Source organism: Diadema antillarum, unplaced genomic scaffold, assembly GCF_040938485.1.
Source record: "Diadema antillarum isolate AM-2024a unplaced genomic scaffold, OU_Dant_1.0 seq00001509_RagTag, whole genome shotgun sequence".
NCBI classification, from domain to species: Eukaryota; Metazoa; Echinodermata; class Echinoidea; order Diadematoida; family Diadematidae; genus Diadema; species Diadema antillarum.
The window spans coordinates 14,607-86,695 of NW_027272243.1; the positions used below are offsets into that span (position 1 = coordinate 14,607).

Consider the following 72,089-nt stretch of genomic DNA (forward strand, 5'->3'; position numbering starts at 1 on the left):
AAATTGAAAAAATTGGACGGACGCGTACGCGCGCGCGCATATACGCACGCACAGCTCATATGCAATTGAAATTTCCAGTTTTTTCACTTTGATCGCATGTCTGAAATGTCAAGGAATATTTATACCACGTTTCAAGTCAATCCGACTCAATATGACGTCATACGGGGCCGTCAAAGTTGAAATTCCGCGCGCGCGTCAATGGCGATATACAGTGCAACTATGCCAAAAAACTGCCAATTTTAAATCCGATTTTACTCGTCAGGATGGACGGTGACCCCCCATTTTCTTTACATATATTGAAAGCTGATGAGTTGTACATGTCATTTCATGGGTAGGCAATGCTGACAAAATGATTAAAAGATATCAAATTTCTTAATAAAGTAAAAAAAGTAAATTTTCAAAATGACGTCATCAAATTACAAGTTTACTCGAGCGTATCTCACTTATCCTCTGCCAATTTTCTCCCATATTTCAGTATGTTGTAGCTTATGAAATGTTCTTTCATTAATTTAAAAACAACATTTTGATTGGATGACGTCATCGCCTCGTAAAAATGGATTGAATGTATCCTTGTAGAATTTGACCAGTTTACGTGTTATCTCTATGGGAGAGCAGTTTTTCTGGCAGTGAAAATTGACATGACTCTCTTTTTCGAGCACTAGCTCACTTTTGCTTCGGTGAATTTTTCCCAGATTTTAGTATGTTGTAGCTGAGACTTTGGGCTATCGTAAGTGTGCCCTTCATTTTTTCATACGACGTCGGCATCACGTCGAAAAACTTGGTTGAAAATGGCACGTGGCTTCGATGCAGCGTCATTTTGCTTAATACACAGGGCCTATGGAGCATGAAATAGGTCATTGCATAGCGCATCCGACTCGTAATCCTAAGGTCCCTGGTTCGAGGCTCACCCCTGCCAATATTTTTTTTTTCATTTTTTTAAACACTTTTTTTCTTCTTTTTCTTTAGTTAGTCTTAATCTCCCTTCCTAACTTTATCTTTTTCTGATTTTTTTATGCTTCTCCTTCAAATTTCTATAAAATAACATATTTTTTTCTTTATTTTTCTTTCTTTCTACTACTTTCTGTGCAATAGATGAACAACAACAATGGCTATCAATCCCATATTTTGCACATGTTTAGTTCATGTCACGTACATTATTTCATAAAATAACAACTACTTGATCAGACACCATCTTGGGTATGTAAATTAGGGTCAAAGGTCATAAATGTTTCATCCTGTATCTTGGTGAATACATGTCCTATCTTTCCCATATTTTGCACACACAAAGACCATGTAACAAGGATCATTTCACAAAATAACCACTTTTTGCTCAGACGCCATCTTGGGTGTGCAAAGTGAGGTCAAAGGTCATATGTACTTCTTTCTGTATTTTCGTTAGGACGTGTTATCTCTATGGGAGGGATTTTTTTTTAATGTGAAAATCGACATGCTTTTCTTTATCGAGCACTAGCTCTCACTTACCCTTCGGTGAATTTCTCCCAGATTTTATGTTGTACCTAAGACTTTGCATTTTGCATCTTGGTGAATACCTGTCCTATCTTTGCCATATTTTGCACACGAATATAGACGATGTCGCAAGAATCATTTCACAAAATAACCACTTTTTCCTCAGATGCCATCTTGGGAGTGTAAAGGTGGGTCAAAGGTCATATGTATTCGTTGCTGTATCTTCGTTATTCAGTGCATACAGAATTGGTACCAAAGATGGCAGATATGACTCCCTTTTCTAAATGAGAATCCAAACCTCACACGGCCAATGTCTCTAAACACAGATGAAACTTGTATTGTCATGCCTATTACGATCAGGACTCGAATCATTGATTAAAAAAAAAATCGGATCACCTTAATTTGTCAGTGATGACAAATTACAATCTCTAGTTAGGTGATCCGAGTATCCTCTCGGATCACCTTCTGTATCTGTACGGATTCTTTGTTCTTCTTCTTCTTCTTCTTCTTCTTCTTTCTTTATTTCTGGACAAAAGTTGTGTATCTACGTACTCAAAAAGTACTCAGAGTATCAACTTCAAACTCATACCATATATGTATCATGTCCCAAAGACGACAAATCTAATGTATCATTGTGATTGGTCGATCGTGACGTCACTATGACGTCATTATATGAAAACACATTCTCACTCCTATCTCATTAATGGAATGGAATTTTTCAATGAAATTTACGTCACATATAGTTCAAGTCAAGCGCATTCTACTCATATAATCAAAATTCATATTTTCTCTTAAAACGTGCGCGTACGCGCGCGTTGAAATATTTGTATGCTCAAATCGAGCTCAAATTTTTTTTGCACACGTTTCAGACCATTTGGAGCATTTTTTTGTAAAATTGAAAAAATTGGACGGACGCGTACGCGCGCGCGCATATACGCACGTACAGCTCATATGCAATAGAAATTTCCACTTTTTTTACACAGATCGGATGCCTGAAATGTCAAGGAATATTTCTACCAAGTTTCAAGTCAATCCCACTCAAAATGACGTCATACGGGTCCGTCAAAGTTGAAATTCCGCGCGCGCGTCAATGGCGATATACAGTGCAACAATGCCAAAAAACTGCCAATTTTAAATCCGATTTTACTCGTCAGGATGGACGGTGACCCCCCATTTTCTTTACATATTCTGAAAGCTGATGAGTTGTACATGTCATTTCATGGGTTGACAATGCTGGAAAAATGATTAAAATATATCAAATTTCTTAATAAAGTTAAAAAAGTAAATTTTCAAAATGACGTCATCAAATTTCAAGTTCATTCAAGCATATCTCACTTATTCTTTAGTTGATTTTCGTCCAAATTTCAATATGTTGTAGCTTATTAAATGGTCTTTCAGATATATAATAACAACAATTTGATTGGATGACGGCATCACCTCGTAAAAAGGGATTTAAAGTAACATTGTTAAATTTGACCAGTTTACGTGTTATCTCTATGGGAGTGCAGTTTTTCTGGAAATGAAAACTGACATGACTATCTTTATCGAGCACTAGCTCACTTATGCTTCGGTGAATTTCTCCCATATTTTAGTATGTTGTAGCTGAGACTTTGGGCTATCGTAAGTGTGCCCTTCGTTTTTTCATACGGAGTCGGCATCATGCCCAAAAACTTGGTTGAAATTAAAGCTTATCTTCCATGTATTTTCATATTCCTTTCTTTCTGCAACTTTCTTTGCAATAACTCAAGAAAAACAAGCTCTATCAGCCCAATATTTTGCACATGTTTAGTTTATGTCACGTACATTATTTCATAAAATAACAACTACTTGATCGGGCACCTTCTTGGGTATGTAAATTAGGGTCAAAGGTCAAAAATGTTTCATCCTGTATCTTGGTGAATACATGTCTTATCTTTCCCATATTTTGCATACGTAAAGACCATGTTACAAGACTCATTTCACAAAATAACCACTTTTTGCTCAGACGCCATCTTGTCTGTGCAAAGTAGGGTCAAAGGTCATATGTACTTCTTTCTTTGTCTTCATTATGACGTGTTATCTCTATGGGAGGGAATTTTTCTAGATGTGAAAATTGACATGATTGTCTTTATCGACGACTAGCTCAATTACCCTTCGGTGAATTTCTTCCAGATTTTAGTATGTTGTAGCCAATGTAATACTCTTTAAGTTTTGTGAATCAAAGTTTTAATCGGATGATGTCTTCACCACGTGAAAATGGATATAATGTAACCTTGTCAAATTTAACCAGTTTACGTGTTATCTCTATGGGAGGGAATTTTTCTGGAAATGAAAATTGACATGACGGTCTTTATCGAGCACTACCTCACTTACTCTTCTGTAAATTTCTCCCAGATTTTAATATGTTGTGGGTGAGACTTTGGGCTATCATCAGTGATTCTCCATTTTTTCATACGATGCCGAGATCACGTCAAAAAACTTGGTTGACATCAAACTTATCTTCGATGTATTGAGATATTTCTTTCTCTCTGCAACTTTCTTTGCAATAACTCAAGAAAAACAGCCCCTATCATCCCCGTATTTGGCACATGTTTAGTTTATGTCACGTACATTATTTCATAAAATAACAACTACTTGATCAGACGCCATCTTGGGTATGTAAATTAGGGTCAAAGGTCATAAATGTTTTAACCTGTATCTTGGTGAATACATGTCCTATCTTTCCCATATTTTGCACACGCAAAGGTCATGTTACAAGAATCATTTCACAAAATAACCACTTTTTGCTCAGATGCCATCTTGGCTGTGCAAAGTTGGGTCAATGGTCAAATATACTTCATTCTGTATCTTCGTTATAGTGTATACCGAATTTGGTACCAAAGATGGCAGACCTGACTCTCTTTTCTAAATGAGATTCCAAATATCACACGTCCAATGTCTCTAAACACAGATGAAACCTATATGGTCATGCCTATTGCGATCAGGACTCGAATCATTGATTAAAAAAAATCGGATCACCTAATTTGTCAGTCTTGACAAATTCCAAGTCTAGTTAGGTGATCCGAGTATCCTTCGGATCACCTTCTGTATCTGTACGGATTCTTTCTTCTTCTTTCTTTCTTTATTTCTCCGCAAAAGTTGTGCAGAGGTTAGCTCAGAAAGTCCGCTGCCTATCAATTTCAAAATCATACCATGTATGCATCATGTCCCAAAGACGACAAATCTAATGTATCAATGTGATCAGTTGACCGTGACGTCACTATGACGTCATTATATGAAAACACATTCTCAATCATATCTCATTAATGGAATAAAAATTTTCAATGAAATTTACGTCACATATATTTGAAGTTATGCGCATTTTACTCATGTTCTCAAAATTCATATTTTCTCTTAAAACGTGCGCGTACGCGCGCGTTAAAATATTTGTATGCTCCAATCGAGCTCAAATTTTTTTTGCACACGTTTCAGACCATTTGGAGCATTTTTTGAAAAATTGAAAAAATCGGACGGACGCGTACGCGCGCGCGCATATACGCACGCACAGCTCATATGCAATTGAAATTTCCCGTTTTTTTCACTTTGATCGGATGTCTGAAATGTCAAGGAATATTTCTACCAAGTTTCAACTCAATCCAACTCAATATGACGTCATACGGGCCCGTCAAAGTTGAAATTCCGCGCGCACGTCAATGGCGATGTACAGTGCAACTATGCCAAAAAACCACCAATTTTAAATCCGATTTTACTCGTCAGGATGGACGGTGACCCCCCATTTTCTTTACATATTTTGAAAGCTGATGAGTTGTACGTGTCATTTCATAGGGTGGCAATGTTGACAAAATGATTAAAAGATATCAAATTTCTTAATAAAGTAAAAAAAGTAAATTTTCAAAATGACGTCATCAAATTTCAAGTTTATTCGAGCGTATCTCACTAGTCCTTTGTCAATTTTCACCCATATTTCAGTATGTTGTAGCTTATTTAATGTTCTTTCAAACATAAAATTACAAAATTTTGACTGGATAACGGTATCACCTCGTAAAAATGGGTTGAAAGTAATCTTGTCAAATTTGACCAGTTTACGTGTTATCTCTATGGGAGTGCAGTTTTTTTGGAAATGAAAATTGACATGACTATCTTTATCGAGCACTAGCTCACTTACCCTTCGGTAAATTTCTCCCAGATTTAAATATGTTGTAGCTGAGACTTTACGCTACCGTAAGTGTGCCCTTCGTTTTTTCATACGTTGTCGGGATCACGTCAACAATTTTGGTTGAAATTCAGGCTTATCTTCTATGTATTGAGATATTTCTTTCTTTCTGCAACTTTCTTTGCAATAACTCAAGAAAAACGGCCTCTATCACTTCCATATTTTGCACATGTTTAGTTCATGTCACGTAAATTATTTCATAAAATAACGACTACTTGATCGGACACCATTTTGGGTATGTAAATGAGGGTCAAAGGTCATAAGTGTTTCATCCTGTATCTTAGTGAATGCATGTCCTATCTTTGCCATATTTTGCACACGCAAAGACCATGTTACAAGGATCATTTCACAAAATAACTACTTTTTACTCAGATGCCATCTTGTCTGTGCAAATTTTGGTCAAAGGTCATATGTACTTCTTTTTGTGTCTTGGTTATGACGTGTTATCTCTATGGGAGGGATTTTTTTTAATGTGAAAATTGACATGGTTGTCTTTATCCAGCACTAGCTCACTTACCCTTCGGTGAATTTCTCCCAGATTTTAATATGTTGTAGCTGAGACTTTGCGTTATCGTCAAGTTGCCCTTCGTTTTTTCATACGATGTCGGAATCACGATGAAAAAACTTGGTTGAAATTAAAGCTTATCTTCTATGTATTGAGATATTTCTTTTTTCTGCAACTTTCTTTGCAATAACTCAAGAAAAACACGCCCTATCACCCCCATATTTTGCACATGTTTAGTTCATGTCACGTACATTATTTCATAAAATAACAACTACTAGATCGGACAACATCTTGGGTATGCAAATTAGGGTCAAAGGTCATTTATGTTTCATCCTGTATCTTGGTGAATACATGTCCTATCTTTCTCATATTTTGCACACGTAAAGACCATGTTACAAGGATCACTTCATAAAATAATCACTTTTTGCTCAGATGCCATCTTGTCTGTGCAAAGTGGGGTCAAAGGTCATATGTACTTGTTTCTGTATCTTCGTTATGACGTGTTATCTCTATGGGAGAGAATTTTTCTAGATGTGAAAATTGACATGATTGTCTTTATCGAACACTAGCTCACTTACCCTTCAGTGAATTTCCCCCAGATTTGAATATGTTGTAGCTGAGACTTTGGGCTATCGATAATGTTCGCTCTGTTTTTTCATACGACGTCGTCATCACGTCAAAAAACTTGGTTGAAATTAATGCTTATCTTCGATGTATTGAGATATTTCTTTCTTTCTGCAACTTTCTTTGCAATAACTCAAGAAAAACAGCCCCAGGTGTCAAAGGTCACATGTACTTCTTTGTGTGTCTTCGTTATGACGTGTTATCTCATGGGAGGGAATATTTCTAGATGTGAAAATTGACATGATTGTCTTTATCGAGCACTAGCTCACTTATGCTTCCGTGAATTTCTCCCAGATTTTAATATGTTATAGCTGAGACTTTGGGCTATCGTAATGTGCCCTTTGTTTTTTTATGCGATGTCAGGATCACGTCAAAATACTTGGTTGAAAATAAAGCTTATCTTAGACGTTTTGAGATATTTCTTTTTTTCTGCAACTTTCTTTGCAATAACTCAAGAAAAACAGCTCCTATCATCCCCATATTTTGCACATATTTAGTTCATGTCACGTACATTATTTCATAAAATAACAACTACTTGATCAGACACCATCTTGGGCATGTAAATTGGGTCAAAGGTCATCAATGTTTCATCCTGTGTCTTGGTGAATACTAGACAGAAAGATCCGTCTGTCCGGAGGACTCTTTTATGTTTTGCCATTAACGCTGTCGGAGGGGATCCGTGAAGCCAGACGCAGTCTCCGCGGAACATTCCCCGACGGACAGATACAGACCGATCTTTCGGTCAAGGTGAATACATGTCCTACCTCTTCCATATTTTGCACACGCAAAGACCATGTTACAGGGATCACTTCACAAAATAATCACTTTTTGCTTAGATGCCATCTTGTCTGTGCGAAGTGGGGTCAAAGGTCATATGTACTTCTTTGTGTATCTTCGTTGTGCCGTGTTATTTCTGTGGGAGGGAATTTTTCTAGATGTGAAAATTGACATGATTGTCTTAAATATCGAGCACTAGCTCACTTACCATTCGGAGATTTTCTCCTTGATTTTAATATGTTGTAATCGTATGTGTTCCCTTTGGTTTGTCATACGATGTCGGGATCACGTTAAAAAATTTGGCTGAAATTAAAGCTTATCTTCGATGTTTTGAGTTATTTCTTTCTTTCTGCAACTTTCTTTGCAATGACTCAAAACACCCTCATATTTTGCACATGTTTAATTCATGTCACGTACATCATTTCATAAAATAACAGCTATTTGATCGGACATCATCTTGGATATGCAAATTAGGGTCAAAGGTCATAAATGTTTCATCCTGTATCTTGGTGAATACCGGTCCTATCTTTCCCATATTTTGCACACGTATAGACGATGTCGCAAGAATCATTTCACAAAACAACCACTTTTTGCTCAGATGCCATCTAGGGAGTATGAAGGTGGGTCAAAGGTCATATGTGCTTGTTGCTGTATCTTCGTTATAGTGTATGCAGAATTTGGCACCAAAGATGACAGATATGACTCCATTTTTCTAAATGAGAATCCAAACATCACACGGCCAATGTCTCTAAACACAGATGAAGTCTGTATGGTCATGCCTATTACGATCAAGACTCGAATCACTGATTTGTATTTAAAAAAAAAAAATGTTTTAATACTGTAGAAGAATTTTGCTCCACAAGCTAAGGTTCTGGACAATTGTGATTACCAAAGCAACATCTTTTGTGACAAACACACATACACACAGACACAGACACACACACAGACACACACACACACAGACACACACGTTTGAAAAAACCCCAAAAGCAACTTGCCTTGCATATCTACGCCTCTGAATAGCTTAGGAAGAAAGTAGATTCTTATCATATTTTGATTGTTGTGATATGTTTCTTTATTGCATTCTTAAAAGATTCACCAAGGGTCAGCTACTCTGGTTACTCTCATGGTCATGGTCATGGTTAATTCCATCTGCGTACACATAGGTGAACAACAGAAATATTCATATTCCATAAATAATGTTGCTTTCGTGTTACACAGTTTCTGTTGTGTGCATATTCTTTTAACACTTGCCTGTTAAACAATGTATAGCTCATACAACTGTACTTTGCTATTGCATATACAGTGTATTCCTTTTTATCCACCCACATACCTGTAGTTAGCACAATCACCATTGTGTGCTTAATGCATGCTCTTATGAATGATATTGAACCGGCTACTCTTATCATCTGAAAATTATCTTACTATTCCTATTTGATACACCAGATATTTGTTGTCACATGAAAAAAGCATAGTTTACTTTGTAACCACACATTCAACCTCTTATGTGCATACGTGTGTAAGCTTTTTTGCTCTTACTCTTGATGAATGCATGCTCTGACTCATTAAAATGATTGTGCAATAAAGTTTTATTCGAGACCTAATTTCAGGCTTTCTAACATTTTTTTTTTGGTAAGATAATGAGAAACCTTTTATGAAATATGAAAGAACATGTAAATCCATGAAAAATTCAAGTTTCAGTCATTCCAAACCTGATTTTCTTCAATTAAACTTTGAATTCCTCTTCAAATGGTATGCTACATACTACTTCATAAGTTACTAGGTATCCTGCGAAAAGTTAAAAGCACGATCCTCATCTCCACCAATACTGTGCCATCCCTTTACACTGTCACATACAATGGTTGGGGATTAACAGCCAATGCACTTTTTGTATGTATTGCTGTATCTCTACGTCAAAGTGGCACATGTACAGGTATATTTTACTCCGCTGTTATATCACTACCTGCCTTGCATGCAATGAACAAAATGAACTAATCAAGTATTTGATCTCAAGACTTAAAATATTGGTTACAGCTCGTTATTGTGTAGGTTCGTTATTTCGAAGGCTCTTTAGTCAAAAGATTTGGTATTTCGAAGGTTCATTGTTCCGAATTTCATTTCGGATTAATGAATCTTTGGAATAACAAACCTTAGGAATAACGCCACAAATGTTCGGATAATGAACCCTTTTTCATTTTCGGATTAACGAACCTTTCGGTGCAGGAAATTTCTGTGTTTCGGATTAACGACCCTTCAGAATAGCGAACCTTGGGAATAATTTTAACAAACAAGCACCCAAAATATCAACACTAAATACATAATTTATGCACTGTGTCTGTTCTCAAATCATGAAACTAATCCAATTTTTATTGAAATAAGGCTGCAAGTACACAATTACACTGTACGGTAGCTGCAACTTTTGCATACATGTGCCGGTATTAATAATTTTACCACATTCTGAAGTGCATGTCAGCTTCAAACTGATTCATAGTTTGTGTGTTACAGTTCCGTTGACATAACACCTTCAGTCTTGCTCCAAGGGAAATATCTATCCATAATTTTCACCACTGTATGAATAAGCGTAGAACTCTGAAATCTGAACTAAACTGACACAATACAGCTGCATCAACTACAACAGAGCTTTAAATTGATTTCTGCAATTATTCTCAACTCTCATCAACTCATTCATTATTTATGGCTGCATCACAGGAAGTCTCATTTTTTCCATTTCCATGTCTACAAAACATGCAATGTTCATGCCCTAATTTCTGTGCCATGTGACTTAACTTTCTTTCATGTCAGTTGCAAACTTGGTCAATTTGCTTCAACCCAACTTTGACATTTATGTTTACATGTGCAATTTCCAGCAATTATGGGTTTATACATGAGTCTTTATACCCTGTATGTAACATGAAATTGTACTTTAAATTGCAATTGCATGGCCAAATAAATAAATGAATAAATAAATAAGTAAATGAATGAAACAAATAAATATAACAAAAATAGTAACAATAACAATAATAATACCTGTGCAATTACAGTCTAAGCACATTCACTGACAGACATTTTTAGAATGGCATGTTTTGCTCACACAACATTCCATTGTTGCATACCTCATAATTCGCATCTGTGCAATTCTACATGTAACATTTACATACCAATATCAAACAAAAGACCCTTGATTTATCACTTCCATTTGCATATTTGGGGGATTTCCTTCTGTGACATGAACTTTCAACTGACACACATCCATCATACTCATCTGTTGAGAATGAGAAGGGCATTAAGTTGTCTTGAACATTATAGATTCAGTGGCACCTTAAAGCCCTTATCATTCTCAACTGACAATATGTGGCAGATTCCTGTAAAAAAAGGCTGAAAAAAAAAAATCAGCTTTCCCAGACAACAACACTCGATGTTTTCCAATGAGGTATACAATTTTGCCCAATTAACATTAACCTCTGTTGTATCTTTCAATATAAAGTGAAAAACACAGCAAATAGTAACAAGAAAATTATGACACCCTTCCAGTTTTGCTCAGCCAAGAAGCCTCAATTTCATGATGTATCCCTATTTCCATAAAGATTGCTTCAAAACTGTAAGAATTCTCTACGCAACATTTGCAACAGACAGTCCAACTGGTCACACACTGATTTCTACTGTATAATACCCTGTTAATACACTTCATGTGATCTTCTCATTACCAAAATAACTGTACGTGAAAATACTAGCTTAAATACGGATGTAGAGCTAGGCAAATTTGACTTTGACAAAAATGGTGACCATTATGAAAATGGCTATATATCTTTATTAGCAAGTTTTTGATATTAGAGATTAAATACATTGTTGGGTGCAAATGTTTTCCTGTGGTATTTTCAGTCAAACATCAGTAATTTTACTGTGTGCATAACATCTCAGATTTGACCTGTGACAAAAATAGCTACCTTTCAAGATGCTTGCCAGCACCCTTTTTTTTTTTGTGGGTTTGAAACTCAGGCCAATTCCCCCTGCACAAAAAAAAAAAAAAAAAAAATCAAAACAAAACAAAACAAAACAAAACAAACAACAAAACACAACAACAACAACAACAACAACAAATAAGGAGCTGCACACTGCAAAGTCACATTCTGGCATTGTCAACTTTAACACTCTGCATCTATTCTTTTCTTTCAGCGACACTCCAACAAACTACAAATTGCTCCATTGAGCTGCATCTACTCCTCAATAGTATGTAAGTCTGCATAGCATAGAAGGCGCTGAATACGGTTGTGATTTGTTCATAGGTAGTCCAGGTACCCACGCAATCTTTCTGCCTTGTTACAAAAACAAGACGCTAAGCCACAGCCACTAAAAACATGAAACATTGGCATGGCAACACATCAGCCAAGTTTTGGTGATCCCATAAAGAAGCTATGAACCTGAAGTTCTTCCCAGCTCCAAAGGCAATCCACTGTTCATGGATATTCCGGTGATGGCTGCTGCTAGGACAAGCTCAAAGGGTGCAACACTTGTATGAACAGTGCATATTGGCACGTTGCTAATCTGCGAATGTACGGCATCCTATAGGTGCACAAGTATATGATGTACCAGTGTCTGCCTCCTCACACGTGCACGGTGCTATCATCTGACATGTCCGGACAATCGCAGCAAAGAATGTCACTACCTTGTGTGGTGATGAGATCTTTGTTGGTGCTAATGTCTCTTCCATTAGAGACCAAGAAGTACAGCAGAGTCGTCTGGTTTTAATTATGTTATGCAAAAAATGTTGCCATTTTAGTAACCACAGTTGATAGCTCAAATTGTCTCCTGCTCAGTTTGCTCTCATGCTGCAAGAATCTGTCTGCAACCTATCTGCTTCTTCTTCTTCTTCTTCTCGAGTCACCACACAAGTCCTGCCCAGTGCAGAGTGCAGGATCCGGCTTTGGTGTTGAAAGTCTCCAGATCATTGACAGTGCATGGCTCTGGTAGGAGGGGGCAGACCAAAAGATGTTGCATTGTCTGATCCTGCCCACAGTTGCAAGCAGTTTCTCCATCCCTATTGTAGTCCCATTTCTGCATGAGGACTTTGCATCGTCCTGTTCTTGTCCGTAGGCGATTCAGGCATGACCAGGTGGGCCATGCCTCACTTGAACCCGGAGGGAGTGATTCACTTGGTCCATAGGAGAGCTTATTCGTCACAGACTGGAGGTGGTTGGACCATAGGGTAATCCTTCGACCGTGGGCGGTGCCATCAAGGGATTCGGTTGAATGGAGAAAACTGCGTCTGGATTTGAGTCTCTTTTTAGCAAGTTCGCGATTGTAGAGTGGGTGGCGAGGGTTAACTTCTTGCTTGGTTTTCTCCATCTGTGCTGAGACCTCTCGCCTGATGTGTGGTGGGGCAATACCACACAGTTAATAAAGGTCATCTACTCTTGTTGGTCGCAGACATCCAGAGATAGCTCTGCAAACTGCATTCAGGACTGGGTTGATCCTATCTGCTGCAATGTGTGTTTAGATCTGACACAATGTGATATGAGTCAGGATATCCTCAAAACGCATCGTCAACCAAAAATCACTATGGAATAATCCCTGGAATATAACTTCTAGGGCTGCTCCATTGGACCCCCTTTGCCATAGTGTAGAGTGCTTGATTACATGTAAGGACTGGAATCTGACCGGGGTTCAGGACATCAACTACAGTCTTCATGATGTCCATTACTTGGCGCATCATGGCTTTAAAAATTGACTTGTCACAATATTGACTCAATTATTTGCCACTTTAACTAAAACATGGACAATGAAATTCCTGATTTATACACACACACACACACACACACACACACACACTCACACATACAAATAGTTCCAATCCTTAAATTGATTTGACAATGTCAAAGAATTTCAAATAAACAATGGCAATCATTATGACAATGGCAGCCTTTTTTGACACTAACCAATGCTCAGCTGAATATAAAAACAGTAGAAACTGCTGATCTGTGATTTATAATACAAAAGAGAAACATTTCTTCCCTTCAACTTTAAACCTTTATAAACAATATCAAAAAACATCAATTAACAATGGCAGCTTTCTTGAAGAAAGCAAGCAGCTACAAAAATGGCACCACTTTTGTCACAGGTCATATCTGATATGTAGGCAATAAATATCTATTAAAACATATAACTAAAACATCAATACTGCTGGAATTGATTACACTTACAATGAAACAAAATATTGAATAAGCAATGAGAGCTACTTTCAACATGGCCATCATTTTCTTTCAAGTCACATTGACAATATGTTATATGGACACTAAATTTCCTAATGCACAATTTATAACACAAAAGATTTTTCCATCATTTGATTCAATTCAAATGACAATATTCAACAATTCTAAATATGACAAAGCAACCTCTTCAAATATATTTTTCCCCAGAAAAATGCAGCATCTAGAATTACCACTGAAACATATTCTACACACAAATTCCATTCTTGTTTCATGAAAACCCTCAAATGGTTTAAAATTTTACTTTATCTGCACTTGGTGAATGTAAGGTATTATGGGTCAATTTTTGTTTTTCGCATGATGCATCAGAAATAACTGAGTGTCTTGCAGAAATTTGTGTCATGCCATTGCAATTAATCCTCTGGAAAAATTCGAGGTAGCAACATGTAGTGCTTACTTGCTACTCCCACACAGAGAAGCAGTGTAAGTTTTGAAACTCTCTTTAAAAAACATGTTTTTGTTTTTTGTTTTGTTTTTTACTATCCAACATAAATCAAATGGACTTCTTTTTTTTAGTTTCATATCTCAGAAGTATTTAAAAGTATGAAGTGATTACACGCATTATATTTAGTAAAATGTGCTAGACTTTATGGCATAAATTTATGAAGATGGTAAAATTGAAATCATGGACTATTTGAATAGAGCCTTAAATATTGCATGGCCTATTTCATTACAAAATCAGTCACTTTGTAATGTTTCAAAATGTTGAATGAAATGAACATTTTTTAAAGAAATGGTCATTACGTTGACAAATGACTAATTTCCTAACAAAATAGGCCACACCACGCCTAGTGCTCCATACAAATTGTCCATGGTCTCAACTATGTTTTCAATTGTACCATGGACATGAATGCAGGTCTTTAGGGCAAGTTGAGCCATAGCTCAATTTGCCACATAGACCCTGTTTACGATGCGAGGCTTGGCTGCAGTTCAACGATAGCCCAGCCAACCTCCATTTCAGTGTAAACGTGCAAAAGGCCAAATGCAAGGCCAAAGTTGGCCTTGCATTTGGCCTCGCTCTGGAGGTGGCTAAGCCGCGGCTGAGCCTGGCCTTTTTCTCTGTGTAAACGCAAATGGGGCCAAATGCGCTGCCAATTTTATTCTGGTTTCCAAACCCCGTACTTGTACTATTTCACTATTCAGGATATTAACCCCCTCAACATCGAAAACTAGCATAGTTTAATGTGATCTTGTCCTGCAAAGGATCTTTCCCTTCAGAAAAGGCCTTTGCCCGAACGGTGATTTCGTTGCCATGAAATTCAGTTGGCAAAGGGTCTGAAAACCAGACAACACCGAATTGTGTTTGTTTACAAGTAGAGCGCCACTATGACAAAATATTAAAAGGTTTGAAATAAAAGCGCGGCCGAGCCCAGTAGTGTAAAGGAACAAAATTGCGGGGCTTGGCCTCGCAATTGAGGTTATGCTCAACCACGGCTTGGCCGCAGCATGGTGCAGCCCCACACTGTAAACAGGGTCATAGAGTCTTCCTCAACTAACCCCACACCTAGAGCATTACTGAAGGTTTACATATATGTGCATACACAAAATATATGCATCAATTACAGACCAAGTCTCTCATTATGGTGAGACTCATGCATTTAGGGTCTGTCTCACGATTTCACACATAGTACCCATTTTTCTCAGACATCAAGTGAAATTGCAACTTGAACCAAAAATGAGGAGTGTAGCTAAAAGGATTGAAGTGATGCTTGCAATTGAAGGTGTATTTCCCTTCATCATGCCAAATTAGCAAACAATAGTCACTTAATTATGCACCAGATCCTTTATTAACAGCTACAAATTTAAAAAAGGCTCCTTACTGTGGGAGGGGGAATACCCTTCTCGTTTGCGCGAGCGCAAAGACACTAAGTCATGAAAATCTTGTTGTTAATTTTTTTTAAACTTTGCATCTTTGCAATTATTCAAAGGATAAAACAGAAAAAAAGACCCACACTTGCTTCTCACAATCATCATCTAATATCTAAGTCATAGCTTTGATCCATAATGGAAAAATGTAAAAATACTGCACATTTGCATTTCACATACTTCTACTTTTATGGTCTACATTTTGGTTTTGCCCTTAATCAAAGACGTTTCTGTGTCAATCACGAAAACAATATGGTGGTGTAAATGATTATGCTATGGGTCATTAACACGTTACCACTTGAGTGTCTCCAGGGACGGTGGCTTAACATGCCACTATGGCTAACTTACCGTACCTTCCAATACTACACATGATCTGATTACCACCACATAAACATAAAATTAATAATTATTGAGGTATTTTATGTTACGTAAATCATTCCACAATACTTCAATTACATTTATACCCTTTGCTTTTGCATTTATCATGCATACTGTTCACTGTGCTTAGAATTATTGTAGATGGAAGAGAGTGGAAGTCCTGAGAAACTATTACGTTGCTCATCTGTTATCATCTGATATGAAGTGCTTGCATGTCAACCAAGTTTGATCCAAGATTGACAGCTGTCCACACAGTTGAAATAGATGCGATCCACACCTGGTCCAATTGACTGGTTTTGAGCCTTTAACCAGTAGAGTTCTACTCCCTGTGCTACACCAACGCTGCAAAGCAAAGCTGGTGTGTTCTCTCTGTTGGTCAAGACCCTGCTTTAAAATACATAAACAACATACTGTTACAAATGAAGTACACTGCTTATCTTTTAACATCGATAAAATGAAAGAACTGAAATATGTGTTGTTAGAATGGGAGAACATAAATATCATTATCACAAATGTTACGAAGAAAGTTACATTATGTTTTACATATTTTAGACAGATACAACCAATTTCTTGTAGTCATAACTTGCGAACACAACTGTACTGAAACATTCACAACTTCACATAACATCACATCACCTTTTATGTTAACCTTTCTTTTCATGAATACATACACCTATTTCTCTTACAGGAGTACAGCATATACATCATAGTTCTCTGGATGTATATCATGTTTAGCTACGATGTAAATTGGACAGAACAAAACTACACTTGTACAGTCACATTTATAAGAATAAGGAATATGTGAATAACATTTCATAAATGTAATATGGAATTAACAAACTGTTTCAGATCACAGACTTTAGATGATAGAACATATATTACAAACATTTCAGGGGAAAAAAAAATAATTCTGAAGAAACACCTGTGTATGCATAATTCTACAGGTTATGCTAATACAGCTTAAAAACACACCTGGAGAGATTATTGTGAGAATTTAATTTGAACACTGAGTATGATTGAGCCTGATTTTGTCAAAAAGTTGTGTGAAAAGTTAAATGCATACAAATCTGACAAAAAGTAGGGGGAAAAAAAAGCAAAAAAGAAATAAAACTCACCGGTGGAAACACTTGGGTACAAGGCTGGACATGATTGCGGCACAAGCACAGACCAGTTCATCATTCACCAGGCAAATGTAAAGACATAAAGATGTTAGCCATAAACACCTAGATGAAATACACCTAATTGATGCTTTTTTCATTTTGGCCAGTGCTTTATTCTCACTACCATGGGTGCTAAAGAGAAACAATGACATCAATCAATGAAAGCAAATGTTTGAGAAACAGGGGTTTGAAAACTCAAAACATTTTTCATAAATTTGCATGAAATCAATCAAAACTTGTGCTATGTAGCTCATAATGTTTACGTAATAAATACAATTCTTGCACCACATACATGATCACTCATGGATTTCACTCTATCTTCTCTGGTGAAATATTCATTTCTATCAATTACAACATATGCCTATTGATCAGGTTTTGCACATATAAATGCAACTCCTACTTTTTCCATTTATTTCAAAGCACTTTCATCAGCATTTACAATTTGATTTTCCTCAGCTCTAAACGCTCATCAAATAGTAACACAAACTTATCATTATCAGCATTTAATTCTCTGAAAAAAAATATTTTTCAAAATGATTATTATGCCAAAATCTACCTTTCTGCACTGTCATTTTCTGGGCTATGTTTTATTTCTGTTGTGCCTGTTCTATTTTTATTCTTTGTCTATTCTATTTCAATTCCATTTTCTGTCTTTTGTTTTATTTCTGTTCCATACTGAACTTGTATCTTCCTTTTATAGTTACATTTCCAACAATGATATTTAGAGAAGAGCAACTACCAGCTCAGCTACTGCTTTGTGAAAAGGGTTGATAATTCTCACCTAGATTCAGCATTACCACTTCATAAATTTTTAATATCACCACTATTGCTGACATACATGTAACATTATAATTACAGTCCTTTAAATCATTTTTGCAATTACACAATTTATGTGTTTTTCCTTCTTCTTGACATGCAAGCCCACATTTCTTTCAACAAGCAATCAAAGATCATTGTTTCTGTTGCATGCTCTTGTCGTTGTCTATTTATTTTTTCTTTATAATGTCAATGTGTTATGTAGTACTTTTATTGTTGCCCAAGTTTTGTTTCCTGTGCACAATCAAGGTCGCTTCAGTGGATCTCTCCACCCTTTGCACACTTTGCTCATGGCACACTGTTTTCCTCACTTCAATCACTTCAGTATTCATTACAATTTAATATTATCATAAGGTTTCACTACTGTTGAACATTCTGTTCATTTCATTCATCATATTTCATCTATTCTCCATAACATCATAAAAATATGTATGATGAAAGATGAAAATATATTTCATTTGATTTCAGCATTGTGAAAAAAACCTTGAATAAACATCTAATGTTATTAGTAAAAACAAGTTCAGTGAAACAGTATTCAAATAGCTTCATGGTAACTGTAGTAAAGGCGAATAACTTCAATGGTGAGATCATTAATACCTATACTACATACATGACCGATAAATGTGCCACCTTCTGTTGTAGCATCAACTTCATGTTGTTGATATTCATAAGAACACATCAAATTATGCCAAGCAAATCACTTGAACCTTGTCTGAGAATTTCATTAAATTCACCAATAACTATGCTTTTTGTGCTTATTTGGTGCAATTCAACAACTAATTTCCATAATTTCTCACATTATTTTTGGGTCATATTTAGGAAGTCTATAATCACTGAATTGTCACTTTCTGTCTCATAATGTCGCTGTTTTCTGTAGTACTAGTAGTCATACTTTTGTTGAAGTCTTGTTTCATATTCACAAGCATAATCTTCCCAGTGGAACCCTCCATACTTCACATGTTTTACTCATTGCAATTTTTTTTTTTAACTTCAAACACCTCAGTATTGATCATAAGTATCACTTCTACTCATTTGTTTTTGAATTGCTGTATGCTCTGTCCTATTCACACTTTTTTATTTTCCTCATTCTGTATTACAAAAGGAAATATGATGACAAAAGAAAATAAATATCAATTGATTTGAATATATGTGCCACATTACTTTGCGTAAACTCAAGACATCACTCATCAGAACTGTATTCTGATAGCCTCATGGTAACTGTAGTAAAGTGGAATAACTTCAACATGAAGTGAGTCTATACCTGTGCTATATACATGATCAATCAATGTATTACCTTCTGTTGTAGCATCAAGTACATGTTGTTGATATCCGTAAGAATACATCAATTTATGCACACATGAATCACTTGAACCTTGTCTGAGATTTTCATTGAAGTCACCAATAACTATGCGTTTCGTACTTCTCTGCTGCAATTCTACGAGTAGTCTCTTCAGTTTCTCACAAAATTGTTTCTTATCATATCTGGGAGGTCTATATATCACAGAAATGAGACATGAAGGACAAGTTACTGCAAATGTAATATATTCTAGATTATTGACATGTAAATCCAGCCTACTAATAGATTTGATTTTACTGTACACTGCAACTCCACCATGTGCTTGATTTTTCAGTGCCGAAAATAAGGGACTTTCATCTGAATAAGATTTTGACCGAGGTTGATTGTACATTTTAAAATGATCTAAATTCACATCAAAAATGTCATCATTAAGCCAAGTTTCAGTTAAACAAATAATATCAGAATTTCTACATAGGAGGTTTGATTGGATATCTTTGAAATGTGCTTTAAGACCTTGAATGTTATGTAGCATTATATTCAGAGTCGCAACAGAAACATCATTATCAAAGCTCTTTTCATCAACAAATGTTGGCATGTTTTCTAAACTTTCTTTAACAGTTGGATTGCAATATATAACTTTGGGATCAAAATCTTCAATAGTTAGTCCACGTATTGATGTGACACGGCTCAGAGCAACATATGCTTGTCCGGGCAAAAATATATTTTTCAGAGAAACAACAGCTTTTTCCATTGTCATGCCCTGTACTTTATGTATTGTGCATGCATATGCTAATTTCAAGGGAAATTGTTTCCTCGTATATTTTTTCCCAATTGATTCCTGTTGCATTTCTATTGACTGTGTTCCTACTTTTTCATTGTCAAATTTCACAAGCACACTTGAGGGTCTGGCATTTTCATTTACTCTTACTAAGTCAGTTACAGTGCCAATGCAGCCATTTGATAAACCTTTGGTCACATTCACATTTTTGATCAGCATCACTCTAGAATTTTCAGCAACCCAAAGATATGCTGGCAAAGAAGCTTTAGTACATCTCCGTGGCTTGTCACATGCTTTGTTTTTACCCTTATCGCCAAGTTCAAAATCTTCTGCATCAAGACAGATGATATTTGTGCATTTCTTGTGAAGCATTATTTTATTCCAGTCATTTACTTGTTTGTTTGAAGAATATATATGCAGTGCATCCTCACATTGCTCTCCAGTTTGGCATGATTGAAGAACTGCAAAATCATCACTTGATAATTCATCTTTCTTTTCTTTTACCCTTAATTTGTTCAAAAGAACAGCAAAGTCTGCATCATCCTTTTGTCTCATTATTTCATCCAAGTTAATCATAGAGAAGTTGTCTGTCCATAAAGAACTTTGCAATGTATCTTTATACAAAGGAGTACCTTTTACTGGGGGTAACTGATAAAAATCTCCAACTGCAATAACTGAAACCTTTCCAAATGGAGCATCATCACGCGTCTGCTTTATTTGCCTTAAACGTCCATGTACATACCACAGTAGCTTCTGATCAACCATGGATATTTCATCAATTATTAGTATCTGTAATTGGCCCAGCTGAGTACGTAAATGACTTATCTTTTCTTCTCCAAGGGGTTGATAAGGTAATGAAGCAGAAATGGGTATGGACAGTGCATTATGAATAGTACTACCATCAATATTGTAGGCTGCAATTCCAGTTGGAGCTACTTTCATAATTGAAAGATCATCTGGATTATGCATCATTTTACCTAGAATTCTTGTCCCTTCATTACATATGCATTTCACCAGATGACTTTTTCCTGTTCCAGCACCACCTGTCACAAATATCTGAAACGGTGTGGCTTCTTTTCCATTAACTCTGTCAAGACACCATTGTCGTATTTTGTAGAACACTTTTTGCTGCTTGCTGTTTAAAGTTCTTAATAAGACATTACTGTCTTCTCTCGAAATGCTACATGATCGAAATTCTATGCCATATGACTCTTTCTCCTGAGATTTAGATTCAAGATCTGGGATTCTAAACTCATTGTCAGCATCTTCAACTTCTACATGGATTTTAGCTGTTTCATGTCTTTCAACTTCTGTTTCTGGACAGAGTAATCCCCATGCATCTTCTTGTGCACCAAATTTCTCAAGATATTCTTGTGCCTGATCAATTGTATCAGCGTTTTTTTCATACTGCCTGAGATTTTCATTGGCAATACTTTTGACACTTTCCAAATTCTTATTAAACATTCGAACAGATCCATTTTGATAAAATTCCTCATATGTCAAAAATTGGTCAGGTTTTAACTGTTTATCAGTACGATATGGCAAAAATAGTTGCAATATACTCTGATAATATTTTTCTGGGGTTACAGTCGGTGAAAAACGAGGGTATCTCACTACAGCATCATTGGTTCTTGTTCTTTTTTGTATATAGCCCAGCTGATCTCTCAATTTAAACACACTCTGTTTCTGTTTCTTACCCTTTATATCAGATTCACTGAGTAGTCTATACTTTGAACAAAATGTGGCTAAACACATATTTTCAAATTCAAAACCATCAGGTCGGGCTTTATATTTATCAATTCTGCTTGGCATCCATGGGCTCCTATCATCATCGTCTCGTCTGCTTTGAATAACACTCAGTGGTAGACTCATTCTCACAGGGTTTGGTCCAACAGGTATAAACTCTACTTTTCTTGAGCACTCTTTCAATCTCAGGCCACAAACACGATACACACTTTCTTGTGCTGAAACTTCACGGTTTTGCATATACACATGTCCTATTTCTTTCATACTCTTTCGAGCATCTTCATTGCCCTCTCTCATTTCACTTTCAGCATTTTTCAAGAGCAAACTCATTTCTCTTTCTGCTTTTGACATGTATGACACAACATAAACAATGCAGGCATACTCATTTGTTATATACTGCAAATCCATATTGGCATTCCAAGCTCTGAGTAAGAATGAATTATATTGATTAACCCATATATCTTTTGGATCTCTTTTCATGACTACATCTTCTTTTGTAGCTACAGCATTATAGGCATCTTCAAATTCCTTTTGAGACATCCCAAGAGCTTCAAAGAGCTGCCTAGCATTATCATATTTGCCTTCCACACATGATGAATTCTTTACTGCAGACAGAACATCTTGAGCCTCATCTGTAACTTCTGGATTATCATCAGGCTTCACAACAAATGTTTTCTCAGAAGGTGGTCTTGGAAAATTAAATCTACAGGAGGTTCCCTTTTTCTTGCATGATTTTGAATGTTTCTTTGAGTGAAGCTGAACATTCTTCACTATTTCATACAGTTCTTCATCTTCATCCTCACATGGAATGTTGCATGAAATATACTTATCAATAAAATCTATGACAGTTTCATCTTTCTCGACACCCAAATTAGGTGCATTTTCAACCCAGAATAAACAGTGTGTATGTGGAGATCCTCTCTGTTGAAATTCAATCCTGTAAAAATAGTCAATTATCTTGCCAATAGGTTCTGCCTCAGAAAGAATCACTCTGTTCAAAAATGCATGAAAGCGTTTATCAAACATACGAGCTACTGTCACTGGATTTGATTTTAATAAATTACACTTATCTGTCCAATCCAGATCACTTGCTTTTCTCCCATCACCTTGTTGATTTAGCAATGTGTTAATAACTTCAGGCCATCTCATTTCAGCTGATGAAAATGATGCAAACCATGTAGGCTTTCCAAGTTGTCTAACCATTGCTAATACATCTTTCTGTGTAGATTGCCAGTATGGAGGTGTTCCTCGTATTTGTTTCAGAAATTTATATCCTTTATTCGAATCCAGTATCTCATGAAGTTTTCTTGCATCCTTTAGATCTGAACATCGCATCAATGTGGAATTATCTATTTTCTCTGAGCTTTTTCTGACAGCTATAGAAACACTAGAAAGTATTTGTTGCAGTTCATAAATACACTGAGCATAGAAAATATATTCTGTATTTTTTGCAAATCTGTTGTCTACATGCATCAAACGATTATGCAAATAACGACCAAGTGTTACTTTAATGTACCTGGTATCATGAAATGTTGGCTGGCCTGTTGGAAACAGAGCAGGAAAACATTTTGCCTCATTACTCTCATCCATCAATAGTGACACAGGACTATTCTTTTCACAAGGAGCACAGCATATAATATCATCAAAAAACTGATCAAGCACTTCTTGTCTCATATCGACCTTCTGCAAACATGTGCCCAACTGAATGCCTTGTAATCGTCCATCTTGATCATCCTCTATATCATCATCATCATCATTAGTTTCACTTAAATCAAATAGTTTACCACAAGCTGTTTTACTATTTTTGTCTGATAAATCAGAGTCCCATTCGCTATCAATAGCAATATCAGAATACCACTTATTATTCTTTTTCAAATATTCCAATGCAGCTAGGACATTGTTTTTCTTGACAAACTGATATTCATAATGTCCTTTATATGACAGTTTCCTCTTTAGCTTTACGCGAATTAATTGATCATCAGTCTCCGGTCGAGGTAATATCTTTACAGTTTCATTTGTGCGTGAAGGTACACAAACTGTTGGGCCATGCACTCCATATTGTCCTCCTTTAGGCAAATTCAAAACTTTCATAAATGGAATGTTTAGTGCAATCAAATGTGTTTCCAACTGATTCAGATTTCCAAGTTCCGCAGGAATAGCACGTAATTCTAAATTATTTCTGCTAGCTTCAGCAGGCATATTACCAGCTAATAATTTCCTGTGGCAAGTGTAACAAACCCATAAAAAATTTCTTGATGACTTTACTATTTGACAGTCAATATCACAGTCATCGCTGCATGTATGTAAATACTCCTCCTTTAAGCACCTCAAATCGTTATATTTTGCTTTTGTACACTTCAATACTTGATTCTTGAATAATAATTTCAAACATACGCAACATACATATTCAGGGCCGTGTGAAACAATTTCCCTAAATTTTTTCAAAACATGGTCACAATTTCTCATATTCATTTTTTCTTGTTTTTTTCGTTTCATGTTTCTCATTGCAACCTGCTGTCTGTACAAAAAATTTGTCTTGTACTTAATGTTTGAAACTTTCCTCATAATTTTCTTACGCCTCTCTCTGAATAAAGCATTGTTTTGATATCTAGCTTTCCTCATTTTCTTAAGCCTTTCTCTATGTAGAACATTGCACCCATAGTTTACTTTCCTCATTGTCTTCAGCCTTTTTCTGAATGAAGCACTGTTTTGATATTTGGCTTTCATCTTTGTTCTCATCCTTTTCTTAATTTTTTCTCGAAATGAAGCATCATTTTGGTATCTAGCTTTCATCTTTGTCCTCATCATTTTCTTGATTTTTTCTCTTAATAAAGCATTGCGTTGATATCTAGCTCTCATCTTTCTGCTCATTGCTCTCTTGACATTTTCTCTGTAAGTAGGATCGAACAAGTACCTGTTTCTTTGTCTCTCCTTAATTTCTCTTCTCTTTTCGAACCGGTAAGGTTCATCTGTTTGATATTTTACTTTCTTTGCAGCTGCATTTTTTAGTTTGCGGAATAGAAAAGGCTGAACATCTGATAAACATTCTATTTCTAACTGTCTTTGCTCATTTTTTTTCTTTTCTCTCTGTGCTCTCATTCGATCTCTATTTTTTCGTCTGGTAATATTTGCATTACTTTTTTTTCTTTGTTTTTTCCTTTTTGTAGTTTGCCTTGTAGTTTCAACTTCTTCAGATTCTTCAGTATCCCTACTCATTTTAACAGCACGTTCAATGTCATCCTCTAAAACTTCATTGTTCAATACATTTATTTGACAATCACCGACTTGTTTCGTAACTTTTCTCTCAGTTGTGAGTCTTCTCTTTCTTGTCACAGGCGTTTCCATAGCGGTAATGTTTTGTGGTCTTGACAAGTTTTGGCATGAACTTAATGTTTGGATCCTTGGACATACAGACTCTACAACATCGTAATGATTGCCATTTGTGTGTTGCAAGTAAACACCTCTTTGTGATGTAACAATTCCAAACTGAAGTTTGCTTGCACCAAATAATTTCCATTTTGAACAGTTTTCTTCATATGTATAAATATCAGTATCTAGTAGATTTGATAAGGCCATTATTTCCAATTCTGTAGCCCATGTGCCATTGTTGAATACTCTTTCCTTTGCAATGTATTTTACAACATCTGTGTATCCTGATTTTAAAAGGCTTACATAATCTTGCTTGTTTTGTAAAATATGCATAACTGTTGCTTTTCGAACATCACGGTGTGAATCTTCCTTGCCACATGTGACATATGACATAGCTCTGTAAAAGCAATTTCCATCACCACTAATTTTATAGATAGTTAATGGTTGTGACAGGACAGTAATATTACCATTTTCCACCATATCTTTTGGCACATCATTACTGCTACATTTGTCATTAACCTTTATGCCTAATTTGCAACAAAACTTCTCTCTGTCAAATTTATTCACAGGTGTGTACATGAGATTAATCTTTTTAATTTCTCCCACTTGCTTCACCTCGGATGCATCAACATCGACTACTGTCTGTTGACATGTGTTTTGTAATGGAATTTGTGTCTCTTGCAAGTTTGACACCATTATTTGTTTGGACATCATTTTCTTCACTCTAACACTGCCTTTCTTCAATGTCAAGTTTTCGGTAGCCTTAGATGATTCATGATGACTTTCTTTTTTACTTTCCACATTTGCATCTGAATTCACATGAAACACACTTAATTTTTCATCCAAAGTACTAGACTGAACAGCAGTTACACTTTCAACTACATCAAAATGATTGCTTCCAGTGAACACAATATATATGCCTCTTTCAGTTGTTACCTTGTTATAGTACCCCGGTTTCCTTGCAGACAAAATTTGCCAATTTTTTGTACGATCATCATACACATATATATCACAATCTAGCATATGTGCCATTGAACTAATATCAGTGTGACCAGCCCATGTTCCTAAATCCATCAATTTCTCTTGAAGTACAAAGTCCCTGACATTCTGATATTTCACTGTGTTAATTAAATTTTTAAATAAATCACCCGTTTCCAGTAAATGTGCCACATTGGATTTCCTGAGCATGAAATGGTTTCCTTCACTGCCAGTAACTACATGAGAAATACTTCTGTAAAAGCAGTTGCCATCACCCATAACTCTCTTGATATTTACAGGTTTCCTCATACACAAATTTTCATTTGTATCTTCCACTGGTTCACTGGCTGCGCCACAGTAATTGACATTTAATCTATTGCACAAACACTGCTTGTCTACATATGTAATTGGTGCAAATTTGAAGTTTCTATCTCTTCTTTGTGTTGTCTTTTCAAGTGAAACAAATTCAACTTCATTCTCACTTCCATAGTCATCACTGCTTACATTAACTCTGGTTTCCTTTATTGTTACATTTTGAGTCTCATCACTATAACTCAGATTTCTTTCAATATGATGACAATGTTGCGAATAGTCGCTGTTTTGATCATTTATATTCCCACACGCAGTATTTAGGGTCTTTGATCTCTTAGAGCCACTAGTTGTCAATACATTTTTCTTAGAATTGAATTCTACTGCCAGACCGGTTAATTCAAACTGAGTAGTACGTAAATCACATGCCATAGATTTTGCCAAATTCAAACAGTGTACCTGTATACCTTGCCATGATGAAATGCTAAGCAAGACACTGCATCCATCTTGTACCAAGTATCCATCATGACTTCTGGAATGAGAATCAAACACATAATAACCACTGTGATGCCTAATGATTGCAAATGTACTCTCAGCAAAATTCATAAGACATGCATCATATCGGCACAGTTCTTGTTCTAATGCTTGACTCAATGGCAAAGCACCAAAATTTGACAAATTGTTTTGATCTCCTTCCAACACTCCATATTTCGATTCACCATAGGTTATTTGAAATTTTTCATCCAGAATATGAAGTTCCTTCGGTAATTCATCTATCATTACAAGCTCTTCATTCAGTTGTGAATCCTTCTTTATGTAATAATACAACTCATTCCCAAGTGTCAGAATCTGATCAAGATCACGAGGTCTCATTTCGATTCCATTCTTTGTTTGAATGTAGAGAACTGCCACAATAGAATTACATGCACATTGTTTGCCAGCAGTATAACCAAATCGTTGATCACCTTGATTAAAATTTCCTTGTGCGATTGTTTTAGTCAGAGGATATGATTGCCTTCTATCATATTCTGAATCTGAAAGAGAAACAGGCTTACAGACACGTTCTTCAGTCTCTAAATCATTTGCAGCTGGTTCACCATCTAATATAAGTACAGACGATTCTTGAACATCATATGAATTATGGTGGTCAACACTATTTGCAGAACCAGCATTCATTACTATGCAATCAGATGGATTAATAGTTTTTTCACGTTCAGGCAGGAATATTGATTCATTACAAACTTGAACACACATGTTTTGCATACCTGAAACAGGTTTGTGACACGGAGAGTGAACATTTACATTTGTAGTAGAATTCACAGAGAACAATTCATTCACTGATATTTGACTGTCACCTTCAACATCTTTTGTTTCGCTGTAACATGGGTTTAGTTCATGCATATCGTGGATTCTGTCACACTTCACTTTGGACATATCATTCGAGCCTGTGTTGTCTCTATTTGTGGAATTACTGTCCTCACGGTCAGATATTTCATTCTTACACAACTTTTCATTCTTTGCTGCATGTTCTCCTTCAAAAATGTCATGTTTCACCTTTTCATTGTTACGCACCTGTGAGTCAGCATTTTTAACCACTGGCACACTTTGTTTGTTGCGGATCTTCGTGAAACGACCTTTCTTTCTTGGTTGCCGTGCATTTCCACCTCCATAGAGCCTGTTTACATTCCAAACTTCTTTTTCAATGTCTGTGGAAAGGACAGAGACACATGTAGCCTGATCACCACTCAGTACGAAACATCCATTAGTCATATTCGGAGTGCTTTTAGCCACATCAGCCCAACTTCTCTGTGTTTTTGCATAGATTTGCTCAGAGTATTTTGCCATAACATGAGGTGACTGAACACACTTTGAATATACATTCAATACAGATTCAGTATACACCTGCAGACTATCATTTCGTTCTGTGTCCAAGTTTCGATTCATATTTCGCTTCACGAGTTCACCATGTTCTTCTTGCCTTGTTTCTACTTTTGATTTTTTGCCTTTGCTGGTCTTGGCTCTTCTCTGTTTTTCAAGATAGTAGCCTTTCATTGCTTTGCCAATGTAGGTCACGCCAGGTTGGAGAATCACACCATTTACTGATCTCACTGTGCTCTTGTTATTGGTCTTGGTCTTAGGATTGTTAGTCATTGTTTGGGATGTTGTCAGTTTGGCCTTCTCAATCACTTTTGTCTTCCTTGATTTCACAGTTGTCCAACCATCATCAACTGCAGTTTCTAATGGTTCAAATTGCCTCCTAGTGAGATTTGAGATGAATGTCGGATCTGATTCATCTCTGTCACAATTTGCTCTTTCCTCCACACACACATTTGTCATTTCTAGAACACCACGTTTGTTCTTTCTTCTCACATACCTCTTTTTCAGTCTCATCTTCGTTGGTTTCTTTCTCTGGTTGCTCTTGCGTGATGTAAGTGAAACATCAACATGAAAATCTTCATCACCAAGGTCTTCGAGAAGTTCGTATCTATTGAAATGACAAGGAATGCCAATTTTGTCAAAGATGCGATGGGCAATATTATTGCTTCCACATGCTGAACATATCCAAATCAACCTTGCATCACACATTCTAGCCTCATGAGAAATAGTTCCTGTACACATCACATGAAACTGCTTGCCACAATCCTCACATGGTACTCTGCTTTCATTTTCATTGATCACACTGCAACATGCATCACATTCACTGACCTCTACATTTCTCATCAAGTCACAACTATGGAGGATATCTAGGATATCACCAATAACAATCTTGAATTCACTTGCTTCCATTGTCAAACTACAGGGCTTTCGAATCTTTGAAAGTATAATGGTACCTATTACTAAATAAATGTATATCAATCAACTGTCAATCAACACAGTTATATTCCTTGAATCACTATACTTTTATGAATCACACCTACTCCACTAGTACTGCGATTGGTAACAAAATTGTCGGATTGAATAGCTTTGAAAGTTGCACTAATACATGTGTACAGTACATGTACTATATTTCACTGCAATACAAATTCCAGCAGTAAGCTGCAACACCGATCCATATAATGTTTCTACCAACAGGTGGGGATATTTCTACAATGTTTGCTTGTTTCTAGCAACAGGTGGCACTCTTTGTCTGTTACGTGCTTCAATTCCTACTTTATAGAAAAGCTATGCCAATTTCCTTTTACGATATCTGCCAACAGAAATTTCAGCTTCAATTCTCTAACATTTGATTTGACTAAATTATGCCTTTATCTCGAGATTATGCTCTTTGTAAAAAAGGTTACAATTTTACCAATTATGCTTTTGCCTTAACTGCACAATAATCGGTCTCCCTTATATGTTTTTCTCTTAGGGTAGGGTCTTTCGCAACAAAAATTTCAATTTCACCAATTATTCTTTGTCTTCACTGACAATTAAAGAAACAGTAATGTTTCTGTTTTGAGATGACTCCTTTTGCAATAAAGGTATGTCTTTTACTAATTGTGCTTTTGTTTTCACAGCCCAATATTTATAAATAGCCCTTTAAGGTGCAATATTAACGTCTCTCCCTTCATTTACTATGACTAAAATGCTTTTATCTGAAGATGGCGCTCTTCAATTATTCTTTTATCCTATTAACAATTAACGAAAATTCAAGACTCAAGATACCAAAAAATATTTTTACATAAAATTTTTAGTATACTTCTCGCCTCACCTCATAAATTGTTTCTCACACTTTTAACAATTCCTTCAAAATTTCAACTCCTAGCTATTAGCTCTTGCCAACTGTAGTTGATTTATTTGCAGCAACTTTCAATGCAGAATATATCAAATATCAAATAATCCTTGAAGGTGCAAATTTTGTCTACCCCAATTAGTTTACAACACTATAATGCTTTCGTCTTATGACGGCACTCTTTAATAATCTTTCAGTGTAATCTGGACTCTTAAACACCTTTTCTCAAATTAACTGTTTCTATTTTCAAGTTTCCAGCAAACTTCTCGCCTTCTCTAGGACAATTCTCTTTCCAGTTTTTAACTATCCTTTTAAAGAATGCACTCTTTCATTCAAACACTCTTTAAAACTCTGTTATTCTGCTTAATTTTTACTCCTTTTTCGTCAACTCTCACTCTTCCTCTCTTTGATTTCACTCTTTTTCTCTTTGACTCTAACCCTTTCTGCCTCTGATTCTGAAACTTTCTCTCCTTCTGATACTGTCTTATTCTCATGCACTCAGAAGTTCTCTGTTCTCAGCTTTCTTCAAGTTCAAGTTAAGGTATTTCAGGTAAAGTTCAAGTTAAGGTATTTCAGGTAAAGTTCAGGTATTTCAGGTATATTTCAGATATTTCAGGGATGAGTTCGTGAATTCCAGGATGAATTTCCAGATGTAATCTCAGTGAATATTCACTGAATATTCAAGGATGAAGGTGAAATGGTATGAGATGAAATGTAGGATGAAGATGATTCAACAAATAACAAACACAAACACAAACGTACTTTCAACAAAGACCAACATAAATCTCCTTCCAAAGCAACCAGTACCTGCAGAAAGAAAAGAAAGGAAAAATACAAACGTTACAACAATACCTGTATAGGCTATACAGTGAACTCTCTACAATTATCACTGATACGACGAAGTTCACTATAACAAGGTAATTTTTTTGTGGTCCTAGATTGTAATTTCAATTTGTATTGTATTATTTTTGTAACCCTGATATAACAAGGTTTCATTATAACAAGCACATTTTTCTGGTCCTGAGGACCTTGTGTTAAGGACAGACCACTAATAATGTGAGGTACACACATTCTGAAAATACATACCGGTACTTGAGAGGAATATGAGGCACAACACCCAAATTTTTTATACAAATCTTTGTAAAATTATTTTACTGTTCCTGCAATCTAAACAATTCTTATAACAAAGGAAAACCATCTTTTAAACTTATAATCTTGCTTAAAAACACATTTTTCACTGTGCACACATCTGCACAGGGAAACCCTATTGTTATAACACGGTCAGCATAACTCAGTGAAATTAGGTCAAAGTCAAGCTTGTGATGTGTAATTGTGGGACTACATATTGGAAAATAAATGACTTCTCTTCAGTTACATTTCATGATTAAACAGGAATGATACTTCTGTATGACAAAACAAGGTCCAGGCTAAGTAACGTTATATTTCTTCCCCTGCATGCCCCCTATAAAAAAAGGTGAAATGAAAGGGTTGTTGTTGTTGGTGGTGCTTAAAGGCGCATCATTCAATATTGAATATTTACGGGACAGGAAAGGGGGACAGGGAATATTTACGGGACAGGAAAGGGGGACAGGAATCACCGCTATATAGCACTGTAAAATACGCCCTCTACTGGTCGTGGTGTTAGCTACGCATTAAAGTATGGCGCCCGCATCTCGCCCAGATTTGGCAGAAGCAAATCACCAGAGTAACGCTAAGCCCTCTTAGTCAACGTCAACTCTTAAAGTAGGTTCTTTGGAACTTAGCCTTCCTAGTAATTACATAGCAAATCATGATATGGCTCACACCTTGTCCATTCAGGAAACGCGGTCTAACGTTAAAAACTTCGCAACTTCCTTCCTGATACTCCTGACATTTAAACGTACGGTCTACGCACTACAACAGCTTCGTACACGTATAGGGCCTGAGCTGTGGTGATACGATGGGCATGTCCCCAGACACTACTGAACACATAAGAGTGATACTACTGATAGACCCTAACGTTTATTATAGTCACTAACACTAACAGCACCACGACTACACACATGAAATTTTGTTCTAAAAACCCAAACATCTGTGTTTAGGCATGCCTGCGTTTACAGACTAATACCCACCTGGTACTCGAACTCCAAACTAATCAAACCGTCAGTCTCACGCAAAGGTCTTCAGAAGTCGTATTTGTGAGCCTGTCGCTGCGCTGCCACGCCAATGCAGTAGGTTACGAATTGACAAACACGTACACCACCTCCGTATTGTATATGTGGGTAAGGTACTACGCATAAAGCATGGAGCTACTAACAGAGTAGAGCCATGGTATAAGCGTACGAGCACGCGTGCGCTTCTATACTCTTTGGTACGTACGTACACTCCACGCAGGCATGCACTGTGTGGATCACGGAGGGAGCACTGCGAGAGACGCGATACTACCATGGAAAGCCCGTCGCACACGCCCGAGAATTCGTGGGTGTTTCATAAAGCTGTTCGTAAAGTCACCAACAACTTTCGACCGACTGGTGATCAGTTCTTGTGCTGAATTATTGAAATTCTAATAACTATAGCAATCGAAAAGTGATCACCAGTCGCTCGTAAGTTGTTCGTAACTTGATATACGAACAGCTTTATGAAACAATTTACGCACAACTTTGTCTTCACATACTAGCAGGGGCGTCACCAGCTTTTTTTCAAGGGGGGTGCGTTTTGACACTAAATGTTTACGAGATTTTTTGGACAGACATTTGGAATATAGGAAGCTCTCAATCCCTAGACTTTTACTGTTTTTTGAGGGAAACCAAGCGGGGAAAGGGTTAGGGTATACCCCCTATAAATGGATTATGGAATGACGGTGTGAAACGACAAATTACTGGCAGCGATATCAGGAGAATGGCATGACGACTACATGCGAGCGAGGGGAGCGAGCGAGCTTGAAAATTTTGACATTTTACAGTCCAAAAACTGCCGTTTGTAGCCATATTTTTTTGCTTTGTAAATTAAGGGGGGCGCACCGGGCGCAACTGCTGGCAATTACTGGCAGCAACATCAGGTAAACTGCATAGTAATTAAATGCGAGCGAGCAAAGAGAGCGAGTTTGGAAATTTTGACATTTTACAGTCCCAAAACTGCCATTTGGAGCCATATTTTTTCGCTTTGGAAGTAAAGGAGGCGTGGGGGGGGGGGGGGGGCGCAACGGGTGCAACTGCCGGTAATTACTGGTAGCAACATCAGGAGAATTGCATAACAATTAAATGCGACCGAGGGGAGCGAGCGAGCTTGAAAATTTTGACATTACAGTCCAAAAACTGCCGTTTGTAGCCATATCTATTTGCTTTGGAAATTAAGGGGGGCGCACCGGGCGCAACTGCTGGCAATTACTGGCAGCAACATCAGGTGAATGGCATAGCAATTAAATGCGAGCGAGCGAAGAGAGCGAGCTTGAAAATTTTTGACATTTTACAGTCCAAAAACTGCCGTTTGGAGCCATATTTCTTCGCTTTGGAAATAAAGGAGGGGTGGGGGCGCAACGGGGCGCAACTGTCGGTAATTACTGGCAGCAACATCAGGAGAATTGCATAACAATTAAATGCGAGCGAGCGAGCGAGCGAGCTTGAAAATTTTGACATTTTACAGTCCAAAAACTGCCATTTGTAGCCATATTTTTTTTTTGCTTTGGAAATTAAGGGGGGGGGGGGGGCGCACCGGGCGCAACTGCTGGCAATTTTACTGGCAGCAACATCAGGTGAATGGCATAACAATTAAATGCGAGCGAGCGAAGAGAGCGAGCTTGAAAATTTTGACATTTTACAATCTAAAAACTGCCTTTTGGAGCCATATTTTTTCGCTTTGGAAATAAAGGAGGGGGGGGGGGGGGGGGCGCACCGGGCGCAACTGCCGGCAATTGCTGGCAGCAACATCAGGAGAATTGCGTAACAATTAAATGCGAGCGAGCGAGCGAGCGAGCTTGAAATTGTTGACATTTTACAGTAAAAAACAAACAAACTGCCGTTTGTAGCTATATTTCTTCGCTTTAGAATTTAAGGGGGCGCATCGGGCGCAATTGCTGGCAAATACTGGCAGCAATATCAAGAGAGCATAATGATTACATTCGAGCGAGCGGAATGAGCGAGCTTGAAAATTTTGCATTTTACAGTCCAAAAACTGCCGTTCTTAGCCATATTTTTCGCTTTGGAAATTAAGGGGGGAGGCGCAACGGGCGCAACTGCAGGCAAGTACTGGCAGCAACATCAGAAGAATGGCATAAAGATTAAATGCGAGCGAGCGAAGAGAGCGAGCTTGAAAATTTTACATTTTACAGTCTAAAAACTGCCGTTCTTAGCCATATTTTTTCGCTTTGGAAATTAAGGGGGGGGGGGCGCACCGGGCGCAACTGCAGGCAATTACTGGCAGCAACATCAGAAGAATGGCATAAAGATTAAATGCGAGCGAACGGAGCGAGCGAGCTTGAAAATTTTGACATTTTACATTCCCCAAACTGCCGTTTGTAGCTATATTTTTTCGCTTTGGAAATTAAGGGGGGGCGCACCAGGCGCAACTGCCGGCAATTACTGGCAGCAACATCAGAAGAATGGCATAAAGATTGAATGCGAGTGAGTGAAGAGAGCGAGCTTGAAAATTTTACATTTTACAGTCTAAAAACTGCCGTTCTTAGCCATATTTTTTCGCTTTGGAAATTAAGGGGGGGGGGGGCGCACCGGGCGCAACTGCAGGCAATTACTGGCAGCAACATCAGAAGAATGGCATACAGATTAAATGCGAGCGAACGGAGCGAGCGAGCTTGAAAATTTTGACATTTTACAGTCCCCAAACTGCCGTTTGTAGCTTCAAGTATATTTTTTCGCTTTGGAAATTAAGGGGGGCGCACCAGGCGCAACTGCCGGCAATTACTGGCAGCAACTCCAGGAGAATGGCATTACGACTAAATGCAAGCGAGAGGAGCGAGCAAGCTTGAAAATTTGACATTATTTACTGTCCACAAACTGCCGTTTGCAGCTATTTTTTTTTTCGCTTTGAAAATTAAAGGGGGGGGGGACGCCCGGTGCGCCCCACCCCCTGGATCCGCCACTGGTAGTCAAGGGTGTGGGTTTATGTTCATGACTGGGGGAGGTATGACCAGCGAGGTGGCGTCGAAGTGACCAAGCGTTGAAAGGACGTCCAAAATCTGCACTTTAGAGCATCCCCTAAACTAATTGTGCGTGTTTGTTTGTGTGTGTGTATATTATATACATGGAAAAGTTAGGAATTAACCCAGGTCAAGTCTTTTTATTGGCAATGCAAGACATTTTATATATATATATATATATATATATATATATATATATATATATATATAGACTAGTATGTAAAGCAACACTGCAAAATCAATGATCTAGCTTTGATATAACGAAGCGTAACGTACAAAGGTGTACATTCTACATCACATTGCGCAACATTGTAGCAGGGAGGTGGAAGCCCCTGATTGTAGCGACTCTTCGTTCGGATGTACTGAGTACACTGCGCACATCCTGCTTATATGCAGAATGCCAACCAGGAATCACAATCTTTTGTCGGGTCCGGGCTTTTTGAACAATGTTTCACACTATATACCTATTTAATTATGGTTAAAAGAAATCATAGAAAGATATCTTATTTCTGGATCACCCTTTCATTCAAAAGCAGTTTACTAACACTTGAACTACTATTTCGGGAAATCCTTTTTTTTTTAACCAGCGCATTGGGAGGGGCCGCACCCCCCCCCCCCCTCTCCGTAGTTACGCCATTGCTTTTGGGTGAAATAATTGGACAGATTTCTTGAATTCTAACAAAAAAGCAAGAAAATCTTTTCATCGCGGGAATTATGATTATGTGGGGTGGGGCAAATGGTGCGCTTGCCTTCCAATATTTTCATGGGGGCAACATTTTTGTTTTCTTTCAAAAGCAAGAAAATCTTCTCATTTCGGGAATTATTGATTACGGGGGGGGGCAATTAATATGCTTGCCCCTCCATTTCTTTTTATTTTTTTTTATGAGGCTAAGGCTCGCTCTTGGGCTGGCAATATGGATTGGTCAGAAATAACGTACATAGACCCTACATACTTGTAAGTAGCACACGTACATGCAAACGTGTATAAGTGCTCCGTATCGTACGGATGTACAGTATGGTCGATAAATAGTAAATACTGTAGAATACTAATAGATAAGTATAAAATCAGTGCTGCCAGAACCAGGGGTGCGAATTGTTTTTGTGTGTGTGTGTGTGTGTGTGTGTGTGTGTGTGTGTGTGTGTGTCCCTGGTGCAAAATATAAAAAAAAGTAGAAAAGAATAATTATTTAGCGTCCGGCGTTGAGGTCGCTCGCAGACTAATTTTTTTTTTATTTTTATTTTTTAAAGGATCTGAAGGGGGGTGCGTTCGCACCCAACGCACCCCCCCTGGTGACGCCCATGTACTAGTAATATTCTCAAAGCTGCGGCGATGAATGGTACATTTCCCCCTTTCATGGGTAGCCGTTGGCCGAAAAATCGGTCTGCATAATTATTTCTTTCTGCAAATTTCTTTGCAGAAACGCATGAAAAACAGCCCCATCACCCCAATATTTTGCATATGTTTAGTTCATGTCACGCACATTATTTCACAAAATAACTACAACTACTTGATCGGACACCATCTTGGGTATGTAAATTAGGGACAAAGGTCACAATTTTCTCATCCTGTATCTTGGTGAATACATGTCCTATCTCTCCCATATTTCGCACACGCAAAAACCATTTCACAAGAATCATCTCACAAAATAACTGCTTTTTGCACAGATGCCATCTAGCCTGTGCAAAGTGGAGTCAAAGTTCGACATACGTACTACACCAGGTACTTCTTTCTGTATCTTCATGATCGTACGTGTTATCTCTATGGGAAGGAATTTTTCCAGATATGAAAACTGACATGATTGTCTTTATCGAGTACTAGCTCACTTACCCTTAACTGAATTTCTCCCACATTTTAATATGTTGTAGCTGACACTTTGAGATGTAGTGTGAGCGTCCTCCGTGTTTTCACCCGATGTCGGGATTAGAAGTGAAAATTGACATGATCCCCTTTATCAAGCACTTGCTCATTCACCCTTCAGTGAATTTCTCCCAGATTTTAATATGTTGTAGCTGACACTTTGCGCTATCGCATGTGTGCCCTTCGTTTTTTCAAGCAATGTTGTGATCACGTTAGAAAACCTGGTTGAAATTAAAGCCTATCTTCGATGTACTGAGATATTTCTTTCTTTCTGCAACTTTCTTTGCAATAACTATTAAAAAACGGCCCCTACCACAACCATATTTTGAACATGTTTACTTCATATCATATACATTATTTTATAACGTAACAACTTCTTGATCGGACACATCTTGGGTATGTAAAGTATAGACACAAAGGTCATAAATGTTTCACCCTGCATCTTGGTGAACACCTGTCCTATCTTTCACATATTTTGCACACGTATAGACAATGCCCAAGAATCGTTTCACAAAACCATAGAGATTGTAATTTGTCATGACTGACAAATTAAGGTGTTCCGATTTTTTTTTTTATCAATGATTCGTTTCCTGATCGCAAAAGGATGACCATACAGGTTTCAAATGTGTCTAGAGACATTGGCCGTGTGATGTTTGCATTCTCATGTAGAAAAAGGAGTCATATCTGCCATTTTTCGGTATGTATAAATTAGGGTCAAAGGTGATAGATGTTTCATCCTCTATTTTGGTGAATACATGACCTACCTTTCTCATATTTCACACACGCAAAGACCATGTTACAAGAATCATTTCATAAAACAACCACTTTTTGCTTAGATGGCATCTTGTCTGTGCAAAGTGCGTTCAAAGGTGGTGTACTTCTTTCTACAGGTATCTTCGTTATGACGTACATACGGGAGGGAATTTTTCTGGATGTGAAAATTGACATGATTGTCTTTATCGAGCACTGCCTAACTTCAACACCCTCGGTGAATTTCTCTCAGATATTGATATGTTGTAGCTGAGGCTTTGCGCTATCGTATGAGTCTCCTTCGTTTTTTCACACGATGTCGGAATCGCGTTAAAAACTTGGTTAAACTGAAGGTTAACTTCGATGTATTGAGATACTCTTTCTGCAACTTTCTTTGCAGTAACTCAAGAAAAACAGCCCTTAACATCCCCATATTTTGCACATGTTTAGTTCATGTCACGTACTTTATTTTATAAAACACCACTACTTGATCGGACACCATCTTGGGTATGTAAATTAGGGTCAAAAGTCATAAATGTTTCATCTTGTATCTTGGTGAACACCTGTCCTATTTTCCCCATATTTTGCACACGTATAGACGATGTAGGAAGAATCATTTCACAAAATAACGACTTCTTCCTCAGATGCCAACTTAGGAGTGTAAAGTCGAGTCAAAGGTCATATGTATTTGTTGTTGTATCTTCGTTATTTAGTGTATACAGAATTTGGCACCAAAGATGGCAGATGTGACTCCCTTTTCTAAATGAGAATCCAAACATCACACGGCCAATGTCTCTAAACACATATGAAACCTGTATGGTCATGCGTATTGCGACCAGGACTCGAATCATTGATAAAAAAAAATCGGATCACCTTAATTTGTCAGTGATGACAAATTACAATCTCTAGTTTTTCTTTATTTCTCCCCAAAAGTTGTGCAGAGGTTAGCTCAGAAAGTGCATTGCCTATCAATGTCAAACTTATACCATATATGTATGGTGACCCAAAGACGACAAATCTTGTAAAATCATTGTGATCAGTCGACCGTGACGTCACTATGACGTCATTATATGAAAACACATTTTCATTCATATCTCATTAATGGAATGGAATTTTTCAATCAAATTTACGTCACATATAGTTCAAGTCAAGCGCATTCTACTCACATTCTCAAAATTCATCTATATCTTAAAACGTGCGCGTACGCGCGCGTTGAAATATTTGTATGCTCAAATCGAGCTCAAATTTTTTTTGCACACGTTTCAGACCATTTGGAGCATTTTTTGAAAAATTGAAAAAATTGGACGGACGCGTACGCGCGCGCTCATATACGCACGCACAGCTCATATGCAATAGAAATATCCCGTTTTTTCACACTTATCGGCTGCCTGAAATGTCAAGGAATATTTCTACCAAGTTTGAAGTCAATCCGACTCAATATGAGGTCATACGGGCCCGTCAAAGTTGAAATTCCGCGCGCGCGTCAATGGCGATATACAGTACAACTATGCCAAAGAACTGTCAATTTTAAATCCGATTTTACTCGTCAGGATGGACGGTGACCCTCCATTTTCTGTACATATTTTGAAAGCTGATGAGTTGTACATGTCATTTCATGGGGTGGCAATGCTGACAAAATGATTAAAAGATATCAAATTTCTTAATAAAGTAAAAAAAGTAAATTTTCAAAATGACGTCATCAAATTTCAAGTTCATTCGAGCGTATCTCACTAGTCCTTTGTCAATTTTCACCCAGATTTCAGTATGATGTAGCTTATTTAATGTTCTTTCAAACATAAAATTACAATATTTTGATTGGATAACGGTATCACCTCGTAAAAATGGATTAAAAGTAATCTTGTCAAATTTGACCAGTTTACGTGTTATCTCTATGGGAGTGCAGTTTTTCTGGAAATGAAAATTGACATGACTATCTTTATCGAGCACTAGCTCACTTAAGCTTCGGTAAATTTCTCCCAGCTTTAAATATGTTGTAGCTGAGACTTTACCCTACCGTAAGTGTGCCCTTTGTTTTTTCATACGATGTCGGAATCACGTCAAAAAATTGGGTTGAAATGCAGGCTTATCTTCGATGTATTGAGATATTTCTTTCTTTCTGCAACTTTCTTTGCAATAACTCAAGAAAAACGGCCTCTATCACTTCTATATTTTGCACATGTTTAGTTCATGTCACGTACATTATTTCATAAAATAACAACTACTTGATCGGACACCATCTTGGGTATGTAAAGTAGGGTCAAAGGTCATAAGTGTTTCACCCTGTATCTTAGTGAATACATGTCCTATCTTTCCCATATTTTGCACACGCAAAGACCATGTTACAAGGATCATTTCACAAAATAACCACTTTTTACTCAGATGCCATCTTGTCGTTGCAAATTGAGGTCAAAGGTCATATGTACTTCTTTTTGTATCTTCGTTATGACGTGTTACCTCTATGGGAGGGAATTTTCTTTAATGTGAAAATTGACATGATTGTCTTTATCGAGCACTAGCTCACTTACCCTTCGGTGAATTTCTCCCAGATTTTAATATGTTGTAGCTGAGACTTTGCGCTATCGTTTTATTTCCTTTGTTTTTTCATACGATGTCGGGATTACGATAAAAAATTGGTTGAAATTAAAGCTTATCTTCTATGTATTGAGATATTTCTTTCTTTCTGCAACTCTCTTTGCAATAACTCAAGAAAAACACGCCCTATCACCCCCATATTCTGCACATGTTTAGTTCATGTCTCGTACATTATTTCATAAAATAACAACTACTAGATCAGACAACATCTTGGGTATGTAAATTAGGGTCAAAGGTCATAAATGTTTCATCTTGTATCTTAGTGAACACCTGTCCTATCTTTCCCATATTTTCCACACGTATAGACGATGTCGCGAGAATCATTTCACAAAATAACCACTATTTCATCAGATGCAATCTTGGGAGTGCAAAGGTGGGTCAAAGGTCATATGTATTCATTGCTGTATCTTCGTTATTCAGTGTATACAGAATTTGGTACCAAAGATGGCAGATATGACTCCCTTTTCTAAATGAGAATGCAAACATCACACGGCCAATGTCTCTAAACACAGATGAAACTTGTATGGTCATGCCTATTGCGATCAGGACTCGAATCATTGATAAAAAAAAAATCGGATCACCTTAATTTGTCAGTGATGACAAATTACAATCTCTAGTTAGGTGATCCGAGTATCCTCTCGGATCACCTTCTGTATCTGTACGGATTCTTTGTTTTTCTTCTTTATTTCTCCTCAAAAGTTGTGCAGAGGTTAGCTCAGAAAGTCCGCTGCCTGTCAATTTCAAAATTATATCATGTATGCATCATGTCCCAAAGACGGCAAATCTAATGTATCATTGTGATCAGTCGACCGTGACGTCACTATGACGTCATTATATGAAAACACATTCTCAATCATATCTCATTAATGAAATAGAATTTTTCAATGAAATTTACGTCACATATATTTAAAGTTATGCGCATTCTACTCATGTTCTCAAAATTCATATTTTCTCTTAAAACGTGCGCGTACGCGCGCGTTGAAATATTTGTATGCTCCAATCGAGCTCAAAATTTTTTTGCACACGTTTCAGACCATTTGGAGCATTTTTTGAAAAATTGAAAAAATCGGACGGACGCGTACGCGCGCGCGCATATACGCACGCACAGCTCATATGCAATTGAAATTTCCAGTTTTTTCACTTTGATCGCATGTCTGAAATGTCAAGGAATATTTATACCACGTTTCAAGTCAATCCGACTCAATATGACGTCATACGGGGCCGTCAAAGTTGAAATTCCGCGCGCGCGTCAATGGCGATATACAGTGCAACTATGCCAAAAAACTGCCAATTTTAAATCCGATTTTACTCGTCAGGATGGACGGTGACCCCCCATTTTCTTTACATATATTGAAAGCTGATGAGTTGTACATGTCATTTCATGGGTAGGCAATGCTGACAAAATGATTAAAAGATATCAAATTTCTTAATAAAGTAAAAAAAGTAAATTTTCAAAATGACGTCATCAAATTACAAGTTTACTCGAGCGTATCTCACTTATCCTTTGCCAATTTTCTCCCATATTTCAGTATGTTGTAGCTTATGAAATGTTCTTTCATTAATGTAATAACAACATTTTGATTGGATGACGTCATCGCCTCGTAAAAATGGATTGAATGTATCCTTGTAGAATTTGACCAGTTTACGTGTTATCTCTATGGGAGAGCAGTTTTTCTGGCAGTGAAAATTGACATGACTCTCTTTTTCGAGCACTAGCTCACTTTTGCTTCGGTGAATTTTTCCCAGATTTTAGTATGTTGTAGCTGAGACTTTGGGCTATCGTAAGTGTGCCCTTCATTTTTTCATACGACGTCGGCATCACGTCGAAAAACTTGGTTGAAAATGGCACGTGGCTTCGATGCAGCGTCATTTTGCTTAATACACAGGGCCTATGGAGCATGAAATAGGTCATTGCATAGCGCATCCGACTCGTAATCCTAAGGTCCCTGGTTCGAGGCTCACCCCTGCCAATATTTTTTTTTTCATTTTTTTAAACACTTTTTTTTCTTCTTTTTCTTTAGTTAGTCTTAATCTCCCTTCCTAACTTTATCTTTTTCTGATTTTTTATGCTTCTCCTTCAAATTTCTATAAAATAACATATTTTTTTCTTTATTTTTCTTTCTTTCTACTACTTTCTGTGCAATAGATGAACAACAACAATGGCTATCAATCCCATATTTTGCACATGTTTAGTTCATGTCACGTACATTATTTCATAAAATAACAACTACTTGATCAGACACCATCTTGGGTATGTAAATTAGGGTCAAAGGTCATAAATGTTTCATCCTGTATCTTGGTGAATACATGTCCTATCTTTCCCATATTTTGCACACACAAAGACCATGTAACAAGGATCATTTCACAAAATAACCACTTTTTGCTCAGACGCCATCTTGGGTGTGCAAAGTGAGGTCAAAGGTCATATGTACTTCTTTCTGTATTTTCGTTATGACGTGTTATCTCTATGGGAGGGATTTTTTTTTAATGTGAAAATCGACATGCTTTTCTTTATCGAGCACTAGCTCTCACTTACCCTTCGGTGAATTTCTCCCAGATTTTATGTTGTACCTAAGACTTTGCATTTTGCATCTTGGTGAATACCTGTCCTATCTTTGCCATATTTTGCACACGAATATAGACGATGTCGCAAGAATCATTTAACAAAATAACCACTTTTTCCTCAGATGCCATCTTGGGAGTGTAAAGGTGGGTCAAAGGTCATATGTATTCGTTGCTGTATCTTCGTTATTCAGTGTATACAGAATTGGTACCAAAGATGGCAGATATGACTCCCTTTTCTAAATGAGAATCCAAACCTCACACGGCCAATGTCTCTAAACACAGATGAAACTTGTATTGTCATGCCTATTACGATCAGGACTCGAATCATTGATTAAAAAAAAATCGGATCACCTTAATTTGTCAGTGATGACAAATTACAATCTCTAGTTAGGTGATCCGAGTATCCTCTCGGATCACCTATTGTTTCTGTACGGATTCTTTCTTTATTTCTATCTCCTCAAAATTTGTGCATCGATTAGCTCAGAAAGTGCATTGCCTCTCAATGTCAAACTTATACCATATATGTATCATGTCACAAAGACGACAGCGCAAGTAAAATCAAAGTGATCAGTCGACCGTGACGTCACTATGACGTCATTATATGAAAACACATTTTCATGCATATCTCATTAATGGAATGGAATATTTCAATGAAATTTACGTCACATATATTTCAAGTCAAGTGAATTGTACTCATATTCTCAAAATTCATTTTTATCTCAAAAACGCGCGCGTACGCGCGCGTTGAAATATTTGTATGCTCAAATCGAGCTCAAAATTTTTTTGCACACGTTTCAGACCATTTGGAGCATTTTTTGAAAAATTGAAAAAATTGGACGGACGCGTACGCGCGCGCACATATTCGCATGCACAGCTCATATGCAATAGAAATTTTCAGTTTTTTCACACGGATCGAATGTCCAAAATGTCAAGGAATATTTCTACCAAGTTTCAAGTCGATCCGACTCAATATGACGTCATACGGGCCCGTCAAAATCAAAATTCCGCGCGTGCGTCAATGGGGATACACAGTGCAACTATGCCAAAAAACCGCCAATTTTAAATCGGATTTTACTCGTCAGGATGGACGGTGACCCCCCAATTTCTTGACATATTCTGAAAGCTGATGAGTTGTACATATCATTTCATGGGTTGGCTATGCTGACAAAATGATTAAAAGATATCAAATTTCTTAATAAAGTAAAAAAAGTAAATTTTCAAAATGACGTCATCAAATTTCAAGTTTACTCAAGCGTATCTCACTTATCCTTTGCCAATTTTCACCCAAATTTCAGTATGTTGTAGCTTATGAATTGTTCTTTCATAATTGTAAAACATAATTTTGATTGGATGACGGCATCACCTCGTAAAAATGGATTGAAAGTAACCTTGTCAAATTTGACCAGTTTACGTGTAATCTCTATGGGAGTGCAGTTTTTATGGAAATGAAAATTGACATTCCTATCTTTATCGAGCACTAGCTCACTTATGCTTCGGTGAATTTCTCCCAGATTTTAATATATTGTAGCTGAGATTTTGGGCTATCGTAAGTGTGCCCTCCGTTTTTTCTAACGATGTCGGGATCATGTCAAAAATCTTACTTGAAATTAATGTTTATCTTCCATGTATTGAAATATTTCTTTCTTTTTGCAACTTTATGTGCAATAACCCAAGAAAAACATACCCTATCACCACATTATTTTGCACATGTTTAGTTCATATCACGAACATTATTTCATAAAATAACAACTACTTGATCGAACACCATCTTGGGTATGTAAATTAGGGTCAAAGGTCATAAGTGTTTCACCTTGTATCTTAGTGAATATATGTTGTATCTTTCCCATATTTTGCACACGCAAAGGCCATGTTACAAGGATCATTTCACAAAATAACCACTTTTTACTCAGATGCCATCTTGTCTGTGCAAATTGAGGTCAAAGGTCATATGTACTTCTTTTTGTATCTTCGTTATGACGTGTTATCTCTATGGGAGGGAATTTTCTTTAATGTGAAAATTGGCATGATTGTCTTTATCGAACACTAGCTTACTTACCCTTCGGTGAATTTCTCCCAGATTTTAATATGTTGTAGCTGAGACTTTGCGCTATCGTTTTGTTTCCTTCGTTTTTTCATACAATGTCGGGATTACGATGAAAAATTGGTTAAAATTAAAGCTTATCTTCTATGTATTGAGATATTTCTTTCTTTCTGCAACTTTCTTTGCAATAACTCAAGAAAAACACGCCTTATCACCCCCATATTTTGCACATGTTTAGTTCATGTCACGTACATTATTTCATAAAATAACAACTACTAGATCGGACAACATCTTGGGTATGTAAATTAGGGTCAAAGGTCATAAAGGTTTCATCTTGTATCTTAGTGAATACCTGTTCTATCTTTCCCATATTTTTCACACGTATAGACGATGTCGCGAGAATCATTTCACAAAATAACCACTATTTCATCAGATGCAATCTTGGGAGTGCAAAGGTGGGTCAAAGGTCATATGTATTCATTGCTGTATCTTCGTTATTCAGTGTATACAGAATTTGGTACCAAAGATGGCAGATATGACTCCCTTTTCTAAATGAGAATGCAAACATCACACGGCCAATGTCTCTAAACACAGATGAAACTTGTATGGTCATGCCTATTGCGATCAGGACTCGAATCATTGATAAAAAAAAATCGGATCACCTTAATTTGTCAGTGATGACAAATTACAATCTCTAGTTAGGTGATCCGAGTATCCTTCGGATCACCTTCTGTATCTGTACGGATTCTTTCTTCTTCTTTCTTTCTTTATTTCTCCGCAAAAGTTGTGCAGAGGTTAGCTCAGAAAGTCCGCTGCCTATCAATTTCAAAATTATACCATGTATGCATCATGTCCCAAAGACGACAAATCTAATGTATCATTGTGATCAGTGGACCGTGACGTCACTATGACGTCATTATATGAAAACACATTCTCAATCATATCTCATTAATGGAATGAAATTTTTCAATGAAATTTACGTCACATATATTTCAAATTATGCGCATTCTACTCATGTTCTCAAAATTCATATTTTCTCTTAAAACGTGCGCGTACGCGCGCGTTGAAATATTTGTATGCTCCAATCGAGCTCAAAATTTTTTTGCACACGTTTCAGACCATTTGGAGCATTTTTTGAAAAATTGAAAAAATCGGACGGACGCGTACGCGCGCGCGCATATACGCACGCACAGCTCATGTGCAATTGAAATTTCCAGTTTTTTCACTTTGATCGGATGTCTGAAATGTTAAGGAATATTTATACCAAGTTTCAAATCAATCCGACTCAATATGACGTCATACGGGCCCGTCAAAGTTGAAATTCCGCGCGCGCGTCAATGGCGATATACAGTGCAACTATGCCAAAAAACTGCCAATTTTAAATCCGATTTTACTCGTCAGGATGGACGGTGACCCCCCATTTTCTGTACATATTTTGAAAGCTGATGAGTTGTACATGTCATTTCATGGGGTGGCAATGCTGACAAAATGATTAAAAGATATCAAATTTCTTAATAAAGTAAAAAAAGTAAATTTTCAAAATGACGTCATCAAATTTCAAGTTCATTCGAGCATATCTCACTAGTCCTTAGTCAATTTTCACCCAGATTTCAGTATGATGTAGCTTATTTAATGTTCTTTCAAACATAGAATTACAATATTTTGATTGGATAACGGTATCACCTCGTAAAAATGGATTAAAAGTAATCTTGTCAAATTTGACCAGTTTACGTGTTATCTCTATGGGAGTGCAGTTTTTCTGGAAATGAAAATTGACATGACTATCTTTATCGAGCACTAGCTCACTTAAGCTTCGGTAAATTTCTCCCAGATTTTAATATGTTGTAGCTGAGACTTTACGCTACCGTAAGTGTGCCCTTCGTTTTTTCATACGATGTCAAAATCACGTCAAAAAATTGGGTTGAAATTCAGGCTTATCTTCGATGTATTGAGATATTTCTTTCTTTCTGCAACTTTCTTTGCAATAACTCAAGAAAAACGGCCTCTATCACTTCTATATTTTGCACATGTTTAGTTCATGTCACGTGAATTATTTCATAAAATAACAGCTACTTGATCGGACACCATCTTGGGTATGTAAATTAGGGTCAAAGGTCATAGGTGTTTCACCCTGTATCTTAGTGAATACATGTCTTATCTTTCCCATATTTTGCACACGCAAAGACCATGTTACAAGGATCATTTCACAAAATAATCACTTTTTACTCAGATGCCATCTTGTCTGTGCAAATTGAGGTCAAAGGTCATATGTACTTCTTTTTGTATCTTCGTTATGACGTGTTATCTCTATGGGAGGGAATTTTCTTTAATGTGAAAATTGACATGATTGTCTTTATCGAGCACTAGCTCACTTACCCTTCGGTGAATTTCTCCCAGATTTTAATATATTGTAGCTGAGACTTTGCGCTATCGTTTCATTTCCTTCGTTTTTTCATACGATGTCGGAATTACGATAAAAAATTGGTTGAAATTAAAGCTTATCTTCTATGTATTGAGATATTTCTTTCTTTCTGCAACTTTCTTTGCAATAACTCAAGAAAAACATGCCCTATCACCCCCATATTTTGCACATGTTTAGTTCATGTCTCGTACATTATTTCATAAAATAACAACTACTAGATCGGACAACATCTTGGGTATGTAAATTAGGGTCAAAGGTCATAAATGTTTCATCTTGTATCTTAGTGAATACCTGTCCTATCTTTCCCATATTTTCCACACGTATAGACGATGTCGCGAGAATCATTTCACAAAATAACCACTATTTCATCAGATGCAATCTTGGGAGTGCAAAGGTGGGTCAAAGGTCATATGTATTCATTGCTGTATCTTCGTTATTCAGTGTATACAGAATTTGGTACCAAAGATGGCAGATATGACTCCCTTTTCTAAATGAGAATGCAAACATCACACGGCCAATGTCTCTAAACACAGATGAAACTTGTATGGTCATGCCTATTGCGATCAGGACTCGAATCATTGATAAAAAAAAATCGGATCACCTTAATTTGTCAGTGATGACAAATTACAATCTCTAGTTAGGTGATCCGAGTATCCTTCGGATCACCTTCTGTATCTGTACGGATTCTTTCTTCTTCTTTCTTTCTTTATTTCTCCGCAAAAGTTGTGCAGAGGTTAGCTCAGAAAGTCCGCTGCCTATCAATTTCAAAATCATACCATGTATGCATCATGTCCCAAAGACGACAAATCTAATGTATCAATGTGATCAGTTGACCGTGACGTCACTATGACGTCATTATATGAAAACACATTCTCAATCATATCTCATTAATGGAATAAAAATTTTCAATGAAATTTACGTCACATATATTTGAAGTTATGCGCATTTTACTCATGTTCTCAAAATTCATATTTTCTCTTAAAACGTGCGCGTACGCGCGCGTTAAAATATTTGTATGCTCCAATCGAGCTCAAATTTTTTTTGCACACGTTTCAGACCATTTGGAGCATTTTTTGAAAAATTGAAAAAATCGGACGGACGCGTACGCGCGCGCGCATATACGCACGCACAGCTCATATGCAATTGAAATTTCCCGTTTTTTTCACTTTGATCGGATGTCTGAAATGTCAAGGAATATTTCTACCAAGTTTCAACTCAATCCAACTCAATATGACGTCATACGGGCCCGTCAAAGTTGAAATTCCGCGCGCACGTCAATGGCGATGTACAGTGCAACTATGCCAAAAAACCACCAATTTTAAATCCGATTTTACTCGTCAGGATGGACGGTGACCCCCCATTTTCTTTACATATTTTGAAAGCTGATGAGTTGTACGTGTCATTTCATAGGGTGGCAATGTTGACAAAATGATTAAAAGATATCAAATTTCTTAATAAAGTAAAAAAAGTAAATTTTCAAAATGACGTCATCAAATTTCAAGTTTATTCGAGCGTATCTCACTAGTCCTTTGTCAATTTTCACCCATATTTCAGTATGTTGTAGCTTATTTAATGTTCTTTCAAACATAAAATTACAAAATTTTGACTGGATAACGGTATCACCTCGTAAAAATGGGTTGAAAGTAATCTTGTCAAATTTGACCAGTTTACGTGTTATCTCTATGGGAGTGCAGTTTTTTTGGAAATGAAAATTGACATGACTATCTTTATCGAGCACTAGCTCACTTACCCTTCGGTAAATTTCTCCCAGATTTAAATATGTTGTAGCTGAGACTTTACGCTACCGTAAGTGTGCCCTTCGTTTTTTCATACGTTGTCGGGATCACGTCAACAATTTTGGTTGAAATTCAGGCTTATCTTCTATGTATTGAGATATTTCTTTCTTTCTGCAACTTTCTTTGCAATAACTCAAGAAAAACGGCCTCTATCACTTCCATATTTTGCACATGTTTAGTTCATGTCACGTAAATTATTTCATAAAATAACGACTACTTGATCGGACACCATTTTGGGTATGTAAATGAGGGTCAAAGGTCATAAGTGTTTCATCCTGTATCTTAGTGAATGCATGTCCTATCTTTGCCATATTTTGCACACGCAAAGACCATGTTACAAGGATCATTTCACAAAATAACTACTTTTTACTCAGATGCCATCTTGTCTGTGCAAATTTTGGTCAAAGGTCATATGTACTTCTTTTTGTGTCTTGGTTATGACGTGTTATCTCTATGGGAGGGATTTTTTTTAATGTGAAAATTGACATGGTTGTCTTTATCCAGCACTAGCTCACTTACCCTTCGGTGAATTTCTCCCAGATTTTAATATGTTGTAGCTGAGACTTTGCGTTATCGTCAAGTTGCCCTTCGTTTTTTCATACGATGTCGGAATCACGATGAAAAAACTTGGTTGAAATTAAAGCTTATCTTCTATGTATTGAGATATTTCTTTTTTCTGCAACTTTCTTTGCAATAACTCAAGAAAAACACGCCCTATCACCCCCATATTTTGCACATGTTTAGTTCATGTCACGTACATTATTTCATAAAATAACAACTACTAGATCGGACAACATCTTGGGTATGCAAATTAGGGTCAAAGGTCATTTATGTTTCATCCTGTATCTTGGTGAATACATGTCCTATCTTTCTCATATTTTGCACACGTAAAGACCATGTTACAAGGATCACTTCATAAAATAATCACTTTTTGCTCAGATGCCATCTTGTCTGTGCAAAGTGGGGTCAAAGGTCATATGTACTTGTTTCTGTATCTTCGTTATGACGTGTTATCTCTATGGGAGAGAATTTTTCTAGATGTGAAAATTGACATGATTGTCTTTATCGAACACTAGCTCACTTACCCTTCAGTGAATTTCCCCCAGATTTGAATATGTTGTAGCTGAGACTTTGGGCTATCGATAATGTTCGCTCTGTTTTTTCATACGACGTCGTCATCACGTCAAAAAACTTGGTTGAAATTAATGCTTATCTTCGATGTATTGAGATATTTCTTTCTTTCTGCAACTTTCTTTGCAATAACTCAAGAAAAACAGCCCCAGGTGTCAAAGGTCACATGTACTTCTTTGTGTGTCTTCGTTATGACGTGTTATCTCATGGGAGGGAATATTTCTAGATGTGAAAATTGACATGATTGTCTTTATCGAGCACTAGCTCACTTATGCTTCCGTGAATTTCTCCCAGATTTTAATATGTTATAGCTGAGACTTTGGGCTATCGTAATGTGCCCTTTGTTTTTTTATGCGATGTCAGGATCACGTCAAAATACTTGGTTGAAAATAAACCTTATCTTAGACGTTTTGAGATATTTCTTTTTTTCTGCAACTTTCTTTGCAATAACTCAAGAAAAACAGCTCCTATCATCCCCATATTTTGCACATATTTAGTTCATGTCACGTACATTATTTCATAAAATAACAACTACTTGATCAGACACCATCTTGGGCATGTAAATTGGGTCAAAGGTCATCAATGTTTCATCCTGTGTCTTGGTGAATACTAGACAGAAAGATCCGTCTGTCCGGAGGACTCTTTTATGTTTTGCCATTAACGCTGTCGGAGGGGATCCGTGAAGCCAGACGCAGTCTCCGCGGAACATTCCCCGACGGACAGATACAGACCGATCTTTCGGTCAAGGTGAATACATGTCCTACCTCTTCCATATTTTGCACACGCAAAGACCATGTTACAGGGATCACTTCACAAAATAATCACTTTTTGCTTAGATGCCATCTTGTCTGTGCGAAGTGGGGTCAAAGGTCATATGTACTTCTTTGTGTATCTTCGTTGTGCCGTGTTATTTCTGTGGGAGGGAATTTTTCTAGATGTGAAAATTGACATGATTGTCTTAAATATCGAGCACTAGCTCACTTACCATTCGGAGATTTTCTCCTTGATTTTAATATGTTGTAATCGTATGTGTTCCCTTTGGTTTGTCATACGATGTCGGGATCACGTTAAAAAATTTGGCTGAAATTAAAGCTTATCTTCGATGTTTTGAGTTATTTCTTTCTTTCTGCAACTTTCTTTGCAATGACTCAAAACACCCTCATATTTTGCACATGTTTAATTCATGTCACGTACATCATTTCATAAAATAACAGCTATTTGATCGGACATCATCTTGGATATGCAAATTAGGGTCAAAGGTCATAAATGTTTCATCCTGTATCTTGGTGAATACCGGTCCTATCTTTCCCATATTTTGCACACGTATAGACGATGTCGCAAGAATCATTTCACAAAACAACCACTTTTTGCTCAGATGCCATCTAGGGAGTATGAAGGTGGGTCAAAGGTCATATGTGCTTGTTGCTGTATCTTCGTTATAGTGTATGCAGAATTTGGCACCAAAGATGACAGATATGACTCCATTTTTCTAAATGAGAATCCAAACATCACACGGCCAATGTCTCTAAACACAGATGAAGTCTGTATGGTCATGCCTATTACGATCAAGACTCGAATCACTGATTTGTATTTAAAAAAAAAAAATGTTTTAATACTGTAGAAGAATTTTGCTCCACAAGCTAAGGTTCTGGACAATTGTGATTACCAAAGCAACATCTTTTGTGACAAACACACATACACACAGACACAGACACACACACAGACACACACACACACAGACACACACGTTTGAAAAAACCCCAAAAGCAACTTGCCTTGCATATCTACGCCTCTGAATAGCTTAGGAAGAAAGTAGATTCTTATCATATTTTGATTGTTGTGATATGTTTCTTTATTGCATTCTTAAAAGATTCACCAAGGGTCAGCTACTCTGGTTACTCTCATGGTCATGGTCATGGTTAATTCCATCTGCGTACACATAGGTGAACAACAGAAATATTCATATTCCATAAATAATGTTGCTTTCGTGTTACACAGTTTCTGTTGTGTGCATATTCTTTTAACACTTGCCTGTTAAACAATGTATAGCTCATACAACTGTACTTTGCTATTGCATATACAGTGTATTCCTTTTTATCCACCCACATACCTGTAGTTAGCACAATCACCATTGTGTGCTTAATGCATGCTCTTATGAATGATATTGAACCGGCTACTCTTATCATCTGAAAATTATCTTACTATTCCTATTTGATACACCAGATATTTGTTGTCACATGAAAAAAGCATAGTTTACTTTGTAACCACACATTCAACCTCTTATGTGCATACGTGTGTAAGCTTTTTTGCTCTTACTCTTGATGAATGCATGCTCTGACTCATTAAAATGATTGTGCAATAAAGTTTTATTCGAGACCTAATTTCAGGCTTTCTAACATTTTTTTTTTGGTAAGATAATGAGAAACCTTTTATGAAATATGAAAGAACATGTAAATCCATGAAAAATTCAAGTTTCAGTCATTCCAAACCTGATTTTCTTCAATTAAACTTTGAATTCCTCTTCAAATGGTATGCTACATACTACTTCATAAGTTACTAGGTATCCTGCGAAAAGTTAAAAGCACGATCCTCATCTCCACCAATACTGTGCCATCCCTTTACACTGTCACATACAATGGTTGGGGATTAACAGCCAATGCACTTTTTGTATGTATTGCTGTATCTCTACGTCAAAGTGGCACATGTACAGGTATATTTTACTCCGCTGTTATATCACTACCTGCCTTGCATGCAATGAACAAAATGAACTAATCAAGTATTTGATCTCAAGACTTAAAATATTGGTTACAGCTCGTTATTGTGTAGGTTCGTTATTTCGAAGGCTCTTTAGTCAAAAGATTTGGTATTTCGAAGGTTCATTGTTCCGAATTTCATTTCGGATTAATGAATCTTTGGAATAACAAACCTTAGGAATAACGCCACAAATGTTCGGATAATGAACCCTTTTTCATTTTCGGATTAACGAACCTTTCGGTGCAGGAAATTTCTGTGTTTCGGATTAACGACCCTTCAGAATAGCGAACCTTGGGAATAATTTTAACAAACAAGCACCCAAAATATCAACACTAAATACATAATTTATGCACTGTGTCTGTTCTCAAATCATGAAACTAATCCAATTTTTATTGAAATAAGGCTGCAAGTACACAATTACACTGTACGGTAGCTGCAACTTTTGCATACATGTGCCGGTATTAATAATTTTACCACATTCTGAAGTGCATGTCAGCTTCAAACTGATTCATAGTTTGTGTGTTACAGTTCCGTTGACATAACACCTTCAGTCTTGCTCCAAGGGAAATATCTATCCATAATTTTCACCACTGTATGAATAAGCGTAGAACTCTGAAATCTGAACTAAACTGACACAATACAGCTGCATCAACTACAACAGAGCTTTAAATTGATTTCTGCAATTATTCTCAACTCTCATCAACTCATTCATTATTTATGGCTGCATCACAGGAAGTCTCATTTTTTCCATTTCCATGTCTACAAAACATGCAATGTTCATGCCCTAATTTCTGTGCCATGTGACTTAACTTTCTTTCATGTCAGTTGCAAACTTGGTCAATTTGCTTCAACCCAACTTTGACATTTATGTTTACATGTGCAATTTCCAGCAATTATGGGTTTATACATGAGTCTTTATACCCTGTATGTAACATGAAATTGTACTTTAAATTGCAATTGCATGGCCAAATAAATAAATGAATAAATAAATAAGTAAATGAATGAAACAAATAAATATAACAAAAATAGTAACAATAACAATAATAATACCTGTGCAATTACAGTCTCAGCACATTCACTGACAGACATTTTTAGAATGGCATGTTTTGCTCACACAACATTCCATTGTTGCATACCTCATAATTCGCATCTGTGCAATTCTACATGTAACATTTACATACCAATATCAAACAAAAGACCCTTGATTTATCACTTCCATTTGCATATTTGGGGGATTTCCTTCTGTGACATGAACTTTCAACTGACACACATCCATCATACTCATCTGTTGAGAATGAGAAGGGCATTAAGTTGTCTTGAACATTATAGATTCAGTGGCACCTTAAAGCCCTTATCATTCTCAACTGACAATATGTGGCAGATTCCTGTAAAAAAAGGCTGAAAAAAAAAAATCAGCTTTCCCAGACAACAACACTCGATGTTTTCCAATGAGGTATACAATTTTGCCCAATTAACATTAACCTCTGTTGTATCTTTCAATATAAAGTGAAAAACACAGCAAATAGTAACAAGAAAATTATGACACCCTTCCAGTTTTGCTCAGCCAAGAAGCCTCAATTTCATGATGTATCCCTATTTCCATAAAGATTGCTTCAAAACTGTAAGAATTCTCTACGCAACATTTGCAACAGACAGTCCAACTGGTCACACACTGATTTCTACTGTATAATACCCTGTTCATACACTTCATGTGATCTTCTCATTACCAAAATAACTGTACGTGAAAATACTAGCTTAAATACGGATGTAGAGCTAGGCAAATTTGACTTTGACAAAAATGGTGACCATTATGAAAATGGCTATATATCTTTATTAGCAAGTTTTTGATATTAGAGATTAAATACATTGTTGGGTGCAAATGTTTTCCTGTGGTATTTTCAGTCAAACATCAGTAATTTTACTGTGTGCATAACATCTCAGATTTGACCTGTGACAAAAATAGCTACCTTTCAAGATGCTTGCCAGCACCCTTTTTTTTTTTGTGGGTTTGAAACTCAGGCCAATTCCCCCTGCACAAAAAAAAAAAAAAAAAAAAAAATCAAAACAAAACAAAACAAAACAAAACAAACAACAAAACACAACAACAACAACAACAACAACAAATAAGGAGCTGCACACTGCAAAGTCACATTCTGGCATTGTCAACTTTAACACTCTGCATCTATTCTTTTCTTTCAGCGACACTCCAACAAACTACAAATTGCTCCATTGAGCTGCATCTACTCCTCAATAGTATGTAAGTCTGCATAGCATAGAAGGCGCTGAATACGGTTGTGATTTGTTCATAGGTAGTCCAGGTACCCACGCAATCTTTCTGCCTTGTTACAAAAACAAGACGCTAAGCCACAGCCACTAAAAACATGAAACATTGGCATGGCAACACATCAGCCAAGTTTTGGTGATCCCATAAAGAAGCTATGAACCTGAAGTTCTTCCCAGCTCCAAAGGCAATCCACTGTTCATGGATATTCCGGTGATGGCTGCTGCTAGGACAAGCTCAAAGGGTGCAACACTTGTATGAACAGTGCATATTGGCACGTTGCTAATCTGCGAATGTACGGCATCCTATAGGTGCACAAGTATATGATGTACCAGTGTCTGCCTCCTCACACGTGCACGGTGCTATCATCTGACATGTCTGGACAATCGCAGCAAAGAATGTCACTACCTTGTGTGGTGATGAGATCTTTGTTGGTGCTAATGTCTCTTCCATTAGAGACCAAGAAGTACAGCAGAGTCGTCTGGTTTTAATTATGTTATGCAAAAAATGTTGCCATTTTAGTAACCACAGTTGATAGCTCAAATTGTCTCCTGCTCAGTTTGCTCTCATGCTGCAAGAATCTGTCTGCAACCTATCTGCTTCTTCTTCTTCTTCTTCTCGAGTCACCACACAAGTCCTGCCCAGTGCAGAGTGCAGGATCCGGCTTTGGTGTTGAAAGTCTCCAGATCATTGACAGTGCATGGCTCTGGTAGGAGGGGGCAGACCAAAAGATGTTGCATTGTCTGATCCTGCCCACAGTTGCAAGCAGTTTCTCCATCCCTATTGTAGTCCCATTTCTGCATGAGGACTTTGCATCGTCCTGTTCTTGTCCGTAGGCGATTCAGGCATGACCAGGTGGGCCATGCCTCACTTGAACCCGGAGGGAGTGATTCACTTGGTCCATAGGAGAGCTTATTCGTCACAGACTGGAGGTGGTTGGACCATAGGGTAATCCTTCGACCGTGGGCGGTGCCATCAAGGGATTCGGTTGAATGGAGAAAACTGCGTCTGGATTTGAGTCTCTTTTTAGCAAGTTCGCGATTGTAGAGTGGGTGGCGAGGGTTAACTTCTTGCTTGGTTTTCTCCATCTGTGCTGAGACCTCTCGCCTGATGTGTGGTGGGGCAATACCACACAGTTAATAAAGGTCATCTACTCTTGTTGGTCGCAGACATCCAGAGATAGCTCTGCAAACTGCATTCAGGACTGGGTTGATCCTATCTGCTGCAATGTGTGTTTAGATCTGACACAATGTGATATGAGTCAGGATATCCTCAAAACGCATCGTCATCAACCAAAAATCACTATGGAATAATCCCTGGAATATAACTTCTAGGGCTGCTCCATTGGACCCCCTTTGCCATAGTGTAGAGTGCTTGTTACATGTAAGGACTGGAATCTGACCGTGGTTCAGGACATCAACTACAGTCTTCATGATGTCCATTACTTGGCGCATCATGGCTTTAAAAATTGACTTGTCACAATATTGACTCAATTATTTGCCACTTTATACTAAAACATGGACAATGAAATTCCTGATTTATACACACACACACACACACACACACACACTCACACATACAAATAGTTCCAATCCTTAAATTGATTTGACAATGTCAAAGAATTGTCAAATAAACAATGGCAATCATTATGACAATGGCAGCCTTTTTTGACACTAACCAATGCTCAGCTGAATATAAAAACAGTAGAAACTGCTGATCTGTGATTTATAATACAAAAGAGAAACATTTCTTCCCTTCAACTTTAAACCTTTATAAACAATATCAAAAAACATCAATTAACAATGGCAGCTTTCTTGAAGAAAGCAAGCAGCTACAAAAATGGCACCACTTTTGTCACAGGTCATATCTGATATGTAGGCAATAAATATCTATTAAAACATATAACTAAAACATCAATACTGCTGGAATTGATTACACTTACAATGAAACAAAATATTGAATAAGCAATGAGAGCTACTTTCAACATGGCCATCATTTTCTTTGAAGTCACATTGACAATATGTTATATGGACACTAAATTTCCTAATGCACAATTTATAACACAAAAGATTTTTCCATCATTTGATTCAATTCAAATGACAATATTCAACAATTCTAAATATGACAAAGCAACCTCTTCAAATATATTTTTCCCCAGAAAAATGCAGCATCTAGAATTACCACTGAAACATATTCTACACACAAATTCCATTCTTGTTTCATGAAAACCCTCAAATGGTTTAAAATTTTACTTTATCTGCACTTGGTGAATGTAAGGTATTATGGGTCAATTTTTGTTTTTCGCATGATGCATCAGAAATAACTGAGTGTCTTGCAGAAATTTGTGTCATGCCTATGAAGATGGTAAAATTGAAATCATGGACTATTTGAATAGAGCCTTAAATATTGCGTGGCCTATTTCATTACAAAATCAGTCACTTTGTAATGTTTCAAAATGTTGAATGAAATGAACATTTTTTAAAGAAATGGTCATTACGTTGACAAATGACTAATTTCCTAACAAAATAGGCCACACCACGCCTAGTGCTCCATACAAATTGTCCATGGTCTCAACTATGTTTTCAATTGTACCATGGACATGAATGCAGGTCTTTAGGGCAAGTTGAGCCATAGCTCAATTTGCCACATAGACCCTGTTTACGATGCGAGGCTTGGCCGCAGTTCAACGATAGCCCAGCCAACCTCCATTTCAGTGTAAACGTGCAAAAGGCCAAATGCAAGGCCAAAGTTGGCCTTGCATTTGGCCTCGCTCTGGAGGTGGCTAAGCCGCGGCTGAGCCTGGCCTTTTTCTCTGTGTAAACGCAAATGGGGCCAAATGCGCTGCCAATTTTATTCTGGTTTCCAAACCCCGTACTTGTACTATTTCACTATTCAGGATATTAACCCCCTCAACATCGAAAACTAGCATAGTTTAATGTGATCTTGTCCTGCAAAGGATCTTTCCCTTCAGAAAAGGCCTTTGCCCGAACGGTGATTTCGTTGCCATGAAATTCAGTTGGCAAAGGGTCTGAAAACCAGACAACACCGAATTGTGTTTGTTTACAAGTAGAGCGCCACTATGACAAAATATTAAAAGGTTTGAAATAAAAGCGCGGCCGAGCCCAGTAGTGTAAAGGAACAAAATTGCGGGGCTTGGCCTCGCAACTGAGGTTATGCTCAACCACGGCTTGGCCGCAGCATGGTGCAGCCCCACACTGTAAACAGGGTCATAGAGTCTTCCTCAACTAACCCCACACCTAGAGCATTACTGAAGGTTTACATATATGTGCATACACAAAATATATGCATCAATTACAGACCAAGTCTCTCATTATGGTGAGACTCATGCATTTAGGGTCTGTCTCACGATTTCACACATAGTACCCATTTTTCTCAGACATCAAGTGAAATTGCAACTTGAACCAAAAATGAGGAGTGTAGCTAAAAGGATTGAAGTGATGCTTGCAATTGAAGGTGTATTTCCCTTCATCATGCCAAATTAGCAAACAATAGTCACTTAATTATGCACCAGATCCTTTATTAACAGCTACAAATTTAAAAAAGGCTCCTTACTGTGGGAGGGGGAATACCCTTCTCGTTTGCGCGAGCGCAAAGACACTAAGTCATGAAAATCTTGTTGTTAATTTTTTTTAAACTTTGCATCTTTGCAATTATTCAAAGGATAAAACAGAAAAAAAGACCCACACTTGCTTCTCACAATCATCATCTAATATCTAAGTCATAGCTTTGATCCATAATGGAAAAATATAAAAATACTGCACATTTGCATTTCACATACTTCTACTTTTATGGTCTACATTTTGGTTTTGCCCTTAATCAAAGACGTTTCTGTGTCAATCACGAAAACAATATGGTGGTGTAAATGATTATGCTATGGGTCATTAACACGTTACCACTTGAGTGTCTCCAGGGACGGTGGCTTAACATGCCACTATGGCTAACTTACCGTACCTTCCAATACTACACATGATCTGATTACCACCACATAAACATAAAATTAATAATTATTGAGGTATTTTATGTTGCGTAAATCATTCCACAATACTTCAATTACATTTATACCCTTTGCTTTTGCATTTATCATGCATACTGTTCACTGTGCTTAGAATTATTGTAGATGGAAGAGAGTGGAAGTCCTGAGAAACTATTACGTTGCTCATCTGTTATCATCTGATATGAAGTGCTTGCATGTCAACCAAGTTTGATCCAAGATTGACAGCTGTCCACACAGTTGAAATAGATGCGATCCACACCTGGTCCAATTGACTGGTTTTGAGCCTTTAACCAGTAGAGTTCTACTCCCTGTGCTACACCAACGCTGCAAAGCAAAGCTGGTGTGTTCTCTCTGTTGGTCAAGACCCTGCTTTAAAATACATAAACAACATACTGTTACAAATGAAGTACACTGCTTATCTTTTAACATCGATAAAATGAAAGAACTGAAATATGTGTTGTTAGAATGGGAGAACATAAATATCATTATCACAAATGTTACGAAGAAAGTTACATTATGTTTTACATATTTTAGACAGATACAACCAATTTCTTGTAGTCATAACTTGCGAACACAACTGTACTGAAACATTCACAACTTCACATAACATCACATCACCTTTTATGTTAACCTTTCTTTTCATGAATACATACACCTATTTCTCTTACAGGAGTACAGCATATACATCATAGTTCTCTGGATGTATATCATGTTTAGCTACGATGTAAATTGGACAGAACAAAACTACACTTGTACAGTCACATTTATAAGAATAAGGAATATGTGAATAACATTTCATAAATGTAATATGGAATTAACAAACTTTTTCAGATCACAGACTTTAGATGATAGAACATATATTACAAACATTTCAGGGGAAAAAAAAATAATTCTGAAGAAACACCTGTGTATGCATAATTCTACAGGTTATGCTAATACAGCTTAAAAACACACCTGGAGAGATTATTGTGAGAATTTAATTTGAACACTGAGTATGATTGAGCCTGATTTTGTCAAAAAGTTGTGTGAAAAGTTAAATGCATACAAATCTGACAAAAAGTAGGGGGAAAAAAAAGCAAAAAAGAAATAAAACTCACCGGTGGAAACACTTGGGTACAAGGCTGGACATGATTGCGGCACAAGCACAGACCAGTTCATCATTCACCAGGCAAATGTAAAGACATAAAGATGTTAGCCATAAACACCTAGATGAAATACACCTAATTGATGCTTTTTTCATTTTGGCCAGTGCTTTATTCTCACTACCATGGGTGCTAAAGAGAAACAATGACATCAATCAATGAAAGCAAATGTTTGAGAAACAGGGGTTTGAAAACTCAAAACATTTTTCATAAATTTGCATGAAATCAATCAAAACTTGTGCTATGTAGCTCATAATGTTTACGTAATAAATACAATTCTTGCACCACATACATGATCACTCATGGATTTCACTCTATCTTCTCTGGTGAAATATTCATTTCTATCAATTACAACATATGCCTATTGATCAGGTTTTGCACATATAAATGCAACTCCTACTTTTTCCATTTATTTCAAAGCACTTTCATCAGCATTTACAATTTGATTTTCCTCAGCTCTAAACGCTCATCAAATAGTAACACAAACTTATCATTATCAGCATTTAATTCTCTGAAAAAAAATATTTTTCAAAATGATTATTATGCCAAAATCTACCTTTCTGCACTGTCATTTTCTGGGCTATGTTTTATTTCTGTTGTGCCTGTTCTATTTTTATTCTTTGTCTATTCTATTTCAATTCCATTTTCTGTCTTTTGTTTTATTTCTGTTCCATACTGAACTTGTATCTTCCTTTTATAGTTACATTTCCAACAATGATATTTAGAGAAGAGCAACTACCAGCTCAGCTACTGCTTTGTGAAAAGGGTTGATAATTCTCACCTAGATTCAGCATTACCACTTCATAAATTTTTAATATCACCACTATTGCTGACATACATGTAACATTATAATTACAGTCCTTTAAATCATTTTTGCAATTACACAATTTATGTGTTTTTCCTTCTTCTTGACATGCAAGCCCACATTTCTTTCAACAAGCAATCAAAGATCATTGTTTCTGTTGCATGCTCTTGTCGTTGTCTATTTATTTTTTCTTTATAATGTCAATGTGTTATGTAGTACTTTTATTGTTGCCCAAGTTTTGTTTCCTGTGCACAATCAAGGTCGCTTCAGTGGATCTCTCCACCCTTTGCACACTTTACTCATGGCACACTGTTTTCCTCACTTCAATCACTTCAGTATTCATTACAATTTAATATTATCATAAGGTTTCACTACTGTTGAACATTCTGTTCATTTCATTCATCATATTTCATCTATTCTCCATAACATCATAAAAATATGTATGATGAAAGATGAAAATATATTTCATTTGATTTCAGCATTGTGAAAAAAACCTTGAATAAACATCTAATGTTATTAGTAAAAACAAGTTCAGTGAAACAGTATTCAAATAGCTTCATGGTAACTGTAGTAAAGGCGAATAACTTCAATGGTGAGATCATTAATACCTATACTACATACATGACCGATAAATGTGCCACCTTCTGTTGTAGCATCAACTTCATGTTGTTGATATTCATAAGAACACATCAAATTATGCCAAGCAAATCACTTGAACCTTGTCTGAGAATTTCATTAAATTCACCAATAACTATGCTTTTTGTGCTTATTTGGTGCAATTCAACAACTAATTTCCATAATTTCTCACATTATTTTTGGGTCATATTTAGGAAGTCTATAATCACTGAATTGTCACTTTCTGTCTCATAATGTCGCTGTTTTCTGTAGTACTAGTAGTCATACTTTTGTTGAAGTCTTGTTTCATATTCACAAGCATAATCTTCCCAGTGGAACCCTCCATACTTCACATGTTTTACTCATTGCAATTTTTTTTTTTAACTTCAAACACCTCAGTATTGATCATAAGTATCACTTCTACTCATTTGTTTTTGAATTGCTGTATGCTCTGTCCTATTCACACTTTTTTATTTTCCTCATTCTGTATTACAAAAGGAAATATGATGACAAAAGAAAATAAATATCAATTGATTTGAATATATGTGCCACATTACTTTGCGTAAACTCAAGACATCACTCATCAGAACTGTATTCTGATAGCCTCATGGTAACTGTAGTAAAGTGGAATAACTTCAACATGAAGTGAGTCTATACCTGTGCTATATACATGATCAATCAATGTATTACCTTCTGTTGTAGCATCAAGTACATGTTGTTGATATCCGTAAGAATACATCAATTTATGCACACATGAATCACTTGAACCTTGTCTGAGATTTTCATTGAAGTCACCAATAACTATGCGTTTCGTACTTCTCTGCTGCAATTCTACGAGTAGTCTCTTCAGTTTCTCACAAAATTGTTTCTTATCATATCTGGGAGGTCTATATATCACAGAAATGAGACATGAAGGACAAGTTACTGCAAATGTAATATATTCTAGATTATTGACATGTAAATCCAGCCTACTAATAGATTTGATTTTACTGTACACTGCAACTCCACCATGTGCTTGATTTTTCAGTGCCGAAAATAAGGGACTTTCATCTGAATAAGATTTTGACCGAGGTTGATTGTACATTTTAAAATGATCTAAATTCACATCAAAAATGTCATCATTAAGCCAAGTTTCAGTTAAACAAATAATATCAGAATTTCTACATAGGAGGTTTGATTGGATATCTTTGAAATGTGCTTTAAGACCTTGAATGTTATGTAGCATTATATTCAGAGTCGCAACAGAAACATCATTATCAAAGCTCTTTTCATCAACAAATGTTGGCATGTTTTCTAAACTTTCTTTAACAGTTGGATTGCAATATATAACTTTGGGATCAAAATCTTCAATAGTTAGTCCACGTATTGATGTGACACGGCTCAGAGCAACATATGCTTGTCCGGGCAAAAATATATTTTTCAGAGAAACAACAGCTTTTTCCATTGTCATGCCCTGTACTTTATGTATTGTGCATGCATATGCTAATTTCAAGGGAAATTGTTTCCTCGTATATTTTTTCCCAATTGATTCCTGTTGCATTTCTATTGACTGTGTTCCTACTTTTTCATTGTCAAATTTCACAAGCACACTTGAGGGTCTGGCATTTTCATTTACTCTTACTAAGTCAGTTACAGTGCCAATGCAGCCATTTGATAAACCTTTGGTCACATTCACATTTTTGATCAGCATCACTCTAGAATTTTCAGCAACCCAAAGATATGCTGGCAAAGAAGCTTTAGTACATCTCCGTGGCTTGTCACATGCTTTGTTTTTACCCTTATCGCCAAGTTCAAAATCTTCTGCATCAAGACAGATGATATTTGTGCATTTCTTGTGAAGCATTATTTTATTCCAGTCATTTACTTGTTTGTTTGAAGAATATATATGCAGTGCATCCTCACATTGCTCTCCAGTTTGGCATGATTGAAGAACTGCAAAATCATCACTTGATAATTCATCTTTCTTTTCTTTTACCCTTAATTTGTTCAAAAGAACAGCAAAGTCTGCATCATCCTTTTGTCTCATTATTTCATCCAAGTTAATCATAGAGAAGTTGTCTGTCCATAAAGAACTTTGCAATGTATCTTTATACAAAGGAGTACCTTTTACTGGGGGTAACTGATAAAAATCTCCAACTGCAATAACTGAAACCTTTCCAAATGGAGCATCATCACGCGTCTGCTTTATTTGCCTTAAACGTCCATGTACATACCACAGTAGCTTCTGATCAACCATGGATATTTCATCAATTATTAGTATCTGTAATTGGCCCAGCTGAGTACGTAAATGACTTATCTTTTCTTCTCCAAGGGGTTGATAAGGTAATGAAGCAGAAATGGGTATGGACAGTGCATTATGAATAGTACTACCATCAATATTGTAGGCTGCAATTCCAGTTGGAGCTACTTTCATAATTGAAAGATCATCTGGATTATGCATCATTTTACCTAGAATTCTTGTCCCTTCATTACATATGCATTTCACCAGATGACTTTTTCCTGTTCCAGCACCACCTGTCACAAATATCTGAAACGGTGTGGCTTCTTTTCCATTAACTCTGTCAAGACACCATTGTCGTATTTTGTAGAACACTTTTTGCTGCTTGCTGTTTAAAGTTCTTAATAAGACATTACTGTCTTCTCTCGAAATGCTACATGATCGAAATTCTATGCCATATGACTCTTTCTCCTGAGATTTAGATTCAAGATCTGGGATTCTAAACTCATTGTCAGCATCTTCAACTTCTACATGGATTTTAGCTGTTTCATGTCTTTCAACTTCTGTTTCTGGACAGAGTAATCCCCATGCATCTTCTTGTGCACCAAATTTCTCAAGATATTCTTGTGCCTGATCAATTGTATCAGCGTTTTTTTCATACTGCCTGAGATTTTCATTGGCAATACTTTTGACACTTTCCAAATTCTTATTAAACATTCGAACAGATCCATTTTGATAAAATTCCTCATATGTCAAAAATTGGTCAGGTTTTAACTGTTTATCAGTACGATATGGCAAAAATAGTTGCAATATACTCTGATAATATTTTTCTGGGGTTACAGTCGGTGAAAAACGAGGGTATCTCACTACAGCATCATTGGTTCTTGTTCTTTTTTGTATATAGCCCAGCTGATCTCTCAATTTAAACACACTCTGTTTCTGTTTCTTACCCTTTATATCAGATTCACTGAGTAGTCTATACTTTGAACAAAATGTGGCTAAACACATATTTTCAAATTCAAAACCATCAGGTCGGGCTTTATATTTATCAATTCTGCTTGGCATCCATGGGCTCCTATCATCATCGTCTCGTCTGCTTTGAATAACACTCAGTGGTAGACTCATTCTCACAGGGTTTGGTCCAACAGGTATAAACTCTACTTTTCTTGAGCACTCTTTCAATCTCAGGCCACAAACACGATACACACTTTCTTGTGCTGAAACTTCACGGTTTTGCATATACACATGTCCTATTTCTTTCATACTCTTTCGAGCATCTTCATTGCCCTCTCTCATTTCACTTTCAGCATTTTTCAAGAGCAAACTCATTTCTCTTTCTGCTTTTGACATGTATGACACAACATAAACAATGCAGGCATACTCATTTGTTATATACTGCAAATCCATATTGGCATTCCAAGCTCTGAGTAAGAATGAATTATATTGATTAACCCATATATCTTTTGGATCTCTTTTCATGACTACATCTTCTTTTGTAGCTACAGCATTATAGGCATCTTCAAATTCCTTTTGAGACATCCCAAGAGCTTCAAAGAGCTGCCTAGCATTATCATATTTGCCTTCCACACATGATGAATTCTTTACTGCAGACAGAACATCTTGAGCCTCATCTGTAACTTCTGGATTATCATCAGGCTTCACAACAAATGTTTTCTCAGAAGGTGGTCTTGGAAAATTAAATCTACAGGAGGTTCCCTTTTTCTTGCATGATTTTGAATGTTTCTTTGAGTGAAGCTGAACATTCTTCACTATTTCATACAGTTCTTCATCTTCATCCTCACATGGAATGTTGCATGAAATATACTTATCAATAAAATCTATGACAGTTTCATCTTTCTCGACACCCAAATTAGGTGCATTTTCAACCCAGAATAAACAGTGTGTATGTGGAGATCCTCTCTGTTGAAATTCAATCCTGTAAAAATAGTCAATTATCTTGCCAATAGGTTCTGCCTCAGAAAGAATCACTCTGTTCAAAAATGCATGAAAGCGTTTATCAAACATACGAGCTACTGTCACTGGATTTGATTTTAATAAATTACACTTATCTGTCCAATCCAGATCACTTGCTTTTCTCCCATCACCTTGTTGATTTAGCAATGTGTTAATAACTTCAGGCCATCTCATTTCAGCTGATGAAAATGATGCAAACCATGTAGGCTTTCCAAGTTGTCTAACCATTGCTAATACATCTTTCTGTGTAGATTGCCAGTATGGAGGTGTTCCTCGTATTTGTTTCAGAAATTTATATCCTTTATTCGAATCCAGTATCTCATGAAGTTTTCTTGCATCCTTTAGATCTGAACATCGCATCAATGTGGAATTATCTATTTTCTCTGAGCTTTTTCTGACAGCTATAGAAACACTAGAAAGTATTTGTTGCAGTTCATAAATACACTGAGCATAGAAAATATATTCTGTATTTTTTGCAAATCTGTTGTCTACATGCATCAAACGATTATGCAAATAACGACCAAGTGTTACTTTAATGTACCTGGTATCATGAAATGTTGGCTGGCCTGTTGGAAACAGAGCAGGAAAACATTTTGCCTCATTACTCTCATCCATCAATAGTGACACAGGACTATTCTTTTCACAAGGAGCACAGCATATAATATCATCAAAAAACTGATCAAGCACTTCTTGTCTCATATCGACCTTCTGCAAACATGTGCCCAACTGAATGCCTTGTAATCGTCCATCTTGATCATCCTCTATATCATCATCATCATCATTAGTTTCACTTAAATCAAATAGTTTACCACAAGCTGTTTTACTATTTTTGTCTGATAAATCAGAGTCCCATTCGCTATCAATAGCAATATCAGAATACCACTTATTATTCTTTTTCAAATATTCCAATGCAGCTAGGACATTGTTTTTCTTGACAAACTGATATTCATAATGTCCTTTATATGACAGTTTCCTCTTTAGCTTTACGCGAATTAATTGATCATCAGTCTCCGGTCGAGGTAATATCTTTACAGTTTCATTTGTGCGTGAAGGTACACAAACTGTTGGGCCATGCACTCCATATTGTCCTCCTTTAGGCAAATTCAAAACTTTCATAAATGGAATGTTTAGTGCAATCAAATGTGTTTCCAACTGATTCAGATTTCCAAGTTCCGCAGGAATAGCACGTAATTCTAAATTATTTCTGCTAGCTTCAGCAGGCATATTACCAGCTAATAATTTCCTGTGGCAAGTGTAACAAACCCATAAAAAATTTCTTGATGACTTTACTATTTGACAGTCAATATCACAGTCATCGCTGCATGTATGTAAATACTCCTCCTTTAAGCACCTCAAATCGTTATATTTTGCTTTTGTACACTTCAATACTTGATTCTTGAATAATAATTTCAAACATACGCAACATACATATTCAGGGCCGTGTGAAACAATTTCCCTAAATTTTTTCAAAACATGGTCACAATTTCTCATATTCATTTTTTCTTGTTTTTTTCGTTTCATGTTTCTCATTGCAACCTGCTGTCTGTACAAAAAATTTGTCTTGTACTTAATGTTTGAAACTTTCCTCATAATTTTCTTACGCCTCTCTCTGAATAAAGCATTGTTTTGATATCTAGCTTTCCTCATTTTCTTAAGCCTTTCTCTATGTAGAACATTGCACCCATAGTTTACTTTCCTCATTGTCTTCAGCCTTTTTCTGAATGAAGCACTGTTTTGATATTTGGCTTTCATCTTTGTTCTCATCCTTTTCTTAATTTTTTCTCGAAATGAAGCATCATTTTGGTATCTAGCTTTCATCTTTGTCCTCATCATTTTCTTGATTTTTTCTCTTAATAAAGCATTGCGTTGATATCTAGCTCTCATCTTTCTGCTCATTGCTCTCTTGACATTTTCTCTGTAAGTAGGATCGAACAAGTACCTGTTTCTTTGTCTCTCCTTAATTTCTCTTCTCTTTTCGAACCGGTAAGGTTCATCTGTTTGATATTTTACTTTCTTTGCAGCTGCATTTTTTAGTTTGCGGAATAGAAAAGGCTGAACATCTGATAAACATTCTATTTCTAACTGTCTTTGCTCATTTTTTTTCTTTTCTCTCTGTGCTCTCATTCGATCTCTATTTTTTCGTCTGGTAATATTTGCATTACTTTTTTTTCTTTGTTTTTTCCTTTTTGTAGTTTGCCTTGTAGTTTCAACTTCTTCAGATTCTTCAGTATCCCTACTCATTTTAACAGCACGTTCAATGTCATCCTCTAAAACTTCATTGTTCAATACATTTATTTGACAATCACCGACTTGTTTCGTAACTTTTCTCTCAGTTGTGAGTCTTCTCTTTCTTGTCACAGGCGTTTCCATAGCGGTAATGTTTTGTGGTCTTGACAAGTTTTGGCATGAACTTAATGTTTGGATCCTTGGACATACAGACTCTACAACATCGTAATGACTGCCATTTGTGTGTTGCAAGTAAACACCTCTTTGTGATGTAACAATTCCAAACTGAAGTTTGCTTGCACCAAATAATTTCCATTTTGAACAGTTTTCTTCATATGTATAAATATCAGTATCTAGTAGATTTGATAAGGCCATTATTTCCAATTCTGTAGCCCATGTGCCATTGTTGAATACTCTTTCCTTTGCAATGTATTTTACAACATCTGTGTATCCTGATTTTAAAAGGCTTACATAATCTTGCTTGTTTTGTAAAATATGCATAACTGTTGCTTTTCGAACATCACGGTGTGAATCTTCCTTGCCACATGTGACATATGACATAGCTCTGTAAAAGCAATTTCCATCACCACTAATTTTATAGATAGTTAATGGTTGTGACAGGACAGTAATATTACCATTTTCCACCATATCTTTTGGCACATCATTACTGCTACATTTGTCATTAACCTTTATGCCTAATTTGCAACAAAACTTCTCTCTGTCAAATTTATTCACAGGTGTGTACATGAGATTAATCTTTTTAATTTCTCCCACTTGCTTCACCTCGGATGCATCAACATCGACTACTGTCTGTTGACATGTGTTTTGTAATGGAATTTGTGTCTCTTGCAAGTTTGACACCATTATTTGTTTGGACATCATTTTCTTCACTCTAACACTGCCTTTCTTTAATGTCAAGTTTTCGGTAGCCTTAGATGATTCATGATGACTTTCTTTTTTACTTTCCACATTTGCATCTGAATTCACATGAAACACACTTAATTTTTCATCCAAAGTACTAGACTGAACAGCAGTTACACTTTCAACTACATCAAAATGATTGCTTCCAGTGAACACAATATATATGCCTCTTTCAGTTGTTACCTTGTTATAGTACCCCGGTTTCCTTGCAGACAAAATTTGCCAATTTTTTGTACGATCATCATACACATATATATCACAATCTAGCATATGTGCCATTGAACTAATATCAGTGTGACCAGCCCATGTTCCTAAATCCATCAATTTCTCTTGAAGTACAAAGTCCCTGACATTCTGATATTTCACTGTGTTAATTAAATTTTTAAATAAATCACCCGTTTCCAGTAAATGTGCCACATTGGATTTCCTGAGCATGAAATGGTTTCCTTCACTGCCAGTAACTACATGAGAAATACTTCTGTAAAAGCAGTTGCCATCACCCATAACTCTCTTGATATTTACAGGTTTCCTCATACACAAATTTTCATTTGTATCTTCCACTGGTTCACTGGCTGCGCCACAGTAATTGACATTTAATCTATTGCACAAACACTGCTTGTCTACATATGTAATTGGTGCAAATTTGAAGTTTCTATCTCTTCTTTGTGTTGTCTTTTCAAGTGAAACAAATTCAACTTCATTCTCACTTCCATAGTCATCACTGCTTACATTAACTCTGGTTTCCTTTATTGTTACATTTTGAGTCTCATCACTATAACTCAGATTTCTTTCAATATGATGACAATGTTGCGAATAGTCGCTGTTTTGATCATTTATATTCCCACACGCAGTATTTAGGGTCTTTGATCTCTTAGAGCCACTAGTTGTCAATACATTTTTCTTAGAATTGAATTCTACTGCCAGACCGGTTAATTCAAACTGAGTAGTACGTAAATCACATGCCATAGATTTTGCCAAATTCAAACAGTGTACCTGTATACCTTGCCATGATGAAATGCTAAGCAAGACACTGCATCCATCTTGTACCAAGTATCCATCATGACTTCTGGAATGAGAATCAAACACATAATAACCACTGTGATGCCTAATGATTGCAAATGTACTCTCAGCAAAATTCATAAGACATGCATCATATCGGCACAGTTCTTGTTCTAATGCTTGACTCAATGGCAAAGCACCAAAATTTGACAAATTGTTTTGATCTCCTTCCAACACTCCATATTTCGATTCACCATAGGTTATTTGAAATTTTTCATCCAGAATATGAAGTTCCTTCGGTAATTCATCTATCATTACAAGCTCTTCATTCAGTTGTGAATCCTTCTTTATGTAATAATACAACTCATTCCCAAGTGTCAGAATCTGATCAAGATCACGAGGTCTCATTTCGATTCCATTCTTTGTTTGAATGTAGAGAACTGCCACAATAGAATTACATGCACATTGTTTGCCAGCAGTATAACCAAATCGTTGATCACCTTGATTAAAATTTCCTTGTGCGATTGTTTTAGTCAGAGGATATGATTGCCTTCTATCATATTCTGAATCTGAAAGAGAAACAGGCTTACAGACACGTTCTTCAGTCTCTAAATCATTTGCAGCTGGTTCACCATCTAATATAAGTACAGACGATTCTTGAACATCATATGAATTATGGTGGTCAACACTATTTGCAGAACCAGCATTCATTACTATGCAATCAGATGGATTAATAGTTTTTTCACGTTCAGGCAGGAATATTGATTCATTACAAACTTGAACACACATGTTTTGCATACCTGAAACAGGTTTGTGACACGGAGAGTGAACATTTACATTTGTAGTAGAATTCACAGAGAACAATTCATTCACTGATATTTGACTGTCACCTTCAACATCTTTTGTTTCGCTGTAACATGGGTTTAGTTCATGCATATCGTGGATTCTGTCACACTTCACTTTGGACATATCATTCGAGCCTGTGTTGTCTCTATTTGTGGAATTACTGTCCTCACGGTCAGATATTTCATTCTTACACAACTTTTCATTCTTTGCTGCATGTTCTCCTTCAAAAATGTCATGTTTCACCTTTTCATTGTTACGCACCTGTGAGTCAGCATTTTTAACCACTGGCACACTTTGTTTGTTGCGGATCTTCGTGAAACGACCTTTCTTTCTTGGTTGCCGTGCATTTCCACCTCCATAGAGCCTGTTTACATTCCAAACTTCTTTTTCAATGTCTGTGGAAAGGACAGAGACACATGTAGCCTGATCACCACTCAGTACGAAACATCCATTAGTCATATTCGGAGTGCTTTTAGCCACATCAGCCCAACTTCTCTGTGTTTTTGCATAGATTTGCTCAGAGTATTTTGCCATAACATGAGGTGACTGAACACACTTTGAATATACATTCAATACAGATTCAGTATACACCTGCAGACTATCATTTCGTTCTGTGTCCAAGTTTCGATTCATATTTCGCTTCACGAGTTCACCATGTTCTTCTTGCCTTGTTTCTACTTTTGATTTTTTGCCTTTGCTGGTCTTGGCTCTTCTCTGTTTTTCAAGATAGTAGCCTTTCATTGCTTTGCCAATGTAGGTCACGCCAGGTT

General features: G+C 36.7%; 2 long non-coding RNA genes across 6 annotated transcripts in view; both read right to left on the minus strand.

The window, feature by feature from the left end:
• Positions 1–16,127: 16,127 nt before the first annotated feature.
• On the minus strand, positions 16,128–32,616 carry LOC139710216 (uncharacterized). 2 transcript variants are annotated; one of them, XR_011709436.1, is made up of 6 exons: positions 32,349–32,616; positions 31,000–31,044; positions 28,900–29,010; positions 28,098–28,231; positions 17,188–27,057; positions 16,128–16,456 (listed from the first exon to the last, which is right to left on the minus strand). It is a non-coding gene; the product is annotated as an uncharacterized lncRNA (long non-coding RNA). The 2 variants fall into 2 exon arrangements; XR_011709437.1 differs by having other exon boundaries at positions 16,128–16,459.
• Positions 32,617–59,355: 26,739 nt separating this feature from the next.
• LOC139710217 (uncharacterized) overlaps positions 59,356–72,089 on the minus strand; it is a 16,580-nt gene continuing 3,846 nt past the window's right edge. The window contains exons 4-7 of one of the 4 annotated variants that reach the window (XR_011709440.1): positions 71,581–71,714; positions 70,476–70,540; positions 60,671–60,694; positions 59,356–59,939 (exon numbers count right to left, since the gene is read on the minus strand). This is a non-coding gene — a long non-coding RNA (uncharacterized lncRNA). Of the gene's footprint in view, positions 59,943–60,670; positions 60,695–69,479; positions 70,541–71,580; positions 71,715–72,089 lie in introns of those variants that run through there. The other 3 variants (XR_011709439.1, XR_011709441.1, XR_011709438.1) reach the window with 3 other exon arrangements.